Here is a 71810-nt window from a genome sequence, read left to right as displayed (position 1 = left end):
GAGGGGGCGGGCCAACATGGGGGACACAGTACAAGAGATCAGCTTTTTTTGGAAAAACAGTATTTCTGACAAAGTGCAAATCAATCAGAGATATTACAGGGAAATTTCCTTTTTGCTGCTTGGGAAATTTTTTAAAACTTGAAACTGGGGGAACGCTATAGGAAATATAGTTGAGGAAGACTGCCCCCCCACTGTGCAGGCTGCCTTAACAGTGTCTTGGGCCCCTTCTGACCTACAACCTGTTGATGTTGCTAAATTCACTCACCTCAGCCTGATTGACTGCTCTTCCACCTAAACTCCCCCCGAGGCAGTGTTTCCTTTGGATGCGCAATGTGGCAGTGCCCTGTGGTGCTGCTTTTGTAACTGCCTTTTTGCAATCTGCTTTCAGAGCCTGCCACTCCCTAGTCAGAGCTCTCTGTTCAGTGCAGTGGTCTGGGATTGTCCCCCCTCAAGTTGGTAGCCATATGCGTTTCCCTTGGAGCACTGGAAGTTTCCGCTGCAAGGAGTTCCCTTATTTAAGATGATAGGATCTGGAAAGAATTTTTTGAATGAGAGAGAGAAGTAAAAGGTACTGTGTTGTGCAGTGTTATTTTCACTTTTTAAAACACACACTCTCAGATGCACACAGCATACCGTTCTGGAAACATGTGAACTGGAGTCATAGCCAAGCTCACTGCTGGTAGAAGCCCTTCCTACCCGAAAGGGACCACTTGTTAATAACTGCATTCATGGAACTTAAAATTAAATTTCTGTGTGTTGCTGTAAAGCCAGCTTTCCCCTCAGGGCTATTTATTTAAAAAATCTAAAATAGTAAGGGGTCCCCAGCATATGCTATCACGTAAGCGAATGGGGGTGTGCTCTGAGCAAAGCCTTCTTTGTGTCCGCCTCTGCGATTTAATGCCCTCCAGGAGGGACCTGGCAGCAGGCTGGCTTCCCCTCCAACACGTGGCAAGCTCAGGCAGTTTTCAGACTCGCCTACAAGAGCAGTTGTTCAAGATTTTCATACCTGGAGGTACAGGCTGTAATAAACAGTGCTGTCGCTCATATGCCACCTTAGGACGGGGGTGGCGGAGGGCGTGGTCATGGCAGAATTAGTCCTGTGTGTGGGGTGGCTTTTCCTGCAGGGTCCAAAGCTGGGACTGATGCTGTGCTTAAAATTTTTTTGAATTAAAAAATTAAAAGTAAATATTAAAAAGCAAAAGGAGAGGCCATTTCTAATAATGCCAATGAGCAAAGCTGGGAAGTGGACATACTCTTATAAAGGCAAAGGTTTAAAATCTAGATGTTTAATAATAAGATGAAGTAAAAGGCAGTAATCATAGTAAGAAGTACCGAAAAAAGGCATTTGTCCTCTCAGCTCCTTTGATTGGAGTTAAAGGAATAAAACTCCTTAAAATGGCTTGGAAAGATCCAAAAACCCTTTAGTTATTGAATAAATAGTGCCAGCAGTGTGGGAGGCAGGATGAGTCTACCACAGACCCCATCTGTGCAAGCCAGCCACCCCCCACCCCACATGGTTGCAGGATACCTTTCAGACTTGATTCTCACTTGATTTCTAACACTTGGACTTTTAATTTTTACCCAGAAGAAACTCAGACCGATAATCAGAAGACTTGCTCCTCTCCCTTCTCAGAAGCAAGTCATGTTTATTTCTCCCTTTGCGAATGTTAGTTAAGAAATTTAACAGATGAAGTATGGAGCATCAGGCAGTATGAGAAGAAAATATTAAGGAGGGAGTGTGAAGTGACTCTTCCTGTTGGTGAGAAGCGTGTTTCACTTTTTCTTGAAGGATGTATGGAATTTTAACAGTCCTAGTAATAACTAAATGCTATCTACCTCTCGATTGTATCAGTTGCTTAGAGTGGGGATTTCTATATGATCGCCCATGGCATCTCCCTAAACCCCTCTAGCGATGCGTGCATGTGGAGGAATTGCGTTTGCACAGACTGTCAGCAGAATCTTCAGCCTGCAGCCTGGGCAAAGATACGCAAGAAGGAAAAAGACTCTCCTTGGGTGAGAGCCTCCACAAACCCAGGTTTGTTGTTCCAGGACTCTTGAGCTGGGGGCGGAAAGAAGCAGCCCTTTTGGCGGCTGGGTTTTCCCCTCCTTTGTGCCTCCCTTGGGATCCGTGAGTAATCAGCGCATTGTATGTGAGAGCGACCTCCGCTTCTTTGGGTAAATTGAACCAAGTTGGAGTTGTAAAAGCAGGACCATAAATCAGCTCCACTACAATGGCAAAGTTCTTGAAGGCACCTAAAAGCACCGTGCGCATTCCTCCTAGTTAATGAGCAACAAGGTAGGGCCCAAGTCGCCGGCTTGGTGGAGGCCAAGTTAGAAGCAGAAGATGGATACGTGAAAACCGGTCACCCAGAAAAACCTAAGCCACCCAGAGAAACACAACCAACTTCAAAGGCCTGCTGCGCCTTCTCCTGTGCAAGGCTTTCCTGGCTGAATAATTTGTCTAAAGGGGCAACTGGGTCTTCCCTGACACCAGCTGTTAGAGCACATTCTGTGCACACTCCATCAAAGGGGACTTCTTAAAAATTGTCTTCACATCTAACCCTTGAAGGCTTGTCCGGATTCCCTGGCATGTGATGGAAAATGGGGGATGGCCTCCTCTTCTCGCGGTTCGGAGGCCCTGACATTCTCTTGCTCGCTCGTGTTCTATGACTCCGGGTGTGTTCGTAGCAACCTGCTTCCTTCTTCAGCCATCCAGGTGGGGTGAGACCCCACAGGCTTTCACCGGAGAGAAAAAGAAAATAGATTCTTGCTGATGCACTGAAAGTCTCTAGGAGTTTTTCCTTCCCTGTAAGATGATATGCCCCAAGCCCCTGAAATAGCAGAAAAAGGGAAAATCAAGTTAAAAGGCAAGAGCACAATCCATTCGATCTTCATGTGAATGTGTATAATTCTGGTTTATTGATCTTATTGCATTTTTTGTGGGCTTATATATGAACCATGTAAGTTTAAATTCTTTCACTCTTCTTTTTAGAATGAATCCTCATGCACTAAGGGATGTCTGGGCACACCACGCACCACACTAGTGCCCCCGACGCCGTCACTAACATCCGGGTACACATTAAACAATAACTGAAGGTCCATATAGGTTTTTTTGACTCCTCAGAAAAACAAAACAACCCCCCACCCAAAAGTGTGTATCGTGTTTGAGAAAAAATGTTACCTAGAGTGGTATTGATTTAATAACATAAAATGTGTTCAGTAGTGGTACCTTTTAAAATGTGTAACTCCCATCACGTCTTCCTGTTTACTAAAGTTATAAGCTTTTGCTCCCTTCGCCACAGAAAGTGCTCCTGTGCAGTTTTGTGTTGCAGGGGACGTGTACAGCCGTATGGCAAGGGTCCCTTAGCATCTTCAGTTGCAAGCCGCGATGTTTCTCTTCGTGCCCCCCCCCCACCCCCCAGCTAGCAAGTACTGATGGTTTGAGCCAGTGCTGCTGCTGCCGCCACCGCTGTGGGCTATTCTCTGAGCTTCCCATGGCTAATCCTCAGAGTAAAAAGTGTCTGCTCCTCCTCTTTCAACCCTCCTGTAAATCATTCTCAAAACCCTCTATAAAGAATCCAGCTTGGCTCTCACAGGCATTCAGGAAAGGTTAGTTCCCCCACAAAGGGATGCTTAACCTGGAGTCCCCGGACTCTAGAAAGTCCATGAATGGGGTTTAGAGTTGCAAACCATCCCTGAGACCCCACGCACGGCTTTGTAGGGCAGAGATTTCTTCTGGTGGGGAGCGGGCTTAGAGGTCTCAATGGACTCTCGGAGGAGTCTGCGACCCGCCCGAAGTTCCTTACCATCGCTCTAACTGGTTTCCTGCCTCCAATTTTGTTCTCTTTCCTGTCCATCCTGTGTATTACATTAGTGTAATCCGTCTAAAACCAGCTTTTCATGTCTTGTATCACAACCAAAATCTTCCCACGGCTCCCTCACCTGCAGCAGAGTGTGCACCCCTGCCCAGGCTGCTCTCCTCATTCCACCTCCCACCGTCCTTCTCCGCGCCTCTTCCTCCAGACTGTTCTGCTTATTGTCTCGCAAAGTGCATGCTTGTTTCCATCCTCACATGCCTTCTCTCATCCCCACCCCAAATTCTGATCCTGTGACTCCTTTAAAGTCAAACTCTTCCATTAAGACTTTCTTCCATCAGCCAACAGCATCGCTCCTGTCTACAAGCTTGTACCATCTACACATGCTTTGACTCAAATCCTAAACTCCCTCTTTCGATGTTACTTATTTCCTATAATTAACCTTTCATGTGTATGTTTTGCCATCCAAAATTGTGAATTGTGGATTGTGAATTTCTTGAAGACAAAGATTCATTCATTCATTCATTTGTTCAGCACACATTTATTCAGTGTCTGCTGTTTATGGGGCACTGATTCTGGTGCTGGCTCTGGGCCCCCCTGCAGCCGGATCAGTTCTACAGACAGAGAACGTACTCCCTGAACACTGAATGAATGAATGGATGGATGGATGGATGGATTTGGGTTAAACCATGCCATTTCAGGAGTGCTTGAGAACCTCTGAGAAGAACACACAGCCAGTTTCTCTAGGTTTCTGAAGCCAAACCAGAACATTCATACATGGTGTTTCTTAACATGTAAGCTTCTGGAAGGACTCAGTAAGTCCCAAGAAACCATTTCTTTCCACATCCAGGAGCCCACTTTCTGCTGACTCTGCACCATTCATGGCAGGTCCTGGCTCTGCTGGCCCTCTTTGGCTTTTCCTTTCCTGCGGATGGCTGAGTGAGAGTGGGATCAAAGTCCACCCTTTCATCAGAGCTTGTACACCCACTTCTCCCCCCACTACAGTGGGGGAGAAAAAGAAAACATGAATCCTTTCTACCCATCAGAGCTTTCCAGCCTTCTCGCCCCTTAGGCCCAGCAGCTAAACTAATATTTCTGAGTGTTCCTTCCCGATGAAGCCCACCTCTGGGGGCTGTGGGGAGTGGCATCTATGCAGGTGGTGGATGGAGTTCGCACGCCTTCAGGTGGGCACGGGAACCGGGTGCTGGGTGCACAGGCCTTAGAGATGGTTTGAAAGCCTCTGAGTGTTTGTCTTGGCCGGCTCCGTGGGCACTTGAGCATCTGCCAGGAGAGCTGGCCAGGCTGTGAGCTTGGTTTCCTTGGCCTTGCATCTTGGTGTGGGATGGATTCTGCTGCTCTGCCCCCTTCAAGGAAGAGGGAGCATAGCCCCTGCGACTTACAGGCTGTGGCACACCTCTGCTCTAGAAGCCACATCCTGGAGGTTTCAGGGCTGGCCTCCATCACCCAGGATTCTGTTCTCCTCTTTGCTACAAACCAGAATGCTGGCTCTGCTCAAAAGGCCCCCGAAGTCTGCCGTGATTCCTTTCCACCTCCTGCTCTCTCCTGCCAGTAAAAATAAGAGAGTGAAACGACTTTGATGCTGGACCTCCCTCCAGGCAACTTTGTGTGTGCCGGCAAAGAGAGAGAGAGATTGTGTGTATGCATTTCAACATATCTTTTACTCCTTGGGGTTTATTTCTCTTGAATTTTTTGCAGGAGTCCCCTGCAGAAGTACTGAGCAGCTACCTTCAGAATAACATATTTAAAATACACTGCGACACTGTCGGGTTGGGACCACCGGCTGCATGTTCTGTGCTGGGATGGAGAAAAGTCACCTTTTACTCATTAGAAATTGGATCGATGTGAACACACGCTCAGCGACCTTTTTATTTTATTGTGGTAAAATGCGTACACTATAAAATTTACCATCTCAACCATTTTAAACTGAAAAATTCTGTGGTATTTAGTACATTCACAGTGTTGGGCAGCTATCACCACTATCTACTCCCAGAATATTTTTATCGCTCCCATTAAGCAGGCCCTCCCCACACCCCCTCCTCCAGCCCCTGGCAACCACTAGTCAGCTTTCTGTCTCTAGGGATTTCCCTGTTCTGGACATTTCATATAAATGGAATCAGACAACATACGCCCTTATGGGTCTGGCTTCTTTCACTTAGCATCATGTTTCCAGGGATTATCCTTGTTGTGGCGTGTATCAGAATTTCATTCCTTTTTATGAATGAATAATCACCCTGTGTTTGGGGTTGAAGTTATTTTCTTTCCCTTGAACTTCCATTTCCATTCCCGCCTTCACTCTGGTTCGAGATCATCTGACGTTTTGACTCATCTGAACCTGATTCCTCCTGACTTGCTACCCTCCAATCTGGCCAACAGCCCCCAAACCACACCTGACAACCGCCCGCACAGGGATCCCCCGAAAGGCTGGTCGAAGTCGCAGCTTCCCAGCCGCACTGCACACCTCCTGAGCCGCACTCGCTGGGGACAGAGCCGGGGAATCTGCATCTCCAACAGGCTGCCCGTCACTCTGATATGCACACGAGAGCACAGGGGATGTGACACGGAGCTGGCATACTCTTCTCAAACCCCAGCCCTGGGACTTCTTAGCCGACTCCCCGTGGCTGGGCTTCCTCTCCGTCCACACCCACTGGAACCCCAGCTCAAATGCCACATCTGTCGTGATTCATGAAACCTACCTCAGCTCTTGGCCAGAAACCATCTCTCCTAGGCAGGGTCCAGGCTCCCCTTTGTGTCTCTTGAGTAATATTCATTCCCAAAGTGAGAACATCCATTGACTCTTACATGCAGGCACTGTCCTAGGTGCTTCTAATTAATCACTCATTTAATCCTCATGGTACAGGCAAAGGCAATACCATTATCCCCAAACATGTGGAAGAACCACCTTTTCCAGGAAGTGCCAGAGTGTTTCTGCTCAGTGACAGACAGAGGTTGACTGCTCCACCTAAATCGTGGTGCAGAATGAGTGAAGTTTGTGAAAAAGGCCGTCCTAAACTCGTAAAAATAAAAAAGTGCCAGATGGTGCTGGTAGGATAATAATCCTTTTAAAACAAATGTTGGTAACTTCTAAGGCAAAGATGTGTCCGCGCTGAGCTGGGCTTTCCATCCTTGGCAGGAAAACCACCTTTGTGCCCCCCATACCCTGAGTGCCTGGGCGAGCTCCTCTGTGCCTGAGGCTTCCTGCATGGAAGGTGTACGTCTCTGCCTCCCGCCTGGCTTTGTTCACTTTCTCAGCCATCCTGCGATCAAAGCACGGGTATGTGCCATTTACCACAACAAAGGCGCAAGTCAGTTCATGGGATTGAGCTCCAGCGACAAGGCCTGCGTGACATGCAGCCCACATGGCTCCTCTCCGGTGGGCTAGGTCAGGCCTCAGCCAGGAAGGTAAAACTTTGAAACAAAACTGTAGCTTTTCTTACCACGTGATGCAGTAATTCCACTCTTGGTGTATACCCCAAAGAATTGAAAACAGGGACTCAGACAGACGCTCTTACCTCTGGGTTCACAGCAGCAGCATTATTCACAAGCGCCGAAAGGTGGGAACAACCCAGAGTCCATCAACAAATGAATGGATAAAATGTGATGTGTCTGTGCAATAAAATATTATTCAGCCCTAAAAGGAAGCATTGAGACATGCTACAACATGTGTGAGTCTTGAAAACGTTATGCCAAGTGAAATAAGTCAGACGAAAAGGACAACTATCGTATGACTTCACTTACATGAAATATCTGGAGTGGGCAAATTCACAGAGGCAGCACGTAGATTCGAGTTCACCAGGGACTAGCGTGAGGGAGGAGTGGAGAATTACTGCCTCATGGGTACGGCGTTTCTGTTGGAGGTGATGAAAAAGATTTGGAAATAAATAGTGGCGATGTTTGCACGACATTGTGGCTATAATTAATGCCACTGAACTGTACATTCAAAAATGGGCAACATGCTAAAATTTGTGTTACATACATTTTACCACAATAAAAAAAAGTCTCAGCTTTCCTTTCAACCACTGTAATAAAATAAAGAACTGTGGATTTGCCAGATTCTGTTGCAGAATCCTTGGGTCTTAGCTCCCTTCGACTAGAGTCTTTTAGGGGCTCCCTGCTGTTGAGCACATAATCTGTTTAGCCTCCCATTTCCCTGGACCAGCTGCTGTGGTCTGGGGAGACGAGGGTTTCTGGCTTTCTCCGAAGGGCCCCAGGAGAGTGGAGCCCAGCTGAGAGGACACCCCTGCCTTAGTGGCCTTTCCAGCAAGTCCCAATAAGCAGATGTGCCCAATGGCATCACTCATGCTGGGATCAGAATTCTGGCTGATTGTCCTGACAATGGCCGCTAATAGGGACCCTCATTGCACTGTTAGAAATTCCCCAAGAATGTTCTGCCTGTGTCCTTTTCAGGCCGTGTGGACTTTCTAGCAATGAAAATTCGAAAGTATTGAATAAATATCGAGATTCGCCTCAGCTCTGTGGACATACCTATGGTGACTATGGACCCGGCACGGTTAGGTCTTGCTAATCCCACAAGGGAGGAGGGCAGGGACCAGGACTCGGGAGACAAACGTCACTGGCCACCAAGGCCGCGGTGGGGTTGACAGTCCTTCTCAGATACAACCACTATTCAGAGCATGTGGTTGATAATCTCTAGTCAACTCCAGTTTATTTGCATATCCAATTGATTTTACACTCAAAAACCATCCCCCATAGAAATTAAATGATCTGTCAAAGAGCCCCCTGCTTCCCCAGAGCCTCACGCAGTCCGGGCCATTTGGAAAAAACTGAGCACTAGCCTCGTCATTTATGGATATTTTATTCCAGTGTAAGTTTTGCTATTAAGTTATTAAGCACATCTGTAGGTTTATCATGTGCCAGGCATGTTCCAAGCTCTTTACAATTATCCCCTCATTGAATCGTCCTTAGAATCCCATGAGGTGGGTCCTATGAGTCTCCCCATTTTACGGATGAGAAAACAGAGGCACAGGCTACTCCAGCGTTGATGGCACAGACTGTGAGGGGGCAGGTAGGAGACTAAACAAGCCCCTTGTCATGAGGTTCGGCAACCCATCTCCTCCTGTCCGTCGTGTTCGTAGAAGGCACAGGACGGTCCACTAACGGACAGGGCGAGAACAGGGCCCCTGCCTGGCTCTGTCTCTGATTTCCCCTCATCTCCCTGTCCACTGCTCTCTTCGGCTTCCAGTGACACTGAGGGAAGGAGGGAGGGGCCCACATCTCCTTCCACCTGCCGGAGGGGCTCTTGTCGGGAGTGGATGGCACAGGGGAGGCGAGGGTGTTCTGAACAACCACGGCACTGAGACCATAAACGCGAGCGTCAAATCATTTTTGAGAGCAGTACTGAAATTCCTGGAAGTATAGTAATTGAGAGCCTTGTTAAGAGGTGACTAAAAGGCCATTGTTTAAATCGGAATCAGGGCTGTGGATTGTCCCAGTGTGGGTTTCCTGGTTTTGACTTCGTCCTTTAGGGATGCGAGATGTTGTCGTGAGGGGAAACGGGGTGCTGGGCACACGGGCCCTCTCTGCACTATTTTTGCAACTTCCTGTGTATCTATAATTATTTCAAAATAAAAAAGTTTTAAAAACGCCATTGTTTAAGAGGCCAGGGGACTGTAGCGACCTCTCCAGCCTCACTGTGTGCTTCTGGGTGTGAGAGCTCACGGCCTGCTGACTTTCACGATGGAACCTATTGTGAGCCTCAGGGCTGTGCTCGTCTCTTTCCGAGGCTGACCCTTCTTTTGGCACCAGCCCCCTTTTCCCGTAGACTGGGGTGCTCTTTTCTGCTCTGGACCTGGGACATTTTAACTGGCTTCCTCGGGCGCCCCCGGAGCCCTCTGTGCTTTCCCATATATCTCAGGCACACTCAGCCCTGAGCATCCAACGGCTCCAGCTCTAAGCCTGCCGCATCTCCCCCACCCCCAGGTGCCTGGAAATCCACCCTTAGAGTCCTCTGAAGGGCACTTTACAGATGCTATTGCATGTAGTTCTCAGTGCCAGGGAAGGATTCTGACTGGGGGAGGTGGGTGTCTGTGGGGGAGGGAAGCGCGGGAGCAGAGGGGTGGAGGCAGGACCTGGTGGGCCAGTGTGAAGCACAGACCCTCCGCAGGCTGGCACAGAAAGGCTTCAGGGGACGCTGAGGTCTGCCCCTCATGCCGAGGGTGCGGTTGTGGCAAAGCCCAGAGTAACAGCCTCACGGTAAATGTGGAAATGAGGAAAACAGTCTGCGGTCCTTCAAGCTCCAGATGCAAGGGGCTGTCATCTTCTGCAGCTTCTGGGAAGCCTGTGAAATATCTTCTCCTATGTATGTGGCCAGCCTGCAGGAGGTGTGTTTACAGTCCTGGTCTTCCAGCCTTGAACTAGCCCAGGCTCTGGCTCCGAATTGTTTCTCTCCCCAGGTCCTGGCATTCGGAGCTGGGCCTCTTCGAGGGGCAGCAAAGCACCACCGCACGTTCTGACACCAGTAACGAAATGCCTAAACCTGCAGAGCAGAGAGTCTGTGTGGATTAGATTTGGCTACACTGCCTTGGAGGTTAGAGGCGATTTGTCACAGTCGGGGCTGGATTAGGCCCCCGACGGACCCAGAAGATGAGCCTAGGAATTCCGAAGCTGGAGGCCAGATTAGGAGGCCTGTGTCCACATCCTGCGGCATCTCTTCTCTTCATCTCACTTGATTTGGCTTCAGAGTTGAGGGCTGGCTATTGCCTCGGAAAACCAACCTGATGCCCAGGTTCCATAACTGCATGCCCGGGGGTCCCGAGGGGCCGGGATAACTTTGTCCCCAAAGGAACGGCAGGGATCCCTCCCAGCGGCCCACCTGCCCTCTCCACTCGAGCCTGTTTCCTTGTCTTCGTCTTCCCTCTGTCCTTTGATCAAATGGTGATGAGGAGCCTCCCTCCACCCCCACCTCCAGCCTATTCTACCTTTTGGGATTCTCTCCGCACAGATGGCCGGGCAGCTTTTCACAGGCTCTGTTTCTCAGTTTTGGCCTCCAGTCTGAGCTGACGGCCATGGCTGCACTGGGGATAAAGATTGGGCTCTAGCTTCCCCCTAGGAGGCCCCTGTCTCGGCCTATGAGCTCCCTAGATGCAGGGACGCCAGGGTTCGCTTGAGAGGAGGGCGCCTGTCAGGGCCTGCAGCCCAACTTCCCTCACTCGGTCACCACCGGCCTTGTTCCAACACACCCTCCGAGTCCCAGTGGAGCGCATGCCACGTCCCCCCTGGGACCAGGAGGCCCTGGCTGTCGACAGCGGCCCCCACAGCCCCAGAAAGCTGAAGGGGCTAAGCAGCCCACCTTCCCTTTAGAAGTAGCGAGAGAGAAGGCAGACACCACGCGTGTTTCGTGTTGAGATGGTGAAGGTGACATCGCAGGTGAGAGCAGGTCTCCTGCTAAGACCCTGTGTGGCTTCACTCTCAGGAGGAGCAGCACCAGGATTAGTGACACAGCCAACTCTTAGCTAGCACTTTGCTCCAGCACTGTTCTGAGTGCTTGTTGCACAGTAGCTCATTTAACCCTCACACCAACCCCGTTTTACAGATGTGAAAACTGAGATGTAACCACTAGGAGATTTGAGCCTGTGCTGTTGGGCCCCAGCATCCTGGCTCTTAGCCACTATGTAGCGGTTAATTATTTAACAATAATGAAACATTTGCTCAGCCCTTCCTAAGTGCCAGGCACGGTGCTACGAAGTCCGCCACCCTGTTAACTCTCAGCCGCTTCTGGGGGGAGGTGTGTTTATGCCCTTTGCATGGGGCGGGAACTGAGGCTCGGAGAGGCCGGCCAGGCCAGCGGCAGTGCAGGATTCAGCCTCAGGCTTCTCTGCTTCCATCTCCCGCTCCTTCTTTGGGGTTGTCCAGGTGGAAGGGAGGCTGTGAGATGTGGCCTGGGGAGGGAATCGTGTGGTGGGCCCCCTCTGTCCCTGGTGGCACCGTGCTGGTGCTCGCTGCACACCCCCTCCTAGGGGCTCAGCCCCTGCCTGTCAAGGTGGCCTCTGGGCAGCTGCCTTTGCTTTTCTGATTCTTCCCCTGATCCTCCTGACTCACCCAGCATGTTAACCCAACCTTCGAAGCCACTCCCACGTCCCATCTCCCATCCACCCTCCGTCCCCAGGACTCCAGCACTTTCTTCTGCTGCCCCTCCTGTCACCCTCCCCCAGTTCTCTGGGTCAAGCCTTTGAAACCTTGGAGTCATCTTTGACTCCTTTTTTCCACTTGCCCTGAACCCCAAGAGCTGCCGAGTCAGAGAAGAGCAAGCCCCTCTGGGACACCCTAGTGACCATCCAGGGAAAATCCTATAATGGCCAAATGAGATCCTAGGTCTCTGGGTCTTTTCTCCCAAGTCCATAATACCATCTGATAAACCCCAATCCTCACGCCCTGAGGGTAGATTGCTCTCTGAGGCATGCCAAAGTTGAGTCTCTCTCTTTCCAGCCTTTATGGACTTCGAGGGGCCCACCCTGTTATGGACTGAACGTTGGTGTCGCCCTAAAAGTCACATGTTGAAGCCCTGAGCCCCAAGGCGGTGGTGTTTGGAGATGGGGCCTTTGGGAGGCGATGAGGTTTAGATGAGGCCGAGAGGGGATTAGCGTCCTTGTAAGAAGAGGAAGAGACCCCAGAACTGGCTCTCTCGTCACCATCTGAGGACACAGAGAGAAGGTGGCCAGGAACCGAACCTGCTCTCACCAGGAACTGAGTCTGCTGGCACCTTCATCTCAGACTTCCACCCTTCAGAACGGTGAGAAAGAACTGTCTAGTGTTTAAGCTGCCCAGTCTATGGCATTTTCTTAGCGCAGACAGACTCTCTCGGGGCCTCGATGGAGGAAGGGACCCTAGTGCCGGGTTGGAGAGCAGCAGCAGGTCCCTGGTCTGGAGCTCACGCTGGGTGCTCCCAGGCCTCGCTGAGTGAGCAGCCAGCTCTGCTGGCCACCAAGGGCTGGGGGAGGGGAGGGAGCAAGGGACCCGAGGAAGGGAGGCCAGTGGGACAACAGGGCTTTCTCTGTCAGCTCAGATGCCAAAGCGGGAGCTACAGTTCTTGGTCACAACAACACGAAGCAGCCCTCCGGGGTTAGGGAGGGGCCCAGCCCATCCCCAGGACGACCCTGCAGGTTTGGGGGCGGTTCTCTCTGAATGCCCCAGCTCAAATCCTGTGTGGATTTGGAAAATACAAGAGATTATGTTTCACCCTCCAGCCCCAACTGCTTTAGAAAGTTGGCTTCACAATGACTGGGCAAGAGTTTAACGAGAAACTTCCATCTGGTCGCGAGGCAGTTGGCTTCTGCATGCCCCCCTGCCAGAAGTCATATTAAGCAAGCAGAGTCTTGGTGCAGACTTGATTTTGGTGTACATTTATAGGCATTGTGTCATATTTATTTTGTCGGCCAAAAAAAACCCAGCATTTCTTCTTTTGAAATCTAGCTCTGCTTTCCATTCTACTGCTATAGATTAACATATTTAAATTGCTCAGGTCCAGCGATCCAACACAATCGGATAAAGATTTTCAAAGCAGAAACCCAAGAGGTACCAAAGAGAATGCAGACCCTGGATCCGGTTCACTTCCCCACAGGCATCCACTCCTCCTCGTTGACTTGGTGGGAATGTTCCAGAGAGGTTTCAGTCACACGTGTAAACACTCTCCTCTGCCTTTCTACCTGCACGGTAACATGCTATACTCACCGTCTCGCACTTGATCTGTTAGACAAATGCCTCAGATATCACTCCCCTCATTCTTTTTAATGGTCTGCATGACCCGTGAGGGGTCTAACCAGCCTCCTAATAATGGACATTTAGGTTGTCTCCATTTTTGAGTGTTGCTAATGTGGAAGGTGAAATTTGGTATCTAACGAGATTTAAAGTGTACCGTTTTTTTTTCATGAGCAAGGTTGAGCATCTCTCCATATTTAAGTCGTTTGTATGTCGTTTTCTGTGCACTCGCTGAGTAAGTCTTTGCTCTCAGGTTTTGGGGGCTCCATGTTAAGGAAACACGCTTAAGACCATTCATGTTAAAACCGAAAACTCGCTGCTCAAGGTGTGTGTTAACGAGGGCTTGAGGGAGGGCTGGCAGAGTCCCCTCTGAGTTAAAAGATGGTACTCAGGGGAGCAGGGAGGGACGACCCCTGGCAGGATTGTAAAATTGGTAGCCCGTGTTCCAGGGAAGAAAATTATTTCCGTTAGCCTGGGAATCTCTCAAATTCTCTAATATAACAGTAACAAAAGTAGCAGCCAATTTTCTTTTTTTTTTTTTTTAGTATTTACTGTGTGCCAAGCAGTATGCTAAGCATGTTAAATGCATTATTTCCTTTAATACACACAACATCCTGTCAGGTCAGTACTACTGCTGCCTCTGTTTTATGGATGATCAACCCAAGACACAGAGGGGTCAAGTAAGTTGTCTGGGGTCACACAGCAGCGGTCAGGATTTGAACCCAGGCTGTAACTTCCATGCTGTACGGCCTCCCACATGGGTAAGCAAGTGCTTCTCAGGCTGGTGAGCATACAAGTAGCCTCGACCTGGATTATGGACATTTTGGAGAACCTGGGCAGGAAGAACATTCTGACTTCTCCGTGGTCACAGTCACCCTTGCAGCAATGTTCTTCAAAGGGGCAGTTGTATCTTGCTCAGTGACTGCAAAAACTATCGCATTAAGGCTGGTGAGAAGCCCCTTCTCTCAGGGCTGAGATTCGTCTCCACTCCCTCAGATTTGTTTCTGCATGAGCAGACCGGGGGCTTGACTGTCCTATAAAAGTCACAGAGATACCCCTAAAAGGGGGCCTTTTTCCCCTGCAGCCCTCTGGTGCCCTGGTGTCCTGCCGAAGCAGCATGTGAATTCCCAGCTCCTCTGAGCAGCCCGTGTGGGAGGGGGAGCCCCCATGGCTCCTCCTGGGGGGCCCTGACTGGCGACAGCTCTCCAGAAGGATGGAGAGGGCCCTGCTCCTCCTCTGCCTCGGCCGTGTCCGGGGAGACTTTCCGACTCCACCCAGGTGGCACGATGACTCAGGCTACACTCTGCTGGGTTTGGGGCACATCCTTGGACTGAGGCACTGTTTCCGCCATGGGCTCCTGGCACGCTGGGCCACCTCAGAGCCTGAGGACGGGTGGCCCCAGTACGTGCCTTTAGCTCAGAGCTGTCTGCTTCTGGCGTCCCTTCTCTCCCTTTCAGGTGTGTGTCCCACCGCTCACCTCAGGCTGCTATGGGCACAGGGCCATCACTGGAAGCCTTCATCTCGCCCTCTCCTCATGCTGCCTGGCTGAGCACCCGCCTCGCTCGGGCCACCCCTGGACTGGGAGGGGACACAGCATCAGGAGCCTGGTCCCTACTGAAGCGGGGCAGCGCCCGTTCCTGCCCTGCTGGCTGCGTTCTTTGTCTGTCTTCACTTACCACAATTTCTATAATAAATTACTGCTGGTGGCTGAGCTCCAAGAGAGCCGTCAGGAGTCGGCAGTCTGTCTGCAGGCCCCACATCCAGGCCGGTAAAGGCACCTTCTGCTCTCCAAGTTATCAGCAGTGTGCGTGTGTGTGTGCATGGGTGTGTGTGTACATAGAGAGAGAGAGGGAAGGGTGGAGGGTAATAAACTCCCTAGAGAGATTATTCCCATAGAATATTCCTTCTCTCTCTCCTAAGTATGCACCTTCAGGAGGAATATTACAGTGAATGAGGCCAGGAGGTGTTTTCCATCCAGGATATACAGTGAACGGCTAAAAGAGTGAACAAGTCGTCAAGTTCAGTCATGAAGCAAAAGGCAGTTCTCCTGCAAGCTGTGGGCTGGGAGTCTGGTGGAGCTGGCTCTGGGAAGCCCCCAGGTCCCCATTTCTAGTCTGGTGAATTAGGGTTTAGAAGGGCCGCAGCCTTCCTGGTTGGTCCCAACCTTCTGTCTCACTACCCTGTGATGGATCCACACCAAACTCTTTACCAGGCCCCCCCCCCCCGACCCCTTCTTTCCCACCTCCACGCCTTTGCCCATGCTGTTCTCTCCCCGGATGTCCTTCCCTTTGTCTCCGGGTGTTCCCACGTTGTGTGTGCTTCAGCTCTCAGCCACAGGCCACGCCCTCCTCTAGGCCGGCTCCCACGCTGCTCAGGGAGTGAGCACAGGGACCATCAGGCACCACAGACATGGAGAGCCGTGGCAGACACTGCTCATTGTCTACCGTTTTGTTCAGGGAGGCAACAAGCCGGGTTAAAAACCTCCAGTGTCTGGCTGCCTTGCAGCTAGAGGAAGCCACGTGTCCCGGTTCCAGCCAGTAAGATGGAAATACAAGCTTGGGCCAGGGGCTATCGGTGTTATGTGAATTCAGTTAACCACTTAAGGCTCTCCGAGCTGCTTCACCATCTATAAAATGAGAATAAGAATCCGCTATATATGTAAATCTTTTCAAGGAAAAATCACTGAATTATATTTTGTCTAAATTCCTTCCCTGGGGCCGATGTGATGATATGGACCTGTGCATTTGATCAATCATTTCTCTGGTTGTGGGACAGCCTGGCTGGCTCCTTCCACCTCTAGGTTTCTGGTGCCAGGAGAACACGGCCAAGTGGAATCGCAGATCACCCCGTCCGTGTGTTAGCTGATGGATCCAGTTTTCCCCGCTGAGCCCCTCTTTCTCACCCGTGGCTTAGGGGGTTCGAGTCCAGTCTCTCCCCTGCAGGCCTGGTCATTCTCTGCTGCAGCAATCAACGCATTGTGGGGATCGTGAAGAAGAAAGGCAAGCCAGAGGCTCGGCCAGCTGAGACTAAGAGGGGCAGGCAGGCCTAGCATCCTCAGCAAAGACTCTGTTCTTCAGGCTGCATCCTATTAGCGTCCCTCTGGACTTGATTCTCTGAACTGGTTTCTGCTCAGGCACTGGAGACCCAGGGAAGCAGATTACGGCCAGCTTGGCAGAGGCGCTAGCTTCAGAGGGCAAGGCTCGGCTTCCTTCTGAAAAAGACCCAGGTGTGCCCAGGGGCGTTCTGCCGTAAATGTCTCCTTGGCAGAAAGCCTGCGGCAAAGGCAAGTGGTTGTTTCAGCAAGAGATTCACAATTAACAGATATTTCGTTGAACCTAGCCCATGGATTGCAGCAGCAAACTTTCGCTAAAGATCATACTGACCCCAACATTTGGCATTTACTTATTTGGGCTGGCCCGGAGCCATCCGGCTGCTGGACACTGAGGCAGCCCAAGCAGCCCGCTGTCCGTTTGCAATGGGCTTTCCTTACTTCTAGGTGGAGAGACAGCAGCATTTAGAGACCCATTGAAGCCTTTTTCTGGAAGAAGCAATTCTAAATATTTCCGTGACTTCAAGCAGAGAGGTGCCTTCAGCTGCTTCCTGACTTGACCGCTGTAAAAGTGATACACAAAAGACTCAAATGTGCTATTTTCTGGCAAGATGAGATGTTGTTACATGTTACTAAGGAAGGATGCCCAAAGTTGGGGGAGAGGGTGGGGTAGGCGGGCCCGGGTTTGCCACCTGTGGGGACAAGCAGCGAAGCCTTGGAAAGTGGAAATTTCGGTGCTCTAGCAGGGTCAAGCGCAGTGAGTGGGCATCCCGGTGTGGAGGGCAAGGGGGCCATTCATTGTAAGCTGCTCTTTAGAACCACGGTGGACTCTTGGCTGGCCACCACGGGACACTGTGGACACACCAGTGCCTTCAAGGGCTGCTTCAAGGAAGCACTTGGGGCAAACTGAAGGTAATGCCCTTACCTTCCCTTGCTCCTTCTGGCGGCCAGGTGGGAGCAGACTACTAGCAGTTTCTTGGAAACTCTTGACTGTTTGGTTCTCTCAACCAGTGCCTGCTGTGGGCCTACCTTGAACTGGGCTAGGCAGGGCCACCCACAAGGAAGGACCTCCAGTTGGAGAGCCAGGTGGGCGGCACCTCAGCAGACTGCTGGAGATGAAGGATGTAGCCTGCACCTCTTCTCTCCTTTTCCTGCCAAATCTGTCACCAAATCAGCCACCTTCTAAATCACAGTTTGAGCATGTGACTCCCTCACCCAGAGCCTCTCCAGGGACCCCCACTTCTGAATCCTGGGTTGCAAGGACCCACAGGATCCGGCTCTACCATGTTTCCACCTTTTATCCCTCTAGGAGCCTTACCTCCGCCTGGAGCGCCAGGTGGCCTGGAATCCCCCAGCCTTTCCAGCTGCCCTCTGCCCTTGGTCCTCTCCTGCCTTGGGATTTGCCTGTGGCATGCTCTCTGCCTGGAAACCCATCCACACTCTCAGCCCACTGCAACCCGGGAGCTCCCAAGTCAAGGCTGCCTCCAAATCCTGCTCTGCCCTGACCCTCGAATGCAGCCGGGCCTTCCTCTCCTCTCCTCCGCGGCCCTGGCGTCTCCTGCCTGGACAAATGATCCCAGACCACTTTACAAAGTTGTATCTCAGATCCCTCTGTCCCACTTAGCATTGAGTTCGCAAGCAGCAGTGGCCATATGCTAAGCCTCTGGCTCTCAAACTGACTGCATATTAGAACTCCCCAAGTGGCTTTAAAAAAACCCTCCTGTCTGGGGTCCCCCACCCAGACATTCTGACGTGATTAGTTTGGGTGCAGCCAAGTAGGGGAGTTTTAAGTGTTTGACGGTCAATTCCAACATGAGCAACGCTTTGAGAACATCTGTGCATCCTCAGTGGTGTCCTGCGCCTCCGGCATTTGGTGAGTTGAACAGAATCATGGTAACTTCGAGATGGAGGTGATGAATAAGGCTACAGACCAGCACTGACCAGTGGACATACAATGTGAGCCACATACCTAATCTCCAACTTTCTCCTTATCACACTTAAGAAAGTAAAAAGAAACACTGAAGTTAATGTTAATAGCTTTTATTAATCCATGTATGCAAATATTATCATTTCAGTCTGTAATCAATACAAAAATTATTTTTTTCCTGTTATTTATTTCTTTATTATTTGTGTAAGGAAGATTGGCCCTGAGCTAACATCTGTTGCCAATCCTCCTGTTTTTGCTTGAGGAAGACTGTCGCTGAACTAACATCTATGCCAATCCTCCTTTCTTTTATGTGGGATGCTGCCACAGTGTGGCTTGACGAGTGGTGCTAGGTCCATGCCTGGGATCCGAACCTGCGACCCTCGGGCCGCCGAAAAAGAGCACACAAACATAACCACCAGGCCACCAGGCCGGCCCCCCAAAATTATTAGATACTGTACATTTTTTTTCACACTAGCTCTTTGAAATCTGATGTGTATTTTACACTGATGGTACATCTCAATTTGGAAGAGCTACATTTCAAGTGCTCTTTAGCCATGTGTGGCTAGTGGCTGCTGTATTTGCTAGGGTAGTTGCAGACCATAGACCAATTGAATCATGATGTTCCTGTGCCGAGCTGGCCTGGAGCACATATGCAGGTTGTGCTGTCAGAAGGAAAAGTGGCTTCTGCAGCTGTGATGAGAGAGATCTAACACTCTTAGCCCCAAACACCCCCCTCCCTCCCTTTCTAGTTAAATCATAGCATCTTCTTATCTTGCCTCGCTCTCCTCTCCCCGCAATGCCCCCACCCCATGTGGGTCCCATATCCAAAACAAATTTCCTCCCATCCTCAGCCTCCTGTGGGCCAGCTTTCCAGCACCCAGCTGTGGACCTGCTGCATTTCCTCTTCTTGTTGATCTTTGGAGAGCTGGCTGCCAGTTCCCCCAGGAGGGAGGCGTGGGGGCGGGGCCCCAGCCCGAGATCCGGAGAGTTCCAGGAGACGGTTTGGAGTGTGTTCTCTCCTGCTCTCTTGGTTTCTCTTGCTCTTGCTCTGGGCCAGATGCTAAGCCACTGACCACCCCTCCCTGCCAGGCCCGAGGGCCCTCCCCAGCCCTTAAGAAGCCCCATAAGATGAGCGGGTCTCCAAATGAGATTCACCTGGCTATTTGCTAACCTCCCCAGCAGCAACCCCTCGTGGGGACGTTTTGATGCCAAAATGTGCAGAGCTAGCAAGAACAGGGCTATTATTAGGCTTTCCCCACCATTCCAGTTACCAGCCTCAGGACTCGGCCCTTTGATGTCACGGTGGCAGCTGCAGCCCTGCTCTCGGCGACGACTAATATGGTATTTCTGAAAATGCTGTCCCTCTGGCACGTACTATCTGTGCTCTCAATGATTATCTTTTATTTCCAAAGGCAATTAATCTTCTTGTCGTCTTTTTTTCTTTCTGCATGTGGCCGGTTCCCAGTCTTTGTTGCTGTTTCAAATCTGTGAATTGTTTGGGAGCATGTGGTAAATTGGCTTTTATGCTCTAAGTTTTTGCTGAAAGCTGAGATGGCAGGGATGGCTAATGAGATATATATATTTTTTAAACTGCTGTAATTCTTAGGCACGAAGCCTGGGGTTTCACATGGACTCTTGGAGAGGTTAATTGTCGATGACCCAGTTTCATGGCATTATAGAGTGCTTCCACCTGACTGGTCCAGCAGCTCCATCACAGGAGACTGACTGAACGGCAGCGGGGCCGGGGCATGCGGTAGGCTCCTGGGGAGGTGCTACAGGGACAGACAACACAGTCCCTGGCTAGTTGAGGAATAAGAGTGTGTGCAGGTAGATGGAGGGAATAAAGGTGGCGAGGTCATACATGCTAAGTGGAAGTTCAGGAAAGCCATGCTACAGACCTAAATGTGGGTGGCCAGAAGAGGAGGGGTGATCAGTAAGGGCTTCCCATAGGAGGTGGGGGGTTGGGCTGAACAAAAAGGATGGGCTAGTCACAGACACAGCAGCCAGGGAGGGCATCCAGCAACTCCAGCAGGAGGTTTCATACAAGTTCAGAGAGTCAGTATCAGACTTTACGATGCTCGTGGCTTGGAAGCTGCTCCATTTCATGGCAAAAGTGGTGATTCTTGGAATTAAGAACATTAAGTTCTCGTTACAGCTCTGCTGCTCACATCCTCTGATGACTTTGACCAATCACAAAACCACCTCAGGACCCCTTGTTGGACTGACGGTGCTTGTCACTGCCCTTCCTTTGATCTGCTGGTCAGGAAAGATCAGAGATTGCCCATTCATCCATCATCCACCCATTCAAACATCCGTCCACCCATCCACCCATCCACCTGTGCATCCATCTATCCAAAAATACATACCCATCCAATCATACACTTATCCATCCATCCATCTGTCCATCCATATACCCATCCACCATCCAACTGTCCATGCACCAATCCATTCATCCATCCACCCATCCAATCACCTATCTATCCATAAAACAGTCCATTCATGCATCCATCCATTTATCCAACCTTCCATTTATTGATCTCTGCAGTAAATCAGCTGTGTATTTATTCATTCATTCAGTCCTTGTTTTTTGAGAACTTACTCTATGACCAACACTATACTAAGTGCTAAGAAATGCAGAGCAAAAAAACGTGATTCCTGCCATCAAGGCAAGTCAAGGAGGGCAATGACACACACATGTGATGAAGTGGCTGCCATAATACAGGAACGAGTAGAGGACTGCCAGTGAGAGGAAGAATAGGCCCTGAGTGAGCAGGAACAGTGTGGGCTCACCTCTGCCTGAGCACTGACCTCATGGGATTATGCTGATCTGGGCATCTTTTCCGTTAGACCCAAAGCTCTTGAACACAGAGACCATCTTTTCAGTACCACCCTTAGACTTAGGCAAGAGGATCCTTGTTCTGGGGCCCCTGCTCTGGCCCTCCTTCAACTGCACCTCTCTCCACAGGGTGAGGAGTATGTGGCGTCACAGGGACATGCCTACCTGGAGCCCATGCTTCCCACTCTTTAGGTCATGCTACGGATAGCCAGAGCCCAGAATTCTTGGCCCAAAGGGAGCCGAGGAGGCCTCTTCCCTGAGAGTGGGTCATGTCACTGGTGTGAGCACTCCTGAGCCCAAGCAGTAGTCTGAGGGCAGCCATTTGTGGGTGTGGATTGAGCTTGGAAATGCACACGGGGGTGTCCACCTATGTGCATGCAAGGCCCCTAATGACGTGGGGCAGAGCTGGGATGGGAAGGGAAGGGGGACAGGCCCCTGGCCAGGACAGGAATCTGCTCTTCCCCAGTCAACACTTCTAGCACGGAACCCCAGGAGTCCAAGAACCCTACACTGTTGCCTGGACCTCCCCGTTGTTAGGAAGGCGTATGTGTCAAGGGAGGAGAAGAGAGCATTCTAACTAATAGTTTTTAAAAAAAATAATCTTTAAATAGTTAGATGGTACGTGGGTCTCCTTCACGGCTCTTGCCTGGGTCCTGTAAGTGTTAGGGACAGGACTCCATGCCCTGTTTGTGGTTGAATCATAAGTTCCTAAGCACACGTGACAACTATATGCAGTGTGTGATTCTGGACTGGATTCTGGATGGGAGGAAAAAGGCTGTAAGAGACATAATTGGCACAATGGACAAAATTGGAATATGGCCTGCAGATTAAAGTATTATATCAGTGTTGCATTCCCAAATTTGAGAACTGTGCTGTGGTTACCTAAGAGAATATCTTTGTTCTTAAAAAATACAAATGGAGGTGTAAGGGGTAAAGGGGCATGTTGTCTGCAACCTTTATCAAATGATTCAGAAAAAAAAGCCACAAATGTGGCAAATGTTAGAACTGGCGAAGGTGAGCCAGCCCTGATGGCCGAGTGGTCGAAGTTCGCTGCGCTCCACTTTGGCAGTTTGGGTTCAGTTCCTGGGCGTGGAGCCACACTAGCCATCTGTCAGAGCCATGCTGTGGTGGCGGCTCACATAGAAGACCCAGAAGGACTTACAACTAGAATATCCAACTATGTCCTGGGGCTTTGGGGAGGAAAAAAAGAGAGGAAGACTGGCAACAGATGTTAGCTCACACCAAATCTTTAAAAAAAAAAAAGAGTCCCTTGATTTGAAAAAAAAATACTGATGAAGATTGGTAAGGGGCATGCTGGGGACCTCTGTGCTATTCCTGTAACTTTTTTTCCAACTGTGAGCTTGAAATGATTTCAAAATAAAACGTTTAAAAACAAAGCGGCACACTGCCCTGGGCAGAGCAGGCGTTGAGTAAGTTTTTTCCTGGGAGGACATTTCAGCTGGCCCTCGAGGAGGCCCTGGTTCTGACAGTCAGCACCAGGAGAGAAAAGAGCAGCAACAACAACTACTAACAACCGCCAACAAGTGCGCAGCGCCGACTCGCGCCCGCACGGGGCTGCGGGCTTTGCTGTGTGACCTCACTTAATCCCCACGACGGCCCTGTGCAGTGGGTACTATTATTCTCCCCATTGTACAGATGGGAAAGCTGCAGCCCCGAGAAGTGAGATAAACTGCCCAGGCCCTGCAGGCGTTAGCAGCAGAGCAGGGTCTGAACCTGGACATCTGGCTCCAGGACTGGACTCTCAGCCCTTATTTACTGCTGCTGATGATATTAGCTGATACTTAAGGAGTGCTCAGTGTGAAAAGTCATGGTCCTAGAACTTTTACATAGAAATGGCTTTGCAAGCCCTCATGGGCTCCCTCACTTGGCACTCTCAGTGGAGGTCAAGGGACCCAAGAAGACCATTCATCCAAGATGTGTCATTCTTCTCTCCCTCTGACCCACAGCCCCGGGTCAGGGTTCCTCCTAAGGCGGCTTCGCCTCTCTCTGGCCTGAATCAGGCCTGACCAGATGGTCTTAAGAGACATCGTGAAGTCAAGATCCACTGGTTCTCGTAACTGAGATTCCCCAGAGCTGAGCTGGCTCCAATCTTTTCCAAGATTCGAATCTACAGCATTTCCTTCAGTCGGTTAGCACCTCCATCCCTTAAATTCTACAAATTCCCATGAGGTTATTATTATTCCCATGTCACGGATGGGGAACCTGCAGCCCAGAGAGGGTAAGCACCCAGGTAGCTGGAGCCCTGGCCTCTGCTGGAAGAGTGTTCCCAGGAGACTTGTTTGAATCCAGGCCCAGAAAGGGGAAGGCAGGTGGTGTGTCGGGAGGGTACCGGTGACGGGGCCTGCCTGGATTGGAGGGCATCCGTGGGAGCAGGCTGCAGTGGAGGAGCGAGGGCTTGGTGATGGGACGGTGAGCTGGACCTCCACCTGGTGGATACCCAGGTGTTGGGTGGTCTTGAGGGGGTTCCAGCGACTTTCTTCCAGGGCCTGTGTTGGCCACATCCTGTTTGACATCCTCAATGGGACTCCCACAGCATGTGCGCATCCCAGGTGGGTGAGGTGTGGCCGGGAGCAGGGGTGGAGAGACTGCAGGACCATGTGAGGATCCAGGAAGAGCCAGACGTGCGGAGCAAGGCCGCCCCAGCTAGCAAGGCAACGTTTAATATGGATGCCTTCTGGGCCAAAAACCTACCCGTGCCGATGTAGGAATGAAATGACAAGGCTCAGACGCAGCCTGTGTGCCCAGGACTGGGCGTTGCGCAGACAGCACAGAGGAGAGGTCAAGCCTGTCCATGCTGGGCAGACCACTCGGGTCACTACATTCTCTTTGGGATGCTACCGTCTTAGGGACACACAGACTGTTATATTGTTATGGGCTGAATCGTGTCCCCTCAAAATTCATAAGTTGCAGTCCTAACCCCCAGGACCTCAGCATGTGACTATATTTGGAGATAGTTCTTTCAAGAGGTGATGAAGTTAGAATGAGGCCGTTAGGGTGGGCCCTAACCCATCTGACTGGAGTCCTTATAAGAAGAGGCAATTAGGACACAGAGAGAGACACCAGGATGTTCTGCACAGGGGAATGACCATGTGAGGACACAGTGAGAGGACAGCCATTGGCCAGCCAAGGAGAAGACATCAACCCTGCCGACACCTTGATCTTGGACTTCCAGCCTCCAGAACTGTGAGAAAATAAACTTCTGTTGTTTAGGCCCCAAGTCTGTGGCCCTAGAAAAGCCACACTGCGTGTCAGTGGAGAGGGGCCAGCGTGAAAAGGGACTTAAGACCATTTCATAAGAGACAGTTGATGGAGGCCATGTCTAGCCTGGAGACTCGTGGCCGTGTCTAGCAGATTAGTGGGAGACGTGATCGCTGCCTTCCACCAGGAAGGGGAAGGGGCCTTGTTCCTTACAGCCCAGGGGGCAGAACCCCACAGTGTGCTGACTCTTCAGAGAGACAGGTGTGAGCTGGGGAGGAGTGAGGTCCATGTCAATGAAGGCAATCAAGCAGAGCTTGGACAATTGCCTGGCAGAAATGCAGAGGAATCACGTAGAGGTGGCAGAATTCAGTGGCCTGATCCCTTCCAGCTCTAACACCTGTGACTCTCCCTGCTGGTGCTGACAAGGCCCACTGGGCACAGGTTGTGGATGGCCTTGAAAGTCAGGCTAAGTTGTCTGAGGTTTATCCTTAGGCTCTGGAGAGTCACTGGCAGGGTCCCAGCAGGGGAGAGCCAAGATCAGAGCACGGCATAGGATGGTCACTGGGGAGTTCGGGGCAGCGTGGGTTGCAGGGGGAGGAGGAGAATGGGCAGGGCAGTGGTCTAGGAGACCCAGCGAGATGCTTAATGGGACATGACAGTGGGATAGGCATGAAGGGGGTCAATGAAGGGGACATTTCAGAGGCCATGGACAAGATCTGCCCACTCACGAGCAGAGGGATGAGCAGGCTGGCAGTTTCCAACACAACTCCGAGGTTCAAGGCTGCGACGATGTGGCAGCACTGTCTCGGCCAGTCCCTCCCCTCCACTCGTGGGCTCAAATCTCACCTCATTTTCCCGAAGAGACCTAACCTGCTGTGCTCCTCAGGTCCTCCAGGAAGCAGATGCTGAGACTGGATTAGCTGGGTGAGGGATTTCTCAGGAGCAACTCCAATGAGGGAAAACGAGGCCGGAGCAAGGAGAGGCTGGGAGAGGCCTCAGACCTCCGTGGGGCTCTGACCCTGGTGAAGGAGGGCAGGCAGGCTGGAGCGGGGTATCTGAATCTCAGTGCAGCCCCAAGAAAGCTCAGCAAGGCCGTGGGGAGTCCTCGCTGAAGTTGCCTTTGGAGGACCTCGTGTCTCCCAGGAAGGGGCCTTATCTGCCTGCTGCCCTGAGAGCATCCTGGGGGGATGGGTGGTGGGGAGGGGCGCTGTCCTCAGGCGGGGGTTTCAGAGCCCACTTCCAGATGCCTGCCTACCCCGTTTGCTACTCCAACCTGCCCTCTCCCCATCAACCCCAGTACCCCATCCCCTCGCCTGGCTCTACTTCGTTCCCCCATAGCATTTATCATCTTTTAACTTGCTGTATAAATCATTTATTTCTTATGTTTACTGTTTATTTCCTGTCTCCCCAGTAACCCCCTCCAGCTGGAATGCAGGCGCCATTGAAGCGGGCTGTTTCTCTATGGTGTTCCCTGATGTATCTCAAAAGTCACGACACTCCTTGTTACATGGTGGGTGCCCAACAAATATTGGTTAAATTGAACTGAATTAACAGAGTTGGGGCATCAGGAAGAGGGACCAGTTTGGGAGGAGGTTTTATGAGGCCAAAGAGAAGCCTGTGACTTTCTAGAGGGCGTGGGTTATAAAGTGCCTCCCCCTGACCCCCTCCCATTCCTCTGCTGAGCTTGGCTCTGTGAAACGTCCCAGGACCAAGATGCGGGCAGGTGCGTTCCCGTGAGTTCCCGTTGCCTCTGCCCTACACAGAAGGACCCGAACTAGCATGTCCTTCAGCATGAAGACATCGGAGGAGGAGAGTGTCAATGTTACGATTATTGGAAGGAATCATTTCTCAACTGAATCAGACCAACAGGTGTAGCGTTTTGTACCATAAAACAACTTTTCCCTTGAAAATATGTTTTCCCCGAGATGGCTGGCGACGTTGGTGCCTGTGCGCCCTGACAAACAGCACGGCTCTGGAAGTGTACAAAGACGGTGCTATTCTCAGGAAGGGGAGCTGTACAAGCTGCACAGTGCGTGGGCCCCGTGGATGTGGGTTTTTGCTCTCCCCTCGGGAGCCCCAGTGTCCCCTTCCTGCTATCGCTTCCACCGCTGTTGTTGCTGACCTGTGGCCAGGCCCCCTGGGCCAAGTGTTGATTCCGATGCTCCTCTGGGTCACTCTGTCAGTGCCGCACCTGGCGCCGTGCTCCCTGGCTGCCCAGACGGTTGGAAGAGACGCTTCGAGGGCTGCTTCCACACTTGGCTCTCCCCACGGAAACTCTGGGCTGCTTCATACCACCACGCAGGCTGGCTGCCCGCCGGCCTCCCAGCACAGCACCTTCCTGCCCTGGGAGCCCTCGTTCACCGGAGCGGGTCCTTTGCCTGTGCTGTCTCGGAGGCTGCAGTGGGCGTGGGCACCAACACACTCCTCGTCTGGGCTTGGAAGTCGAGTCTGAAGATAGGAACCATCTGGAGAGTCAAGGAGACTGGCGCTTGGAGGTCCACCATGCAATAAACTGGCTACCCTCCGCTGGAGAAAAGCCAGGGCCAGGGTCAGCCAACAGAACTTCTAGAGCCCTGCACAGGATTCTGGGCACTTTTTCCAGGCTCCACTAAAACCTTCCAGAAACCAGCCTCCACCTCTGTACCCATATCCCCCACCGCTCCCCTGAGAGCTCCCCACAGAAGCTGCCTGCACGGCGCCCAGCACGTAGTGGGCACCAGCCACAAGATGCTGACTGAATGCATTCCTTCCAGCTGGGGTGAACGCTTTCAGCCTCTCCGAATCCCAATCGCCTTCAAAGGCCAGGCCCAGCCCTCCTCCCATGTGAAGATTTCTCGAAGTTCTTCCCCCAGGAACTGCTCCCTGCTCTAAAGCCTGGAAGCACATGTCTGAACCCTTGATCTGCCACACAGTGCAGACCCCTCATTCACTGTTTTCATGTATTCATCTCAGGGTTATCAGAGCAACAAGGTGAGAATTCTGCCAGTTCCTGCCCTCAGAGAAGGCCCCACAGCATGGTTAGAGTGATGGCTAGTTTTATATGTCAACTTGGTCAGGCCACAGTGGCAAGATATGTGGTCAAACATCATTCTGGATGTTTCTGTAACAGTGTTTTCTGGATGAGATTTACCTGCAAATCAATGGATTTTGGGTAAAGCAGATTACCCTCCATAATGTGGGTGGGCCTCATCCAATCAGTTGAAGGTCTGAATAGAACCAAGACGGACTCCCCTGTGCCAGAGGGATTCTGTAGCAGCCAGCCTTTAGACCTGAACTGGAACATGGGCTCTTCCTGGGTCTCCATCCTGAGGGCCCACTTGGCAGACTTTAGACTTGCCAGTGAGTGTGAGTAATTGTGTGAGCCAATTTCTTAAAATAAATCTCTCTCTCTATATGTACACATTCTATTGGTTCTCTGGAGAACCCTGACTAACGTGGCGAGGGAGCCAGGTCCATCAACAGAAATGGTACAACATGAAGAGTGAGGGAAGGCAGAGGACCCTCTAACCCAGCTGGAGTCAGAGATGGCCTCACAGAGGAGGTGCGGTGAGCCAGGTCAGAAGGACACCTTGCCGTCTTGCCTAGGTATGAGCTACTTCCAGGAAGAGTGTTTCTTTGCTCCCCTGAGGGCCCTGCAGGGAGCCCCGTAGTGCTGGCTGCATGTGGTCATATTTATTGATGACTGGTCACTTCTGTCACCAAGTTGTTTCCCACCCTGCTGTAGACAGACGTGGACGGCAGCCAGCCTGCCTGTGGTCATCATTTGGATCTTCTAAGGGAAGTCAAGATCCACTGGTTCTCGTGACTGAGATTCCCCAGAGCTGACCTTGTTCCAGTCTTTTCTAAGATTTGAATCTTCAGCCTTGGCTTCAGTCTGTTAGCACCTCCATCCTTTAAATCAATTGGAGTTGGTTTCTGTTGCTTGCAACCAAAGAATCACATCCATGTTTCTTTGTGAACAGGGATACGGGCGAGGTGAGAACAGGACAACCCAGGGGGAGAGGAGCCACATGCGTATAGACTGTTCCTCCAGGCGGGGCAACATCCCAAGCCTCATATTTCATAGGTTCGAATGTGCACACTCCCCAACACACTCACAAAATCAGCCTGATTTTATCCTAGCTGTGGGTCACAGAGCCAGCTGCACACGTTACTACCTGTGCGTGAACCTCAATACTTGCAGGGTCAGCGGCTTAGACAAAAATCCCAGAGGGAACGAAGAGCATTCTTTTAGTAAAAGCCACATACTACCAGATCGAGGCTTTTAAGAAATGCCATGTCTCCAACAGGCACAGAGGACAAGACTGTGTGGAAAACCTTGGATGGTGACAACTCTTGGTTAAAAAGATAACTGAGAAGAGTAGGGCCCTGAACGAGAAGAAGGTTAAGGAATAGTTTGGTCAATTTAATTCGCTTATATTTCTCATTTCATCAAGAATGCAATAGAGTAATATACGATAAAAAAAAATCTCTGTCCAAATAAGTCATAAAGAGTTCTCTTAATAACTATAAAATTCTAAGTATAAAATTCTATTCTAAGCCAGAGATTGGCAACGCTTTTCTACAAAGGGCCAGATAGTAAATATTTTAGGTTTTGTGGGCCAGACGGTCTCTGTTGCAACTACTCCACTCTGCCGTTGTAGCCCAGAGCGCCACAGACAACCTGGAAACGAATGGGCAGGACTGTGTTCCTATACAACTTTACTTACAGACTCTGAAATTTGAATTTCATATAATTTTCATGTGTCACAAAATACGATTGTTTTCTTGTGGGTTTTTTGAGGAACCATTTACAAAAACAAAAAGCCATTCTTAGCACATGAGCCATACAAAAATAGATGGCAGGTCAGTAGTGCCAAACCCTGTCCTCAGTGATAAGAAAGCTTTGCGTTATGGTCTGACAGCGTCTTTTCTTTTTCTTAGCTCACTAACGGTTCAATAGTGATGCAGCTTAGAGTCAAAGGAATAAACTTGACAGCAATCCTATGAAGTAGCTGACATTCCCGGATGGTGACAAGGCACAGAGAGGTTTTGTTGCTCCAGATCATAAAGTTGGTAGGTGGTAGAGTTGAGGTTCAACCGTAGGTCTGATTAACTGAAAAAAAAAAAGAAATGTTTCTTTGAAGATAGCAAGTCAAATTTTATAATTGACATTACGTCTACAGGTAAAATCGGGAATGGAGCTGAAGACTCAGGCTGCCTGTCATTGGAATGTGCCTCATCTAGACAGAAGATCCCAGGAATTTAGATCTAGCTTTCCAGTAACTACAGCACCACGGGCCGGGTGAGTCATCTCTCTAACTGGAAGCTGTGATTGACACATATTTTGGAGGGCTAAAATGTTGATAAGATTTATCAGGCTCACTGTCCTATCTACCTCTCACTGTTAAGAAATACATTTTCATGCAGAGAGAAAAATGCAGAGAAAAAGAATGGAATTAAATGTGACTTGTAACATGTGCAATTGGCCTCAGCCGCCTCCGTGGTCTGTCCATACATTCATTGTTTCTGAAACACGGACAGGGAATCGACTGCCCCACTTGGGCCCCCCGGAGGCCTGGAGGAGCGGAGATGTGGAATGAGCCCCTTAGTCGATGGAGCAGGAGTTGGCATGGCCTGGTGGCCCCAGAGCCGCAGAAGGAATTAAAGAGTGTTCTGCTTCATTTTTCCAGGCGCCGTGCTGAGGACAGGCCTCCCGGATGAACCCTCAATGAGTTCTGCAAATAGGCTTCCAAAATCAATAGGCTGCAAAACCTATCTGGCCTGCAAAATCTCCTTGGTTTCCTTCGCATTTATCAACGCCTCTCTCTCCCCAGCGTTCACACTTCCCCCTACCCCGCGCTGCCTGGTGGGCGTGGCACGCGTCCGGGGCTCTGGCAGGTCAGAGCGCAGCTTAAAACATGGGGGCCTGCGAAATGACACCGTGAATAAGGGGGAAAAAAGACTGAACAAATGCGTCTCGTTGGGAATAGTTCTAGGCTTGCTCGTGTTTGTGGCTGTCCTAACTGAGACCCTGCCTTCCACTCTTTGGGTGTGGCCCTGGAGTGTAGACTGTCTCCCAGTTACCGTTTGGGTCTTGCTTTACCATTGTAATAGTTAACATTTATTGAGTGACAGTTGTGTGCCAGGCACGGTTCTCCGAGTGTCAGAACTGTTTATTCCTCTCCTTTCTTCTCGTACCAGCCCTTAAAGTGTTCTCTCTCTTTTACAAAGGAGGAAACTGAGGGTCAGAGAGGTAACAAACGTGCCCGGGTCAAAAAGTGGCCTAGTGCCTCAGCTGGGATTTGAATTTGATTCGGTATTCCCCAGAAGCCTGAGCTGATTTCACTTTACAGAAGCAGAGAGTACAGAGTACACAAGCCAATCAGAACCACTGTGTTAAGTCAGAAACACGGCACCTGTCATGTCTCCAGGATCGCTTCTCATGGCCAGGCTCTCCCTGAAGCTCTTATCCATTGCCCAACTAGAAGCTGGCGACTGTCTATACCTCCACAGGGCACACGGAAGCAGGGGTTGGTGAGTGTCTCTCATCTCCTGGACTAGAGTTTGGGTAAATTGAAGAGAGAGCAAACCAGTGTTTGTTGCAGCTGCCCCACTCCCAACACGGGCACAACTTGTCTTTAAGAGCCTCATAAATGTTTGTCGAATGTGTCCACCATTCCAGTTTCCCTCTGCCTCTGTCAGACGAGTTCAGATCACCAGGGGAGAGCACCTCTCAGTTTACCACAACTGGGGAGCTGTTGTGACGTTATCGCATCCGTAATCCTTGGAAGCTGCTTGATTTCCGTGCTGAATTTGTGTGTGCATAGCTGCCTCAGAGCTTGGTGGACACTTGGGATGGGAGTTTTTATTATATAAACAGAATGTTTTTTTGAACTTACAGGTTCTCTTGAAGGCATTCCTGTTCTTAGGTTGCATTTTACCATGAAAACAGTAGTGGATTGTTGAGAGCAAGCCGCACATTTCTAATCTGGCAGGCAATTGGAAATATCCGTGCTGAGACTGCAAAGCGTGTTGCAATGTTTATGCGAAACAGAAACACATTTGTGTTTAAACACTGCTACATGAAACTAATTGCCAGGATTGTGTGCTGTGGTTGAGCAGACGAAACGAAACCAACAGCTCTAGAGACGTACAGAACCACCTATCCCGCTCCTTACCACAAGGGAACCACAGACGTGGAGGCATAGCTTTAAAAGGAAATACCCATTTTGTCTTGTCAATGCAACCTGGAAACTAGTTAAGAAATTCCGTCAAAGCTCTACGCTGGTTCTGCATCCTTCCGTACCGCTAATGGACCTCCGTGGTGAGTTTTCTGATTAAAATGTCTTAAAAGAATTCCAGAACTTCATAGCTACCTTAAAATGTCACCTTTCATAGTAATTCAACTAGTTTTTAACTAACGGTTCAAGTTGGGAGACTACCAAGCAAAGCTTTCAAAGCCAATGACTCCAGCTGTTGGAAGAACCAAGGACGCTCAGGGATTAATTGTGGATCAACATCTGAGATGCATCAAGACTCGCCCTGGAGTGCCTTCCGTGTGCACCGCGCTCTACTGAGCACTGCGGGGGACACCAGGACTGGAGGGGCCGCTGCTGCCCCTGAAGGGCTGACACCACTTGGAGAGAGGATGCCAGCAAAGCAGCAGGATGTGCCATTGCCAAATGAGGGGACCGAGCTAGTGTAGGGTTTCAGAGGAATGAGGATCTGCAGGAAGTCTGCATGCAAGAGGTGGGGTTTTCCTGGGCCTTGATGTGGGATTCGGAGGATTGGGGTAGTCAAGACGAGAGTGGAGTGGGAGACAGTGAGTGCCTAGGAGGGGCAGGGCAAGCAGACACATCTGGCTGGGTCACAGTCTTTGCCTTGACGAGCAGAGCAGGATGAAGATGGGCATGGAGGTTGGGCCCAGGTGGGATTTAAGGCCAGTGACAGAGTTTGGAGTTTTCCCCTGGGTGCAGTCAGGAGCAGAGCTCCAGGGGCCCACGCCGCCCTGACTAGCTTCTCGGTCTTGGTCCTGCCATCCACCCAGTTGCCAGGGCCCCAAGCCGGGGAGTTGCCTCAGCTCTGCTTTTCCAGCCCTCCTCCTCCTGTCCTCTGTGGTTTCCAAATATTCCACATCCAACCACTCCCCACCCCCTCTCCAGCTCCCATGCTGATCCCAAGCTCCACAACTTCTCGGCTGGATGAAAACAATGACTTCTTCACTAGCCCGTTTCCATCTGCCCATGGCAGCCAGAGTGTTCTTTTCAGCTATAAATGAGATTGGGAGACGTCTCTGCTTTTTACTGTCACATGTCCAGATGCGCCCCATTATGCTTGGGATGAAACCGGAGCAGCTTGTCCTGCTTGCAGAGTTCTGCGGGATTGGCCCAGCCAACCACCCTTCTCTATCTCCATCGCCGCCTGGCCTCTTCCAGCCACACAGCAACATGTCCCTCTCAGGGCTGCCTCAGGGCCTTTGCATTTGCTGTCACCTCTGCCCAGATCACTGTCCCCCAGCTCTTTGTATGCTCTTGTTTCATCTTTCAGGACTCTGATCAAACATCCGGGCCTCGGGGAGCCTTTGCTGACTGAACCATCGAAAGAGTCCCTCCTCCCCACCCAGTCATTTCCTTCATAGCGGTTCTCACAGTGTGAAATCGTACTATTTCTTCATTTGAGCATGTGTTTGCTCTGTCCCACCCCCTGGAGCACAGCTCTGTGGGGGACTCCTTTGCTCTTGGTCATTGTCACAGATGCGCATCCTAGAGGATTCAGGAGCTCCTCGGGCCATCTGAGGACCTTCTCAGAATAAGGCCTTTAAATGCATAAAATAAAATACATAAAATTACAAAGAAAACCAAGTGTATTGAAATATAATTGACATGGCTATCAAAATATTACAGATGTGTGGGATAATAATGTATATGCTTCTTTATTAATACATTAAATAATGAATTTCCGTATGGGTATAGTACCCACTGTAATAACCTCATTTCCGGGTAATAATGAGGGTAAATGCTATTGTGCAACATCTGCAACAATTATAACATGAGATGAAACGATCTGAGATCTCTATTGGTGACAAAAGTCACAGAGACTGATGCTACTGTAGCTTGGGGCCTGTGTCCACCGTTGATGGAATGCTGAATGTTACCTCGAGGCTAGTAAAATGAAAGATGCCATTGTTTCCATCTAAGTTCACCGTCTCCCTGAGTTCACCGACCTCAGGTGAAGACACCGTTGTGACTGCTCAGTAACCACCTGTTGGAGGAACCAACGAACGAGAGAATGCAGGTTTTGGAGCAGAGCAGGCGTGAGGTCTGAGCTTAGTGCACATGGGGAAAGATTTATGCTGCTTTGGAGGCACAGGCTCTGTGCCAGGTGCTGGGGATAATGAGATGGGAAAGACACAGCCCTGCCCGCGAGGAGGTTCCAGTCTAGTTGGACAAAACCATTGTGCATAAGCAGATCATTTCAGTCCAGTATGGCGAATCCGACGGCCTGTACTGAGGTCCTGAGCCCGCCGTGGGGCTGCAGAGCGAGGGCCTGGAGGAGAAATCCCTTGAGCTGAATGCCGGAGAATAAATGACACTTGTCCAGATAAATGAGGAGTTAGAAGTGGTTGGAAGTGTGTTCTAGACCCAGGGAACAGCATGAGCAGAGCTCAGAGTTTTAAGGGGGAGAGGAGAGCGAAATGCAGTGTGGGAAATAGTGAGAGATTCCTTCCTTCCTTCCACAGATATTTACAGAGCACCTACGAAGTGCCAGGCCCTGTTCCAGGGGCCGGGAATTCTGTGCTAAACCACACAAATTCTTTGCTTCCAATGAGTTTGCATTTGAGTAGAGTCAGACAACAAACAAATGAGTATATAGTATGGTGTCCAACAGTGATAAGTTCTGAGAAAAATAGAACAGGAGGCAAGATTGAGGTGGCCCATGAGGGCTGTGGTGTGAGGAACTCTATAGGCCATGCCTGGAAGCTGTGGGGAGGTGACAAGAACCGCTGGTGAGGCAGAGAGATGTTGTTTTGACTGAACTGTGTTTCCCCAAAATGCATATGTTGGAGCCCTAACCCTCAATCTGACTATATTTAAAGACAGGGCCTTGAAAAGGCAATTAAGGTTACATGAGGTCGTAAAGATGGGGCCCTGATCCAATAGGACTGATGTCCCTGTCAGAAGAGGAAGGGGCACCAGAGATGCTGTCACACAGAGAAAAGGCGCCATCTGCACGCCAAAGAGAGAGGCCTCAGGAGAAACCAACCCTGCTGACACCTTCATCTTGGACGTCCAGCCTCCAGAACTGTGAGAATAGAGGTCTGTGTGTAAGTGCCCAGTCCAGTCTGGGGTACTTGTTACAGCGCCTGAGCTGTATGTGACTGACACATTTGTGCGCTGTTAGAAAGACCATGTTGGCTGCAGGTAGAGAACAGACCATGTTGGCAGGAGGTGGAGCAAGATGGGAGAGAGGGAAAGCCAGAGGGACGGTGAGCACACAGCTGGGAGGCCGCAGAGGAGTCCAGACAGGAGATGAAGCCGGTGTCAGGTGGGGGCGTGGAGAGGAGGGAACTGCTGAGGAGGTGCAGTTGGCGGGACCAGGAAATTGGACAGACGTGGGGTAAGGAGGTGGCCTGACAGCCACAGTTTCAGAGGTGATGACAACACACGGGTAAGAACTTGGGCCTGCCTGGGTCACTGAACCAGTGAGACTTCACAGCACTAGGATTTCTTCCATCCCCACATTTCCACGCAGACCAGGAAATGGGGGAAGGGAGATCATTGTCCTGAGACTTCCTCTCTCTGGCCGGTAGGGTTCTTGGGGGCCCCATTGTTCCCATACAAAGGGGCAGTGATAAGTTGGTTCTTTGCAGCCTCTGGTGCCACTGAGAGAGGCGCCTCCCTGCCCTCAGCCCCACCGTGTGGGGCACAGATGATGCGAGGCTCTGAGCTCTCCAGTGGCTGCCGAGGAGGGGCTGGGCTTGCACCTGGATCACAAAAGAGGCATTCAGGGGCTGTGGCCGGGCTGGGGAGGCCGAGGACCCAGCTGCACCGCACTGGGCTGGCACAGGCTGCTCCTGGGTCTGTGAGGGGCACATCTAGCCTGTACTCCGGTCCCATCCTCCTTTCTTTCCTTTCTTTTCCTCTTTCTCTGCTTCCTCCCTTCCTCCCCTTTCTCTCTCCCTCCATCTCCTACCACTTCCCTTCCCCTTTTGTTATTCACAACCTTCTAGCCTGAACAGAGGTGTCTACTGCTCCCCATTGGCTCTCTCCTTCCCCCCAAGAGCCCTGAACCCTCCTGCCAGCTCCTCTCTGGCCAGGGCTCCCACCCTAGCACCCAGCACCCCTTGTCTTCAGATTAGTCCTCTGCTTCCTTCTCTGCCCCCTCTCCCGTGATTAAAGCCTGCCTGTCCTGCATCCCAGCGCCCTCAGAGCCCCGCTGGGTGGATGGATGGCTTGGGGCTTAGCCCAAGGATTTGTCTGTTGGTCTAAGTCACCTGGTTGGTCTGTGCTCTTTTGGGCCAATGCATCCACTGGAGTCAGTGACTTAATGTCCCCTTTCTCCCGTGTCACGCTGGCACTATCGGGTCTCTTCCTTGCCTTCATCATGTGGTTGCAGGTCTAGGGGGAGATGTCCCATGGTTTTCTGTCTGCCCCACTTCCTCATCGGGCTCAGCGCCCTTGCTCTCTAGGGACCCAGCAGGGGCTCTGCCTCCTTGAGCCCCGTGGGCCAGGGATGGACCTTGTATTCCGGCCCAGGCCTCCTGTTCTTCGCTCCCCCTCTTCCATGCACCTGGTGCCTACCTGCTTCTCACCTATCACTACCATTCTACTTTCTTGGGTTGACTAGTAGTCTGATAACTAGTTCACATCAAGGCTATGGCCTCTAGTTTCACAGAATCGCTGCATTTTAAGTGACACAGCCGGAGGGGACAATGCTCGTCTCAAAAGAGTGGCGAGAGGGGCAGGTGCATTGGGTGGTCATCTGGCTCTGATGAGCCCTTAGGTCCCTCCACGCCATCGCCCTGTGCTGCCCAGGGTGGGCCCGTCTTCTTTAAGTAGCACAGAGCCGTTGCTCCTGGGTGTTTGCCAGACAAAGGGGGGGAGACTGAAGTGAAGACGGAGCGGCGGGTTTGCACTGCATGCCAACCGCTCCCCCCTGGGATCAGAAGGTAGTTCCCACAAGGGCAGAGAGTTCTGTCCCTTTTGTTCTGTTTCTGCAGCACTTACGAGAGTGCTTGGCCAGATTTGGCAACCCAAAATACTCTTGGAATAAGTGAGTGCATCAGAGTCCCATAGCCTGGCATGGCCTTTGTTCTCAGCAGGCTGGGGGCTGGACCGAGTGGCTTCTTGGGGTCCCATAAAGCCAAGGTCACATAAACAGTGAGTGAACCCAGAAGCCAGACCCTGGCTTTCCTCCCCTCTTCCTGCCTTGGGGACATCTGTGATCATAAAGGTTATGACTTACTGAGGATGGTCTTCAGAGGGACTGAGGAGCCAAAGCCAGGAAGACGTTTCCACCTGAGGGGACAAACATCCTTTTTTTTTGAAGATGATTAGCCCTGAGCTGACATCTGCCACCAATCCTCCTCTTTTTGCTGAGGAAGACTGGCCCTGAGCTCACATCCATGCCCATCTTCCTCTACTTTATATGTGGGACTCCTGCCACAGCATGGCGTGCCAAGCGGTGCATAGGTCCACACCCCGGATCCTAGCCAGTGAACCCCGGGCCGCCAAAGCGGAGTGTGTAAACTTAACCGCTGTGCCACTGGGCCAGCCCCTCATTTTCTTTTTCTGTTGAGGTAAAACTCACATAACATAAAAATAACCATGTTAAACTGTACGTTTCAGTGGCATTCAGTACCTTCACGATGTTGTGCTGTACCACACCTGTATCAGTTCTAAAATATTTTCCTCAACCCACAGATAACCCCTTACTTATCAGCAGTCAGTCCCAGCTCCTCCCCCCAGCCCCTGGCAACCACGAATCTGCTTTCTGTCTCCATGGATTTGCCTGTTCTGGGCATTTCATAGAAATGGGATCACGTAGCCTGTGGTCTCTGTGTCTGTCTTCTGTCACAGTGTAGTGTTCTCAGAGCTCACCCATACTGTAACGTGTATCAGTACTTCATACTCTTATGACTGGATCATATTCCTTTGCATGGATTTCCACATTTTGTTGACCCAGTCTAGTGGCACTTTAAGAAGGCGGTGTGAAGACACCTGACTTTCGTGGGACATCACATTCCTTGCAGACGCCCCTGGAGCGGATGCTCTGAGAGGTGGCTCTGCACCTGGCCTAGCGAAACTTCACTCCACCTAAAGGAGCCCAGGGCACGGTCACTTCCCTCAAGGACGCTGAGAAGACCCCAGGAGGCAAACCGAAGGTCAGGAACAGGTGGAGATCCCATTTTACTGCCCACCCAGTGAGCCCAAATGAAACTGGACCCGAGAGGCCAGTAGGGGGACTCACAGGGATGGGAGCAGGAGACAGCACACCGCCCAGCCCTGCCGCAAACCCACTGGCCACCTGGAGGAGAACTTTCCTTGCTGGGCTTCCCTCCCCTCTCTGTGCGGAGGAAGTTAGGCCAGGCCCCTGCCCCGCCTGCCTTTCGCGCCCGAGGTTTAATCTGCTCATTCTCGGGTGCTCATTCCTCCATGGTTAGTGCCAAGGTGGGTTCCCAGGTGGTTTTTCCCTCCACCTGCCACGTGGGACTTGTCCATGCTCTAATCACTGGGCTCGGCAGGGACCATCTGTGGGGTCACGGGTTCACGCGCCGGGGCTCCTGAGCAATTCCACTAGTTAATTACATAACGTTTCTGGCTCATGATAAGTTTTCGGGAACTGTAGCTGTAAAGACTGTGATGACAATAACAATAATTATTGATATCACAATTTAGTGCATTGGAAAAAGCAGGACAAAACTGACTGGCTTGCCTTGTCTGCTGGGTGAGTTTCCCGGTTTCCCCACGTGGATGTGAGTGGGACCCGTGGACCTGTCTGGTTTGGAGCTAAGCCTCGCCACCTGTGGCTACCTGGCCGCGAACCACACAGCATTCCCAACCTCTTTGTCAGCCCCAGACACAAAGAGGGGCTGGGCTCTGCACACCAGTCTGTGGTCTATATTTAACAGGATTCAAACCAGAGACAGCACTTCCTCCGCACCCCCCTCCCCACATCCTGTTCCCAAGTGGCTTTGAGGAGAGAGCCAACTTCTCAAGGATATCACACCAGGAGCTGAGGGCCATCTTGGAGGGCTGGCTGAAATGCAAGAAGCTTTATAAACTAGTGTTTCCTGAACTTTAAGCTGCTTACAAACCATCTGCTGACCATGTCAAAAAGTAGAGGCCAATTTGGCAAATCTGGGTGGAGGTGGAGATTGTGTTTCTAACAAGCTCCCAGGTAAGGCTGGGCTGCTGGTCCTTGGACACCCCAGGATAGCGAGCCCTACATGCTTCATCCTCCTGCCTGGGCAGTGTGTGTGCTGGCTCAGCCTTCACGGGAGCTTCTGGAAACCCCCAACAGGGCTTCTCCACTCCTCATTTGGTATGAAAGTGTGTTCCTTAATGACATTAGGAGAGGGAGTCCAGGGGCTGGCCCGGTGGCACAGCAGTTTAGTTTGCACATTCCACTTCAGTGGCCCAGGGTTAGCTGGTTTGGACCCCAGATGGGGACGTGGCACCACTCATCAAGCCATGCTGTGGCAGGCATCCCACATAAAACAGAGGAAGATGGGTATGGATGTTAGCTCAGGGCCAATCTTCCTCAGCAAAAAAAAAAAAAAAGAATTGGCAGCAGATGCTAGCTCAGGGCTAATCTTCCAGGCAGCTGTGACCAGCCTGGCTGTCAAGAGAAGGAGCTGTGGCCTTGCCACACTAACGGCCAGTGACCCAGAGCAGAAGGAATCCTTAGGGTCTATTAAATCTGCTGCTCTGAGCCTGAGGCCACCTCTCTTGCCCCATGGGCACAGCCAGGCTGCTGGGGGTGCTCAGCCCACCAGTGTGGGGCTCGACGGTGTGTGGAGCTCCAGGGGCTCATGGGGAGGGTGGGAGTTTGGGCTCCTCTCACCCTGCCTTAGTCTCTGCTCTCAGTCCTATGTCAAGTGTTAGTGTCAGTTGGGTGTCACATTCCTGTCACACGGGCTGCATCGTGCTGCAGGGGGCAGGGAGGCGGACTAATTGCCTGTCCTGGGGTGCCTGGGCCAGATCCTGGACTATCTGGTCCCCCAGCTGGGGCTCCAGTGTCTACTGGAGGGTGGCCACACTGCCGAGACCATGAAGTGCACTAACGCATCTGGAACATTCTAAAAACAGAAGAGCATGTTGCGCCCAAATCCTGAGAGAATGTGGGGAATGAGGGCCCTGCTCCCCACTGGCCGAGCGGTGCCCGCCCTCTGCTGCTTGTCACCCCACCCCTTTGTTCCGCTGGCAGCCACAGGGCCTTGGGGCCAGCCTTTAGTGTTTTTCTTGTAATTTACGGGACAACAGTTTCCTCTAGGAAATGGGATGGAGAGCCAGAAATCATATATTTTATTCTTTCCCCTTCCTTCAAGGGCAATAGGAATGTTCTTGGAAACTGTGTGTCCCCATTTCAGTTTTCATGAGTGTCAGACATACCTTGTAGGGTGAGATGTCACCGAGCCCTGACTGGGAATTGTGAAGCATGAGCCAGGGGCAAGTGCTCAGGGGTGAAGATAACCAGGCTGCAGCATGTTTAAAAGCCCCTATGCACCTATCCTTCAAACTCAGGGCAGAGGGGCCAGGACCAGGGGCTGCCGGGCGGTCGGGGGTGTGTGAGGATTCAAGGAGACAGCAGAGCCCGAGGACTGGGGCCAATGCAGGTCAAGCTGGGCTGGTCCCACTCTGGTGCCTCCTTGGCTGGTGGGAAATAGGAGAGGAGGCACCAGAGTGAAGGCTGATGGGAATGAAATGAGAGGCTCCTTCTCAGAGCAAGAGGGCAGGGCGGGGACAGGCCAAGGAGAGGGAGAAATCACCTCAGAAGGAACTGGCGTCCCCAAGAATCTTCCCTGGAGTGAGTGCATTACAGGCAATGTTAACTCAGTTAATCCTCAAAGGATCCCTCAAGGGAGATGTGTTTTGTTTTGTTTTGTTTTGTTTGCTGAGGAAGATTAGCCCTGAGCTGACTTCTGTGCCAATCTTCCTCTGTTTTATATACAGGTCACCACCACAGCATGGCTGACAAGTGGTGTAGGTCTGTGCCCAGGATCCGAACATGTGAACCCAGGCCAATGAAATGGAGTGGGCTGAACTTAACCACTAGGCCACAGGGCCAGCCTCTCAAGGAAGATGTTGTTATACCCGTTTTACAAATGCAAAAAAGGAGGCTCCTTGACGGATGCAGTGATTTGTGATTTGCAGTTACAGTGTGGGCCCCGGAAGACGGAGCCGCAGGAATGTCTCTGTCAGTGGTCTGCGGTTTACCAAGCCCTCCGGGTGACCCTGAGGCACGCTGGAGCTGGAGCCAAGTATCTGGGGTTGTGTGTGGTGGCCATTTTTTGGAAAGGACCACTTTGACTTTAAAAACCGAGACACAGTATCTGTGAAAGTTCGATAGAGAAAAGTAGTCAGCACAAGATGACCTTCTAGGAGCGTTCTGTGGGTTCTTCAGGCACCTCATTGCTGAGCACGGACTGAGGGACAGGAGAGTTTACAACCGTGTGGAATGGGCTTGTTTAGACAGAGCCCATTGTCTTCTAGTTGATGGCGGTGGTGGTTCAGGCTCCCTCTGTTTCCAAGCAGAATCAGGACAAGCTGACAGTTTTTGTATTTGCTAATGTTCCCGTAAGGTAAGACTTCTGTCTTTAAAAGATTTTATTGACTCAGGGCTTTCAGAGATGCCTCATCCTGATCTGTTGCCATGCAGAACATAAATATTGAATTGATGGCAAGTGTTTATTGAGTGTTTGCTATGTGCTGGATATTTTTGAAAATGCTTTACACGTATTGCCTCCTGAATCCTCCCAACAAGTCAATGAGGCAGGTACTGTTATTATTCTTATTTTATAGATGGGGACATTGAGGCCCAGAGAGGTTTAGTAAATTTCCCTTGATTACACAGCCAGGGAGTGTGGGAGTCAAGATAGGAGCCCAGACAGGTTCGTTTGTTTTCTTTTTTAAAATTTTTGCTTTGGAAATATTAAAATATATACAAAAGTAGAGCGAATTGCATAATGAGCCTCCATGTGTCCATCACCCACTTTCAAAAATTATCAAATTTCTGCCATCTTGTTTTATCTTTCTGCCCCACATGTGTGTTGTTTTCTGGAATATTTTGATCCTGGGTGTCCTATCATTTCACTTCGTAACACTTCAGTGAGTTTATGTAAAGATAAGGACTTTTCCTTTGTTATACAACCATGATACTGCTATCGCACCCCAAAATGATTCCTTTATATCATCCGTGTTCCGTTTATGGCTGATGTTCAGTTTTCCCTGATTGCCCCCAAAATATCCTTTTACAGTTGGTACGTTTGAATCAGGGTGCAACCACCCAACACTGCATTCAGTTGATATTTTCTAGTCTCTTCTAATCTATAACAATTTCCCACTTTTTTGGCCCATTACATTCATTTGTAAAATATTCTGGATTTTGCTGTTTGTACCTCGGTGGTGTCATTTAACATGTTCCTCTTTCCCTGGTATTTCCCTTAAGCTGGGAGTTAGAACTGGAAGCGGGATGCCAGCAGGTATAATTTTCTGGAAAGACTCCTTCCTGGGTGCACTCCTTCTCCCTGTGAGGCGGCTGTCATGATTCCATTTCTAATGACGTGAAGATTGTCCTATGGGTTCAGGCAGTGTCAGCCTGGTCACTTCATGACACAACTCCCATCAGTCTTCCATCTGTCTTAGCAGCCATCTATGAATGCCGTCAAGATCCAGTACATCATAAGAAATAGCAAAACGGAGATTTCCTAGTCCTGTCATTCTGATCTGTGTTCATTACCTGAGCTTCTCCCAAGAGTTTTCCCACATCAACTACTTGCCAACCCAGCCAGCTTGTCTTAAGAGTTTGTGCTCTGAATCTGTGCTTCTCAATTTTTCGTGTGTGCACAAGTCACCTGAGGGTCCTGTTAAAATGCAGATTCTGACTCATAGATCTGAGGTGGGACCCGAGATTCTGCATTTTTAATAAGCTCCCAGGTGATGGAGATGCTGCTGGACCACAGACCACACTTGAGTAGCAGGTCCGATCGATCACCTCGTCTGGCTCTCAATTAGATTTTTCTGCCTGGTTCTTTCCTCCAGAATTATTGGCTTTTCTATGCACGGGCAAGCTACTCTGATGCTAAAGTGTGGCTTAGCACCTACCCTCATAAAGGCAAGGCTGGAGGTTTTGAAACTTACATCTCCTTTCGGTCACCTCCCTGCTTTACCCTAAGCTCCAGAGTGTGATATTTAGGCTATAAAATGTTATTATAGCTTAGGATTTTCTGAGAAAAGTTGACCCATCATATGATATCCTATTGAAGGTGTGGTTTTTATTGGTTGTGTGTTTGCGTCTCACATTTCGTTAAAAGTTAAATGTTTTTCTAAGGGAAAAACGGCCTGGTGGTGTGCCAGAGGAGAGCCGTCATCTTCTGGTGCTAAGGTTATAAACAGCTGAGGACTCTGGCGGCCCTGCATCCAGGCTCCCTTCTTTCCTTAGCAGAAATTTGGTGTCACTTTGGAGAACTATCTCCCCAAGGTGCTCTGCTCTCGCTTAGTCAAGTGGTGGGCCAAGTAGACTCTCATGAATTTAAGTCTTGAGTTGAGCGACATGGAGATGAAGATAGTAGGCAGACTTATTTCAACAGCAGTGCCGAGAAGGGACTGTCCTCCGTGTCCTCCCTCTCAGGTTCCTAGAGATGCTTTGGTCCCTTCTTTCCTGGGTCTGGATCCTCAGTCTTAATTCCGTGTGAATTCTTTCTCTGCTGAAGTTAGCCAGAGTTCTCTCTGTTGCTCACAACCGAGAAACCTGACTGATAGAGCTTCCATCACAGAGTCTCAAAATGGTGGACTTACCTGCTAGTGCCGTGACAGGAGAGAGAGAGGGCAAGCCGACAGGGCAGTGCTTCTGTCATTTGACTTAGTAATGCCAGCAGCAGTGTTCACTCTCCATGGTGGTGACACGTCCAAGGACCCTGAGAGCAGGAGGGAAGATGACGAGTTGGGGCAATGGGAAAACCCCTTGGAACGAGGCTTCTTCCTCTTGACTTTTCTGATGAATTTGGCTTTATGAGAAGTACACTTTTCCCACTGGTCGGAGGGGCATGTGGCTTTACAGGCTAATCTCACCTTTCTGAGACAGGAGCAAGAAACTACCAGCATCAAGGACTGGGACCCGTCGTAGGATCCTCACTCCTCTGCCTCCTGCAGCGACTTCATCAACACCTGGAGTTGCAGCCATATGTAAGGAATGTTTCCATGATCATGATCTCAATGAGGCCCCGGGTCATTAGAAAAGTGATGTTCGGTGTATTCTGCCTAAGAAGGTAGGGAGGGCGAAGAAGGTAGAAGGTTATATATCCCCCCAAACAATTCCTAATGAAATAAACAAATTAGTAAACAAACAAAAATTTAAAAAAGCAAAACACTGCAAACAAGCACAAATAGAAATCAGACAAGGAATCACCTTTGTGTCTTGAAAAGTCATGACCTTGTAAAGAACCAGAAAATTCTGATATAGTATAACTTCTGAGCCCAAATCCATCTCTCCAAGAAAAGAAAGAGGGTTGACGAAATTCAGCATTTTGACTAATACTCTTCGATTCAGAGAGAAACAAGTTCTCTGGCAGAAAAGGCAAGAGCAGGTAGCCCTGTGAAAAGATCCTTGAGTTTGGAAGGCCCTAAATGTCACCTTGAAACCTCCGGGGAGAGGGGGACTGGCCAAGGCTTGCCATTGCGCAGGAAGCCAAAGCCCACAGAAGTGTCATACAGCCTTGGCTGCATGAAACAGACCTTGATTTATGACATTTAGTGGCATCCCCAAGGAGAGAGCACAGTCCAGCCTTCCCAGAGAAAGCTACTGGCCATGCTCCCTACCCCATGGTCTGCCCGTTCCCCATCTCTGTGTTCCCAGATTATACAAGAGTGAAGAGTTTAGTGAAATCCACCACCACACTGGGGCCTAGAAGACAATGAAGCCCAGATAATGTGAAAAGAGTGTCAAGGAAAATTCTCCCACCATTCAGATTAAATAGATGCATACAGAGCTGCACTCAAAAACCTAGAACAAAATAAGACATGGCATGGCAATCATGCAAACACATTATAGCAAACTGCAGCAACAAAACAAGGGGAACATGACCAGCAAAAAAAAATAAATGAAGGTCCTGTCCTGGAAGAAAACATATTCCAGGAACTACCTATGAACATTTTGAATAATAGAAGAACTTAATAAGACTAGAAATTCAGTAAAATAAGACTTCAAAAGTGAGATGATACAAAATAATAGAATGAGACTTAAAAAGATTTCAGAGCGAAAGAAACACACTAAGTTTAAAAAACAATATTGATGACAGTTAATACATTAGAAGTAAGGAATAATAAAGACACCACTGAAAAATGAAATTATTGACAAAGAAGAATTGCTGAAATTATTCACGGTAAATGGACAGGAAAAAGGCAAAGATTAAAGTAGGTTAGAGGAGATGATAGCAACAGAGGACAAAGATGATCCAATATAATGATAATTGATGTCTCTGAATTAGGGACCCAATGAGTGAAAGAGGGGAAAACACACTCAGAGACAAAGCATCAGAAATAAAGTGCACACTTTTAGATCAAAACAGCATCAGGGAAAAAAATGCTATGTGCAGTACTGACAGTAAGCTGTATCCTGGTTGAGACAGTGAACTTGGAGGATAGACGAAGACTTCTCAGACGTTCAGGCAGAGGGAGCCTACGAGGGGAAAAAAGTCAGGTGTCCCAGACTCATTAGGAGAAGACCACGGAGCCATGTCTAGAGTGTTCTGAAGGAAAGAAGGCAAAATCCAAGATTGCTAAGCTGATACAAGTTGTCATTCGAGCAAACGAGCAGCAGGCGGCCCTGCTGGGATTCTGGACCTCCAGCTCCCATGTGCTCTTCTGGGTAAGAGCCCAGCCAACCCAAAAGGTGAGTTAAAATGACCAACTGAGGAATAGAGCACACTTAACGAAAACTAGGGGTAGGAGGAAGTGAGTCCAAATTTACCCTTTTTTCTTTTTTTAGAATAAGAAATCAAAAAACATAAAAATCTGAAAAAAATCTTAATGACTCCGATTACTTCATGACTATTAATCACCATTTTTTTTTAAACTTTGGAGGAATCTATAAGAACTAATATTTCTTTTGGAAATACAGCGAACTACAAACATTTATTTGAAGTTCAGAAATTCCTTCAGCTTTTTTACCTTCCATAAAATTAAAATTAAATTAATTTAAATTCTTTTTATTTTAAAATGGCATTGTGATATGATACTATTCAGCTCATTCATTCAACAGACATTTATTTAGAGTCTTCTGTGTGCCAGACGCTATTCTGGGCACTGAGGAAACTGAACGGAGGAAAAAAGCCAAAATGTTAAATAAACACCTTATATATACATATATTTATTTTTATGTTTTATATATATATATGGTTTCTGGGTAGTAGGGTTTGAGGTGTGTCTTTGAACCTTTCGTGTTGATTAAACTCTTTTTATAAAGTGCATGTGTAACATTTTTCAATTAAAAATGGATGTGTTTTTAAAAACAAATGTTTTTATTAATTGGAAATTGAGGAATTATTCCCTTTAATTTGTTAATTTTGCAGTTCTTTCGTTACTAATGGTGCTGAATGTTTTTCCACATCTTTGTTAACTAGGAATATATTAATCTTGGTTGAAATGTCTGTTACATAAGGCTCCATTTATATGCATTTATATATAAATGTGTTCTTTCCACCTTTGCCATTTTCGACGTTTCCTCTTTGCTGCAAATATTGTTCCTAGTCTTGTTGGTGTATATGTTCTTATTACTAAAATAATCTTTTTTCTTTATAAAAATCACATGATCATTGCAGAAAAATCAAATAATATAAATAAATAGAGGAAAAGAAAAAATTTCACACAATTCCACCTATTCAGAAACAACATCCGTTAACACCTGAGAGAACATATGTCCAGATGCTTTTCTATATAAACACCAGTTGGGATTTTTCTTTTTTTTACGAAACTGTCACAATACCTCACTGTTTTGCAATGTGCTTTTTTTCATTTAATTTACTGTGAACATCTTTCTATGTCATTAAATCTCTTCCTAAAGTTTACTGATTTTGTACTGTTTTATGATTGGCTCTTTATTTTTAGTTAATTCACTCTTGTCCATTTACATGGCCCCCTGTCTTTCACAATTATAATCCATAACCCAGTGAGTGTGCTTTATAAATAAGTTTTTGTGCACACCCACACTTCTTTCCACGTACAGTTGCTAGGACAAAAGCTAACCGCATTTTAAAAAGATGTTTGACGTATATTGAAAACTGCTGTCTAGGAAGATTGACCAAATTTCAGTCCCATCAGAACTATATGGATGTTTTTGTCCCTACAAGTTGCTAAAAAGACATTCCTTTGGTTTCTTAAACTTTCTTATAGGTGAAAAATTCTATCTGAAAGTTGCTTTAATGTGAAATTCTTTGATTACTAGGGTGGTTGATTTTTTTTAATAGGTATCAATCATTTCTATTCCTTAAGAACTACTCTTCATATTTGCGCCATTTTAAAACATTGGGCTTCTGTTTCTTCTTGTTTTGGAATAGTTGCTTATGTTGTAAAGACAGTAACCCTTTATTTTATATTTTATTAATCTTTTTCCTGATTTGACTTTTAATTTTGATTATGATCCTTGTGCAAAGGTTTTATTTTTTTCTGTCACCAAATTTGTCAAAATCCCCCTTAAAAACATTAGGGAAGCATTACTGTAATATACAAAAGTTTCTATTTAATCGCAATGAAAATGGAGACGCTGGAGTGCTTGACCTTGAAGATTGGAGCCCCCAGCGTTCCTCTGTCTGTTGAGGGTTCAGATCGCTCCAGTTCCACTGCAGTTTGCTTTCCTCTCTTCCCAGTGCGAGGATATTGGCAGCCTGCCATGATCCATTTCTCTTTTTGCGGCAACTGCCACTCACCAGGCCCTGTGGATGGAGAGATCAGAGAGATGAGGACTGTCTTTCAGGGTACCAGGGCTTTAAGCTGGGCTGGTGAGCTGCCACCAACCACCAACGCAAGTCCTCCTGCTTAGGCAGCCCTTTCCCAACCAGATGCCTGCCGACATTCCTGCAGACGGGCGGGCGGTGTAGGCTCAGGTCCCCAGGGCATGTGGCTCTGGGTCTGGACTCCCTTCCTGGGATGCCTGGAGAGGGACAAGGAGATGCTCCAGTCATGGAGAACTTGGAGAGTCATGTGAGAGCCCTGGGCCAAGGGAAGGAACTGGGGCCCTGCCACTGACAGTGAGGTTTGGGGAGCATGGTCATAAGGAACAAAGCTTTAGCCAGGATCCAGAAACCAGGGATGGTCAGAGGACAGTGGCTGCCAGAAAAGGGCTCTGAAGACTTTAACACCTATAGACTTGAGCCTTTCTTGACTTAGCCCCGAGGCTTGGGGCAATGTCCCTGTCTCAGAGCTCCCAGAGCACTCGACCTGTCTGCTCTTTAGTACGCTCTGCTCTGTGTTAGGGGTATTAATATGCACGTATTATCTCCCATGCTGGACCGCAACCCCTCTGAGGGCTAGTCTCATCTTTGGATCCCCTTGAACGACCAACACACTACTTGGCGTGCACAAGCCTTCCTACAGAATGAATGCCTTGCAGGATTGTGTGACATATTCGTATTGTAGCTATCAAATTAGCAGCAGCTGCTGCTTCTTCTCCTCCTCATTATGATGATGATGACGTTGATGGACTTGTTTCCCCAAAGTTGGTTGCATTGATCTTGTAGTTCATCTGATTTGGAAGTTACAATTAACCAGAATCACTAAAGAAATAGGGTTTTCCCAGCCATTCATTTTTGTCTCAAAGGTGAGGTTTGTGGTAAATAAGGCTTCTTTGTTACAAAGTGTGAAAAACTGATCCAAAGTCACATTTATCTGTAGGCTTTCCTGAGGATAGAGCTCTAGCAGGAGCTCACAACAGCACTTCCTCACCAGTTTCCACAGGACCAGCCAGGACTAGCAACAAAAAGGTTGCAATAGTTAAATGAAAACGGAAAGCAGGAAAGCCAGTGTTCTGCTTGAGCGGAGGCCCAGGGGACACTTTACTCCAAGAACTCACTTTATAATGTCACAGAGGGAAGGTTACCCCCAAACCACGGAGGCCAAACTAAGACCCCAGGAACAAACACCCTCCATTTAGAGATTTGACATCCCGACTCCTGGGGTGGGAGGGTGTGAAAAGGAGGCGGTGGCACCATCTGAAAGTCACAGTGCAAGACAGTGATGCCTCCGCTCCGGCCACGTGCTCTCGGTTTCCAGCTTTCAAAAGACAGCTGTTGAAAATGAACACGGACTATTTATTTTCCTGCACATAAGCTCTGCTTGCCCTTCTCGCCGGCACTGACCTGGAAGTGCAGGATGTCGGACTGCGCTCACAGCCCAACTCAAACACAGCGAGCTCTGCGTGGCTGTGCAGGCGTGAGCAAGGCCGACCTCCACCTTCCAGTGGGCCCCTCTGCTTCCTCTGCCCTCGGTCCCGCCAACAGAAGCGGCCTAAAGAAAGGCCCACGTGGGCAAGTTCTGGCTGACTGGGGAGAAGAAAGCCAGAAGAAGGCTGTGTTTGCTGGGAGCCCGGCGCTGTAAACCCAACATCCCCTCGGCCACCAGAAAGGAACAGAGGAGTGTTTGTTGTTCTTTAAAATGTGCCTTTTAAGCATCTGGCAAGTCACCGTATATAAAAGTCATGCATGTTCCAATGAAAGGAAGGTCTGAGCGAATAAGCTGACTATTCACTGTCTGGCCGGGTTTGTTTGACTTGAACGACAGTCAGAAGGACAAGTGCATACTTGACATTTCTTCTAGAGTAGAGTGTCTAATGCCGTGCCAATCCGTCTCCAGGATGGGAAGCTGGTAGAGACCTCCTCTGTGTGTTCACCAGCAACAAGGATGACTTCTAACCGAGTCACCCAGCATGGGACCACTTTCAGTGAAAGAACTCAGGAGTCTGAACCTCACTTCTTTGTTCCTGAAGCAAACTGGGAGTGCGGATTCCCAGCTTTCATTCTGAGCAAGGCTACTTCGTAGCTGTGTTACTGTGGGCAGCTCCTTTGGCCTCTCTGTGCCTTACTTTAATCATTTGTAAAGGACAGAGGGTTGGACTTGCATTTTGAAAACCTTCTTTAGACCAGGGTTCCACAAACTACGCCCACGGGTCAGATCTAGCTTTTGCATAGTTGGTGAGGTCAGAAAGGTTTTTACATATTTAAGTTATTGAAAAAGTCAAAAAGGAATAATATTCATTATGCTAAGTGAAATAAGCCAGACACAAAAGGATAAATATTGTATGATTCCACTTACGTGAGAGGTCCCTGGAGGAGTCAAATTCCTGGAGACAGAAAGTAGAAAGGTGGTTGCCAGGGGCTGGGGGCTGGGGATTGAAGAGTTATGTTTAATTTGTATGGAGTTTCAGTTTGGGAAGATGAAAAAGTTCTGGAGATGAATGGTGGTGATGGTTGCACAACAATGTGAATGTGCTTGACGCCACCGAACTGGTTAAAATGGTCAATTTTATGTTATATATATTTTACCACAATAAAATAATGCTATCAAGTTCATGTTTGAGTGTCCGTGAATCGCGTTTTATCGGAAGGCCACCACGCCGTCCTCCTGTGGGCCGTCTGAGGCTCCTTTGCTGCACTGGTAGAGACGAGTGGTTGCCACAGAGCCTGCACGGCCAGCAAAGCCTAAATTATTTCTGTCTGGCCTTTTGCAGAAAAAAATTTCCCGAGCCCTGGTTTACAGTCATAAGAACAAGCTGCTTTTTGAGAGGGGGCCACAACTTTACATCAGCGTGAATTCAGAAACTATATATCCTCCACATATGCCGGTGGCTCTGAATTCGAGGTGTCATTCGTGGAGGCAGAGCGGCGGGACAGAAAGCGACGGTGATGCCGGGGGGTCAAGCTCTGCCACAGACCATCTGGGTGACTGGCCCAGTCCTTTTCCCTCTCAGGGCCACAATCTACTCAGAGGTCGGGGGGCGAGCGTGGACCCCAGACCCACAGTGTCTGCAGAGCCACTTCTGACCTGTGGGGCATTGGACTAGTTACTACGCCACTCCATGCCTCAGTTTCCCCATCTGTAAATGGGGATAATCACAACCTACCACGTAGGATTAAAGAGAAGATTTGTGCAGTTTGGGGTAATGAAAAAGTTCTGGAGACAGATAACGGTGACGGTCGTACAAGAATGTGAATGAACTTAATGCCAATGAACCGTACTCTTAAAAATGTCTAATATGGTAAATTTTATGTTACAAACATTTTACCACAATAATAAAAAAAAAGGAGTAGTCCACTTTGGGTCCCTAAATTTAGGCACACATGAATTCCCAACAGCAGAGTCTACCTGCCCGAGCATCCTCGTGCAGGCCTACTGCTCAGTGACAAGCACAGGAAATCAGGGAGGTGTGGGGGTTTTTCTCGCCACTGAAGGAGACCGACAACTGAAGGAATTTGCTTGAATTCTTCCTCCTTGATGATGCTCAGCTGGCCAAAATACGGCTTCCACCGCCCACAGTTCCAGCCGGCACTCCCTCAGTAAGACTCAACAAGGAGGGACGGGCCCTAAATGGCCTGTGTGATGAGGTCCTTGCTTGATTTGTTCTCGTACGACGAGCAAATAGATTCCTCTAGAGATGATGACCATTACTGCTGCATAATTAATTGTCTGAAAACCAACTATTCCACTGCCGTGATTTACTATTTTTAGTAAGATTTTCCAGTCTCTGTGTTTTGTTTCCAAAATAATTGAGTTACAGCTAAATTAATAAGGAGTGATCATTTCCTTGCTTTAAGAGGCTTGCATCGTCTCATGGAAACATAAGCAGGACCCCAAACAGTCATTCCTAACAGTCAGAACAGGCAGAGAGGGCCGTGGAGTTATATAAGACTGCTCTTCCAGGCCACGCTTTATCTCAGGTTTTTAAAACCGTCTAAAGAAATGTTGATTTCGTTCTGTAGCATTACCCGAAAAGCCCTCGGGCACGGAAACTGACCAAAATGAGAGGGCGTACTGAGATGACCAGCGGTCCACAGGCCATCGGAGCAGGGTCGCTTAGAAACCCCAACGTAGACTGCAAAACAGCAGCTCAAATTTCAGCCTCAGAGGTTTGCCACAGTCGGTGACCATCCATTTAAACAGGCCGCAATTTAATTCTGTAAATCAGCATTCCGCCGACGGAGACGTCCTCAGCTGGGGGGGTCTGCCAAGCTCTTTCTTGGCAGCGTCATATGGAAGGGCCGTATACCTTTTCCCCTAGTCGGATCCGTAAAGACTGAGTTGAGAGTTGAGAAATTCAGCCTGTTTAAAAGAAACTCAGTCCATATGGGGACTCCTGACAAGACCCAGGGCAAGCTGGAGATTAAAAAATATGATGATCGCACTTTGTTTGGGACACGGGTGGGGGAGGGGAGGGAGAGTGGATAAATTTTTTAGCAAGTAAAGGCATGTGTAAGGCAGAGATCTGAAGGAAATTCGCTAAACACGTTTTTGCATCAGCATACTAAACGGACTCACTTTGGGAGGGAAATGTGGTTGTCAAAGATTCTGTTCTAGGTGGGCCCTCTATCTTTTGTAGAGTGGTGTGCTGACTGCCCACAGCTGCCAGGAAAGGGCAGGAGAACTGAGAGAAGTGGCAGAAGTCGGAGGACTGAGTGGAGAAAGAGCGTGACCACATGAGGACTGAAGCAGGGTTTGCTGCCACATAGGCAGTGGTGTGCTGGTAGATGGTTAACAACTGGTTCTCCAAGAAAAAGAAAAAAGCCCTGATATGCAGCGGTTGTCGATTTCCACCATGTAAATATTCCAGCCATGGCCAAGTTCAAACTATCCTTGTGACTTCCCCAGACAGGCCCCTGGCAAGAGACGTACACGGCTGGCTCCTGCCAACCAGGGGGAGCCGGCTCCATCACGTGTATGAGATAGAGAGTGATTCTCTGGAATTTGATGGGGAAATGGAAATGTGCAGGGAGAAAAAAGACCTGAATGAAGACACCTATTAGGCGTGAACCGGGCTCAGTTACTGAGTAAGAGGCCTATCACTTGGCATTTTGCACTGGAGGTGGAACATTTCGGCAGGAATTTTTTGGGCCCTTTCCGAGAATTGTCATGTCTTGACAGGGGTCGAGTTGGGTCATCGTGAGTTCCTACTGGATTGTCAGCAATGTGACTGATACTGAGAACGTCCAGGAAACGTCTGTTTGAGGGTCAGTATCCCACCGTTGAACCAGGTGCAACACCTCTCTCCACAGAACGTAGTCTCTAGAAACAGGCAAATAAACAAGTGATTGTACGATGGTAGAGACATGTGGGAGCAGAGTGAAGGAGCAGCGGATTCTGACCGAGACGTCTGCACTGTGCACCAATAATCAGGATGAGTCCATGAGATCTGAAATAAACACGCCAAAAGAAGATAGGTAGACGGAAACTCAGTTGTTGGTATCACCGATCACCATCAGCGTGCTAACTACCACTAACCACTCATGCTGTTAGAAACCACGTGGTACCATCTCATACTTCACTGGAAGAGAGTCTGGGCTCGGAGGAGACGCCCTGCAGTCCCAGCACCTGCACTTACTGCTGTGTGGCCTTGGGCAAGTTTCTTAACTTCTCTGAAGTTCACTCCTGTGCAAAACGAAAACTTGTGGAACCGTCGTGACAGTTAGAGATGACCTCCTCGCAGCGCCTCTCGGCAGTGCTTGTGGAGTCTGGGGCAGGGATCTTAGCACTCACAGTGTGACCCTGAACCCAGGGTCTGAGCCAGGGTGACGCTGCACCTGTGTTCTGCTAATAGGCAGGGTGACTTCAGGTCACCCTAAACCTCCCCCGGGCTCACCAGCTCACTTCGCTTCAGGTGTCAAAGAAATGGGTTAGATTTGATGATCTCCAAGGATCTCCTGTATCAAACAGCCATAGCTAGAGTGGCCGCGTGCCCTCTCTGACCTGGGACAGTCCTGGTTCACCCCTGCTCTTCAAGTGTAACTATTATAGCACCCTATTAGCTACCTAAAGTGCCCCTGTTTGGGCAATAGTGTATATGGTCACCTTCAGTAGGTACAATGTTTTGAGTACTTACTATGTGCTGGATAATGTGCTTTATAAATATGATTTCACCTACTTATTTTACTTTAATTATTTAAGCTTAGAGAACTTAAGGTCACACAAACAGTGACAAACAGAACGGAGGCCAGACCCAGAGCCCAGATCTGTTTGAAGCCAACGTCTCAACCGCTCTTAGCCATCAGGCTTCACTGCCTCAATGTTGTTCGGTCACTCAACAAACATTTATAGACTGCCTGTCATTCTATTCTCGTCCTGTGGCTCAGAAGGGGTTTCCAGAAACAAGTTCAGAAAGCTCTGCTCGTGAGGTCGGTTGTTGCTAATAAGTCAAAGCCTCGTTAGCTAGGCTCGTGCCCACGGCCCACAGTGTAGGTTTTTGCGCACGTGTGGTGCATGCACAGCCTGTCGAGGCCTCAAGAAATGTTGCGGTGAATGAGTTTTGCCTTTTTGACTCGATGCTTTGGGGAGGCCAAGGTCATGTGAAAGATTAGCTTAAGTAAAGCACCAATTAAGTAGGTGTGTTTGGTGTGGGGCATGTTTCAGCCTGATAATTGTTCTTGATCATATGCAGATGTGGGTCAGATTCCCAGAGATGCCCAACCCTGATGCCAAGAACCTCAGGAAGACCTCCCAGAGGCTTAAAGAGACAGCACAGCCTTTCAGGTACAACTGGATGCTCGACACAGGGACTGAGATAAAGGGAAAAAATAAGGGGTCCTGTAGGAGGGTGGAGATGAGAGGTGGGAGATGGAGTTTCCATGTCCACCCTCAGTCCTTTAAGGAGCCTCTGCTGTGTTAGGCACTGCTCTGGACACCAATTGTGCTGATGTTTATGCAAGGCTTCTCCATGACTCCCAGTCGCTGTCTTTCTCTCTGCTGCAGACTCGTTTATGCTGCACCAGATCCCTAGGACTACACACCACGCTGACTCTCAACTGGCTTCATTCGAATCCACAACCAAGGGTCCTGCTCTGTCTATTTCCAGGCTGATAAACTCTTCCAGCTTCTAGATCTGCCTGCTCATTATGTTAATCATGTCTGTTTCCTCTGATGGGAATGCAAGGTGTATACTATTGGCCCTGCACAGATGGGCCACCAGGGCCAGGAGGCTGGAGGCTTGAAGTGAAATAGCCAGGGCTTGAGCATCATCAAATTTAAACTAGTGCTCTTTCCACAGCAGCCCGGGACACTGGGGACCGAGCACAGCTCTCAGAGACTCAGGAATGAAAAGAGGTAGATGCAAGGAGAGTAAGATGGCCAGGTGCAGAGATGCACTTTGTAGCTTCGGTCCACACAAACTACTCCATCACAAACCCACCTTCCATGGTTCAGCTGTCCAGCCAGACCTCGTGTCCAGCTGGAACAGGATTATTTTTTTTAGGCAAAGGTAAGTTTGTTTGTTTAAGTTTCCCAGTGATCCTGGCACCTGGTCGAGACAGCTCTGAGCTCTCCCACAGCCCCTATGTTAGGGGGACCACTAAGGGACAAGCCACTTCGTCGGGGTTCCAGGGAGTATTCCAGGTTCTGTGGTCCCTGGACCAGCAGCATCGACGTCATCTGGGAGCTGGTCAGACATGCAGCATCTCTGGCCTCAGCCCAGAACAGCTGAATCAGACTCTGCATTTTTACAAGATCTGCAGGCGCTCCGTGTGCACCACAAAGTTTGAGAGGCTCTGCTGGGTGTGAGTGGAGACCTGCTTTCGACTGTGGCTGCCCCCTTGCTGACGGTTGGGGCTCCAAGGCCAACAAGGACAAGCCCTCAGGGACTCGTGACTTGTATCACTTTATTTTCTTTTTCACCCTTGTTGAAATCTGTAATTGCCCTGTTTTATTTATTTACTTGTTTATTGTCTGTCTCTAAAAGGTAAATTTTACATAGAGGAAAAAAAAGATAGTGTCTTTTTCAGTGCTGGCTCCCAGTGCCCTTGCCCAGAACCCCGCACAAGGCAGGTGTACAAAAAATATTAGTTGGTTGGCTTGTTGGTTGGATGACTGACTGAATGAACGAATGAATGATTATGGAGAGAGAGCAATAAGGAAGGAAAGAAGGAGGTGGATTGGCTGACGGGTTGGCCGTTGTCTTCTTGAGTTCCCTAAAGGCAGTCTTGTCAGCCTCACTCGCCTGTGAACTAATTGTCACTTTTCATCACCAAGCTGCCATTGGTAGAGATGTGTGACGTTCACAGATTGGCTGTAAGGGATGTTGACTTGTCAGAAGGATCACCTAGAACCGTGCTTGTCACATTTATTTCACCAGGGAAACTCTTTTGTAAATGAAATCTGATGCAGAAACCTAACTTAGATGACGTATGTTACTGGAGTTCATTGCCCTGGGGTTCCAGATCAGGAGACACTCTGGGATGCCCAGCCCAGGGTCCCCCACCCCGTGCCCTGCCTGAGGGCAGGGTCTTCCTCCCGGGCTACTCTAGGGGCTGGCTGGGCACCCCCTCACCTCCATCCTTCTTTAAAAGGCACCCAAAGCGATGGGGCTCCAAGGTTGGCAGAGTGATGCTAAAGTTAATCCCGCTCTGCAGACAGGGCACAGAACAGTGGGGGCAGCAGCTGGGTCCTCCCTGGAGCCTGCAACCTTCCCTCACCCACACAGAGTGAGCTTTTTATCCTGCTTAACAGGTAACGGCAGAAGGGTCCCTAAGACAGCTGTGTGTCTGGGGGACCAGCGCCTGACCTCCCACTGCAGCTGCCTCCTTGTTGCTCCTGAAGGACTGCTCAGCAAAAGACCATGGTCACCCAGGCCTTCCTACCCAATTTTGCAGATGAGAAAACTGAGCCAGAGAAGGGCAGTGACCTGCCTTTTGTCCCCAGTGGCCGAGCCGGGATGAGAACTGCCGTCATCTGGGAGAGGCCCGGCTCGTCCTCCACCTCCGCAGGCTGGACCTGTCTTTGGCAAAAGAGCAATGTGAAGCATTACTGAGTGCTATAGACTGAAAGTTCGCATCCCCTAAAATTCATATGTTGGAACCTAATCCCCACTGTGATGGTATCTGGAGCTGGGGCCTTCGGGAGGTGACTAGGTCATGAGGGTGGGGCCCCCATGAATGGGATTAGTGCCCTTATGAAAGAGGCCCCAGAGAGTGACCTTGCCCCATCCACCATACGAGGACACAGGAGATAACCGTCTATGAAGTAGGAAGCAGGTGCCCATCAGACCCCAATCTGACGGTGTCTTGGCCCCTTTGATCTTGGACTTCCCCGCCTCCAGAACTATGAGAAATAACTGTTTGTTTTTTTGAGCTGCCCGGTCAGTGGTAGTTTTGTTGTAACAGCCCCAACGGACTGAGATCGTGAGCCACAGGGGCGTGGTTTGCTTTTCACTGTGGTCAAGCGTTCATTCCCCGGTGTGAAATTCAGACAAATCTTCCTGTGATACTTGGTGGCTGGGCCATTTCCTCACGTGTGGGACTGCGTCAGTCAAAACGCAGCGGCAGAGAGCATTAGTTCTCAAATCATTTGTTTATCCTGTATTACTTTTTCAGGTAGGACTTTGGTTTAGAGCTGCGGAATCAAAATTGTCGTGACTTTTAATTGATACACAGAACATGATTTGCTTTTGCAGTAAGGAGCTGTTCTGCGGCCCTCTTCCCACTCGTCATTACTTATTGAACACCTGTGTTCCCACCTGACCGCAAGCTCTGAGATGACACGTTGGCTGCTGTCGCTGGCATCCCAGGTGCTCGATAAATGTTGATTAAATGACTGAATACACAAATCTGCAAGTCAGCAGAACTGGTCTGGAGTTTCTTGGTTATTTATTACCTTTTAATCGAATGCTCCAATTACCTCCTGGAGATGCCTTGATGTGGAGACTGGCCATCTTTTCTGTTTCATTTTGTTGGATTTAAAATTTGCTTTGGGAAGACCTTGCAACAGAAAGTAGAAGAATATGTTGAGACAGCCGATCAGCTGCCCCGTGGGTCCCAGTGGAGAGCGGAGCCGTGTGGAGGCCGTGGCTGTGCGGCGCCACTGGGCTGCCGTCTACAGCTTTGCCTTCCCAAGCTCTGGAATCGCCTGGTGGACAAGAAATCACTTTCTGGAAATCTGGTGTTGTTTTCACATTACTCGTTTGCAAGGCGTTTAAAGCTATTTCTAACACCCACCCCCAAGCCCCTTGCCTTTCCCAGGAATTGATTAGACTGGCCTTCTGGGTATGCAAGGGTCCTTGGGGACCCAGCTCAGAGATTCCTGCTGGGCTAAAGTAATATCAGCAGTCTGTGCATGTGAAATCAGGCAGGAGTGGGAGAAATGAATGGAAAAACAAAAGCAAGCATGTGTGTCTCTCTTTCCTGCACGCTATCTAGGTAGACGTAAATTTACTACATGTGAATTAAGCCCTGGGCTTAAGCTCCACTTTATTTAGATCACAGCTCTGCCACAGAGAAAACAGGTGCTGGAAAATGTGTTTGGGGCTTGGAATTGAAAGGTGCAGAGAGGAAGCGGGCAGTCTGATTTCACAGTACACGAAAGTAGGCATTTGCAATCAGTGAGGGCTTCCTGTTTGCATCGGGATCATCCAAACTCAAAAGGAGAAAAGAAAAAGTGGCTCGGCCAGGACAATGGGACTTCAAAGCCAAGCCACTCTCCCCCTGCCAGCTCTCACCCAAGAGGGAAAGATGGAGATGTTTCCCCGTTTCCACGACTTTGTGCCTCCAGCCTTTCGTCTCCCTTGCCAGTTCAGTGTCGATCCAGGACAGCAGTGTGATTGATCCTTCTGCCCAGGCTGTTGTGCGTCCTCAGCCCACAAACTGGTGTCTTTAGCACCATAACAATGTGGCCAAAGTGAGTGTCATTCTCCATCCCCTGACAGTGGCCACGTGTGGCAGAGTAAAGATGGTTGCAAATCCTCTGCCATCCTCCTATCAAGGGGTGAAGTCTCTGTCCACTCCTCTTGAATTTGGGCTGGCCTAACTTGCTTTAATGGATAGGATGTGACAGACTTGATGCTGTGTAACCTTCAAGGCTGGGCCTTAACAGATCTGTAGCCTCTGCTTTCACTTACTTGGCATGCTCCTGCTTGAAACCCAGTCCTATGCTGTGAGAAGCTGTGTGGAGTGGCCGCACAGAGGGAAAGTGAGGCGCTTCTGTTGACAGCCCACCTGAGCTCCCAGGCTGACAGCCAGGACAAATTGCTGGCCACGTGAGTGAATGAGAGAGCAGTCATCCCAGCCCAGTTAAGCTTCCAGATGAGTGCAGCCCCTGGTGACACCACCATGGAGCAGAAGAACCCTCCAGCTGAGCCCAGGCAACCCACACAACGGTGAGCATAACCACTGGCTGTTGTTTTAAGGTGCTAAATTTTGGGATGGTTTGTTATACAACAAAGGGTAACTGAGAAACCCAAAGTGGGCTTGCTAGCAAGATTGCTGGAGGCTGGGAATGGATTATCCCCATTTCTTGTGAAGTGCAGTGTTTGGCCAGGATATAAATTTCCGCTGAAAACTGGACCTGGTTGGTGAATTCTTCAATGTTAGAGCCAAAGGGGCCCTCGTAGACCTTGCCACCCACCTTTCATTTCACAGGCAGCGACCTTCCTGGTCCCAGTGTCACCTGGTAATCCCTGTCTTCACTTTGGCCTCAGGAAGCCCTTCTTTCTCTTGGTGATCTTTTCAGGCCGTTTTTGTGACACGAATTGCACGATATCTACGTATCTTCCCCATTTCTCCCTCCGACCAGCCAGCAACATCTGGATGGTTTCTTTTTTTTTTTTAATAATTTATTTCTCTTTGAAGTCTTTTTTTTAAAGATTTTATTCTATTTTTTGTTTCCTTTTTCTCCCCAAAGCCCCCCAGTACATAGTTGTATATTCTCCTTTGTGGATCCTTCTAGTTGTGGCATGTGGGATGCTGCCTCAGCGTGGTTTATGAGCAGTGCCATGTCCACGCCCAGGATTCGAACGAACGAAACACTGGGCCGCCTGCAGTGGAGCACGCGAACCCAACCACTCGGCCACGGGGCCAGCCCCTGGATGCTTTTCTAAGGCGAAACTTGGTGCCTGTGGCCATGAAATACCAGGTATTGGGAAGGGAAGGCAGACCAGGATCTCGCTCTCCTTCTCACCCCCGGAGCGAGCCTCCTGTGATGCCTGTATACGACCTGACAGCCCTATGCTGCCAAACCAAAACTCGGCTTTTGCTGTTGCCTTAGGTTGAGTTCCCGGGGAAGCAGACTCGGAGGTACACAGGAAGCTTACTTCGTGGGTGTCCTTAGGGACCACATCCATGGAGGTGTGAAGGAAGTCGGACGCCGCAAAATCGAACTGTGATGCGGTCACAGCAAAAGCCTCAGCCAACCCTCAGGCGCCTCTGGAGCGAGGTTGGCCCTTCAGAATTATCTCTCATTGAGTGAGGGGCTGGGCCTTTCTGGGATCCCACCCACCCAACAACTAGGGCGACCAACCATCCTGGCACTGAGGGGGCTCCTGTCACGTGGGCCTTTCTGTTGCAGACGAGTTTGTCACCCTACCGATGACCACCCATTAGACGTGTTCTGCCCTGGGAGGTGGCATGACCTTGGGAAGAGGAGGGGTTTCTCTCTTCAGCAGAGGGCCATTCACCATGAGGGGCCCGGCTGAGAGTCATGGTTGCCAACTCTCACAGGGGCTGAGGAAGCAAGGTCCCCGGTCTCGAGGAAAGACCTGGGCGCCCTGGCAGCGCCCACCACCTCACCTGCTCCTGGCGGTGTAGGAGGAGTCTGGGTAAGTTAAATGAAGAGCTATAGCATGCCCAGACGTCTTCCTGGGACTTGGGGGCCTGATGGCCCCTTCCATCTGGGTGTGGATGGAGGGGTGGGGGTTAGGGTCTAGGTTAGCGCTGAAGGCAAAAAGCTTTTTTAGTCAAGATTACCCTTGGAAATCCCTGGAGAAGGGTTCCTCAGTCAGTCCTCCACCACTGGCTTTTCCTCTGGGGCTGGAGCTGATCCCTAGTTCTTTGGGCACCAGAGGCAGTGGTCAGTTTGCATTTTTGGGTGATATTGTCAAAAAAATCCCTGAGACTCACCTCAGGGCCGTGAGGAGCTGACACCATGACAGACCCTCAGGAGCCTGACGGAGGGAACAGTGTTTCTCGTTTCCCACCTCAGGCTCATTGCCTAGAATGGGGGGGAACAGGGCCTGTGCCATTTAAGCTATCTCCCCCTCCTATTGTTCCTCCCATCTCTTCCCATCTCCTCTCTTCTTTTTTTCTCTCTTCTTTCTTCTCTCCCCTCCCCTTTCCTCACACAAAACCGTGATCTCTAAGTTAACGGGTACATGGGCTGCAACTGCACTGCATGGTAGGAAGACCCTCCAACCAGGAATCAGACCCCGGCTCTGAGGCTCTTTCTGCCCCCCTCCAAGACTTCTCTGGGTTTCTGTTTTCTAAACCTGGCTTCCGTGTCCCCTGGACTGTAAGCCCCTTGGAAGCAGCCACTGTCTTGCTCACCATTGTGTGATGGGCACCAAGAGAAGAGCCAGGTCCCGAGGGTGTCCTCAAGAACCTGATGCACCAATGAATGAATGAATGAATGAATGAGTGGCCACCTTATAGTGCTCCCAGGGGCCTGCTGTGGGAATGTGCTTTGTGAACTGGCACCGGCAGGAATAAATGCACGGTCTTCGTGATGGCTCAGATCAAGGGAGGGGGTACCTTCTTCTGGCCCGAGATTGAGAAGGGGTGAAGCCCAGAACCAAATCTTCTCCCTTCTCCTCCTCTTGTCTGCATGTCCCTGAGGGGACAGAGGCAGGGGCGGTAGGCAGATGCCTGTCTAAGGTGCCTCAGAGTTACAACAAAGAGGCGGACGCAGCTTAAAAATCTCGGGTTGCCTCTCGCCTGGTTTACTTGACCGCACCTGCTTTCGGCTGAGCTGAGGCCAGCCGCAGCGAATGCCTGTGGTCACCTGGATCATTTGAAGGGTCACCTGACTTGCGCGCGGGCCTGCCTGATGGAATTGGAAGATGTACTGGAAGGATCTGCCGCTTGGCCTCTCCCTCCCCCACATTCTAACAGGGAGCATTTCCTCTGAGCGGAAGTTTTACACACAGGCCCCTAGAAGGGGCTCCATAAACTAGGTTTATTAAGCAGCTGAAAGGCGAGCAGCTCGAGACTCGGGGCTTTGACGCTAGGAAGATTCAAACATCACCACATTTGTTTATTTTTTTTAAGTTTCTGAGTGAATGTATATTGCTGCATGTTTAGAGATTGGCAGCCCTGGAAAATGAAGTTTATTTATTCACCAGATACACATCATATAAACAGCTGCAGACAGCTCTCCCCATCCCATGGGGCCGTGGCTCTCAGCTCTGACCTGCGGGACTGCACCCTCTGAAGCTGAAAGGTGTTTGCATTTTCTTTCATGCCCTGCCCTTGGCCAGGCCTTGGGGTGCTGTCTGTAGGAGGTGGAGAGTCTGTATTCTGGGACCCAGGTGGGGCTGAGACCAGGTCTCGACTGCAAGGAGGGTGGCTTCCAGAATCTTCTCTGGTGGCCTCGAATCACTTCTAGGTCTTCATTTATTTGTTCATTCAACAAACCAATATTGATCTTTCCCAGGCTGTGTGCTAGACCCTGGCGATGCAAAGATGATCAGCCCAGCCCCTGGGAGACCCTCGCCCCGAAGGTGAGAGCCTCAAGGGGCAGTGTCTTGAGGGGGAATGGTGACTTCCCTCTGGGGCATCTTTCAACCCCAAACGAGCCTGCCTGTCTCTTCCATTCCCCCAGCAGCGACAGCTGTCCCTCGTCCTCCCAGCTCTATTCCCATCTGTGCTGGGGGAAGTGAGCTTAAGGACATTTCCGGAAATGAGGAGAGGTCAGGATGCTAAAGTGTTGGAAGTCATCCTAGAGAATGGCTGCTGAGGCCTTCACTCCCCACCAGACTCTGCCTGTGGCTGGGGACTGCTCTGGATTTGCACGTGTTCTAATTTATTAAATGTGGAGGTACTAAAAAAATGGAGTGAGATTCCTGGACTGCCGATGAAATCTATCAAGCCTTTCCTCCTTTGCATTTTAAGGCAGGCCAGCATAACAATAATAAATGTGCAAGGGGGGTAATCAGCCAATACCCAGAGTCTTGTGTGTAATGCAGACCCCAAAAGAATTATGGCCCCTGGAAGGCTAACTTGGCAAGAAGGTTTGGATGTTATTGTTTTTCTTTCTAGGAAGAGCAGTTCACATTTACAAGATGGATTATTATCAGACCAGGATAGACAGAGGGTGCAATTTCTTGCCTGAAAATTACTCTTCTTCTGAACCTTTCAGCCACTGAGTCAGCATTGCTTTATCTTCCCTTCTCCCTGGCAGGGCTGAATTTTCTACCTGCATTTCCTAATAGGAACTCCTTTTCCCGCCAGCTGAGCGGCAGGATTTCCAGGGTGGCACAGCCTCTCCATTCTCCATCGTTAATCGGCCCAATCTGCCAATGGGGGCAGCACCTGAGAGGCGGCCTTCCAGAACAGGTGGGGCTTGAAGGGTGGCCAAGATGTGGATTTGGACAGCCCAGAAGAAGGGAGAGGGAGTCATGGGCAAGGGGGCAGCCTGAGGAAAGGGCTGGAAGTGATGCTGAGCACGAGATGGGAGCGGGACAGTCAGAAGGCAGGATGAAGGAGGTATGACTTCTTGAACTCTCACCACACGTGCACCAGCCAGCCCTGTCCGTGCCCATGCTGACCCTGAGCATACGAGGCAAGACTTGCACAATGCCAACTGCGGCTGTTGGTTAAGCACCAGCCAGAGGTCAGGCCGTGCTAAGGGTTTTTCCAGCGTAACTTTGTGTTTTGGGTTGAATTGTGTCCCCTTGAAATATATCTTGAGGTCCTAACCCTTGTTATCTATGAGAGTGACCTTATTTGGAAATGGGATCATTGCAGATGGAATCAAGTTAAGATGAGGTCGTTAGGGTAGAGCCTCATGCAATGTGACTCATGTCCTTATAAGAAGAGGGAAACTTGGACATAGACACACAGACAGATGGCCGTGTGATGACAGAGGCAGAGACTGGAGGGATGCAGCTGCAAGCCAAGGAATGCTGGGGATGGCCAGCTACCACTAGAAGCTAGGAGAAAAGAGACAGGATTCTCCTCTAAGGTTTCAGAGGGAGCACGGTCCTGCTGACACATTGATTTGGGACTTCTAGACAACAGAACTGTGCGACAAGAAATTCCAATAAATAGCCATGTAGTTTGTGGCACATTTTTACAGTAGCTCTAGGATACTCATACACCTTGTTTACCCTACAGCATCATTACCCCATCTGTGGTAGGCAGACTAATGCCACCCTCCAAGACATCCATCCTCTAACGCCCAGAATCTGATAAAGGACTTTGCAGATGGAACTAAAATTATGGACATTAAAATAGAGAGATTACCTGAGTGGACCCAATCTAATCCAATAAGCCCTTAAAAGCAAAGAACTTTCTCTGGCTGGAGCAGAAGAGATGCAGCAGGGGGAGAAGTCAGAGAGATTGAGAGGGGCAGAGGGGCTTGATGTGTTGTTGTTGGCTTTGAAACAGAGGAAGGGGGTTGAGAGAGGCTCTCGGCTGAGGGCCAGCCAGGCAACAGGACCTGAGCTCTGGAGCCACAAGAAACCGAATTCTGCCAACAACCTGCGTGAGCCTGGAAGCAGATTCTTCCCCTGGAGTCTCCAGGAAGGAATGCAGCTCTGCCAAAACCTTGGTTTCAACTGTGCCCATGCAGACTTCTGAACGACAGAACTCTGACGTAATACATTTGTGTCATTTCAAGCCATTAAGCTTGTGGTGATTTGTTACAGCAGCCATAAGAAACCAATACACCACAAGACAATGTAGCAACAGAGGCACAGAGAGGTTGGGTAACCTTGCCCAAGTTCAGAGAGCTGCTCGCTCAGTGGAGAAGCTGGCGGGGGAATCCAGGTTTAACTGAAAATAATGTTCATAAATTACCTGCTAGCTGAGGGAGTCTGTGACAAAGGGGTGCAATAGGTAAAGTGAGCCCAGATATAGAGAATGTCACTTAACGTGATGTGACATGGGCTGGCAGAGGGGACAGGAAGGGTAGGCAGTGGGATCTGTGATCTTGCAGGCTGTTATAGGGGTGGGACTGACAGCAGGTGGCTGACACTGGTGGGGTCATGAGAAATGGCTGGGAACCCAGCAGGCTCGAGCAGAAAGCCAGCTCTGAGAAGCAGAGCCAGATAAAGTAGCAGGCGCTGGCACTGGAAAGCAGCCAGAAAAATAGGCCACGTATATGAGGGCACATTTATAGCAGGAGGTTTGTCTGCCTCCATCTTGGGCCAAAGTTCTGTTCTGCCCATCAACTGACTCCCCATAGGATGGCAGAGATTGTGTGAGGAACCACAATGGCTGAGAGGGCCATTGTCACAGACTTTGTGGCCAATTCCTCCTAGATCCATGCTAACCCTGGGCAGGAAGACAGGACCCAGGAAGGCCAGTGAGAGACCATTCCTTGGTGACAGGGTCATTGGACTCTGAGGAATGGATGGCAGCCAGGATTCCTTTGGAGGACAGGCACCAGAGGGCAGCTGCCAAGGACCTACTTGTAATGACCGCTCTGTCTGGCACGTGTTGAAGCTGTCTGATGCCTTGCATGGTTGGGGTCTCATGGAGATTGTCTACTGTGGCAAGATTCTGCCCAGGGAACTGACCGCAGCCGCACACATTTCATACACACACTTGTTGACCAAACATCATATCATCCCCAGCAGCGTAGAGTCAACACTGTGGTTACTACTTCCTCATGGCTTTATAGTAGATTATTATCATTATCACCAAATCTTCAAATACTCTGTAGACACATAAATTAATCACTTCAAAACAGCCCCAAGCCTGCCATACAGTGGCACTGGAAACCAAGCCCAGGAAAAGCATTACAGAACTTGTGGTCAGGCCCGCCCCCCTCACATTTAATGGGAGCTTTCCCGGTGTAGGTCCAGGATGGAAGGAGAAGGCAGTTCGTTCCCAGAGATCTGTGGGAAGACTGTCCACCTCGCTTGGACTTACCCAACCAGTCAACCTGCAGGAGTGTTCACCAGTGTAGATTTACCGTATAAAATGTAGGACAATCAGTTCAATCTGAATTTCAGACAAATAAGGAATAATTTTTTAATATAAACATGTCTCATGCAATATTTGTTCTCCAATATGGGGAATACTTATAATAAAAAAAATTATTTGTTGGGGCCGGCCCCGTGGCTGAGTGATTAAGTTCGTGTGCTCCATTTCGGCGGCCCAGGGTTTCACTGTTTCAGATCCTGGGTGCAGATGTGGCACTGCTCATCAGGCCACGCTGAGGCAGCATCCCACATGCCACAACTAGAAGGACGCACAACTAAAATATATATACAACTCTGTACTGGGGGGCTTTGGGAAGAAAAAGGAAAAATAAAAAAATCTTAAAAAAAAATTATTTCTTGTTTATCTGACATCCTCATTTAACTGGGTGTCCTGTATTTTTATTAGTTAAATTTGGTGACCCTAATGCAGTGGTGTTTTGAAGTGGTGTCTTGTCTTATTTGGAGGAGACTAGACTAACAAATATCTTGATTCCTGTTTTGAAGCACACAGAGGATTTTTACAAAGAAAATGAATGGGTCCTTTTCTTGTGCCCAGAGGATGGGACAAAATGATGTCTCAGTTGGATAAAATGAAGACTCTGCTGATTGGCAAGATGAACCAACACTGGAATGAATTTCTATGTGATATTGAGAGGACCTTTAGGAGAAAGTGAGAAAATACTCTGCCCGAGACAGCTAAAGCTTCTACTGGAATCAACACTATTGGACATGAACCTTGAACATTATTAGATCCACTATTCACAGCCTGTAAATAAGGACATAGAGGCTCAGAAAGGTCAAGTAACTTGCCCACAGCCACAGAGCAAATAGAAGTAGGAGGAAAATAAGGCCAGGGTTAGGATAGGGCTACAAACAGAAGGCTTGAATGTCTCTAGTCTGGAAATGATAATACTGGTTAACATGTATCGATCATTTGCAATGAACCAAGCACTTACCTGATGCCTCTCATTCAATCTGCTCAAAAACTCTGAGCAGCTATTAGTATTACTCCTTTTAACAGATGAGGATATGGTAAGAAAGGGCAGGTGTCAGGCCCATTGCAGGCAGAGCTGGACTCCAGCTCCTGCATTCTTAGCCACTACAGGACACACAGGATGCAATCTGCAGACCCACAGGCCAACTAAAAAGCAGCCAGTGTCTAAAACTTGAGACAATTGTCACGATCTGGATGGGACGGCCAGCTTCTCTGGAAGGATCAGAAGAGCAGGCCCCATGGGCCTACATTTCTATGAATGAACTAAAGCTTCTGCTCCACCCTGGACCTTACCCTGCCCCTCACCTGCTCAGGGAACACCGACAGCAAGGGAAAAGCCCAGGCTCCAAATTTAGGCTCCCTCCCTCATGACCTATGACCTTGAGCAAGCTCTCAATGTTTCCTCTGCTGGATTTGCAGAATGGGGGTCATACTGGTAACTACCTCAGAGGGTCCGGATAATCGATATGTGATAATCTACTAGAGACCACGATCACAGTTGCTTAGAACATGGCAAACACCTAATAAACGTCAGCCACCAAGCACCCACTCTGTGCTGAGAGCAGTTGCCATGGTTCCCGCAAAGGGGGAGAAATCAGAGCTCTGAGTGACCTGATGAAAGAGCAGGGCAGCAGTCCCCTCTCTGGCCCTGGCAGAGAAGAGAGACTAGAGGCAGAAGCTGCCCCAGAATCCTAAAGTTCCCTAGCAGTCCTGGGCAGCTGCAGACATCTACTAGGAAAAAACAAACCAAAAAGAAAGCATGTGCACATCTTTCAAGAGACTGCTGGACGTGGACTGGCCTTGGTGAGAGGGGCGCAGGAATCTCCCAGCCTGGAGGCGGTCAGCTCAGGTGGACACTGGGGCCAGAAGCCCCAGGAGGGGGCCGGAAGTGGAAGCTGGGGTCAGGGTGAGGGTGCAGCGTGGTTCCCAGGCCTATTCTTAATCCAGGTGGAGAGAGGCCGCCACAAGCTGGAAATGTGGGGCCGCAATCCCAGGGCAGGCCACGGTGCGGACAGAGAGGAAGGCTGAGGTAGCTGCTGCCACGCCAAGGCCCTGCAATATCCCGAGCCCCAGCCGTCGGAGCAAGACATTCCGTCCCAGTCGCCCTTCAGCAAGCACCGGGAGTCCTGCTGCGGACACGCCTAGACATTGATCACTCATCACCTGCACAGCCCGAAGGGCTTTGGCGGCCTGAGGCTGGTTGCAGGCGGGATCTCCTCTCCTCCAGGCCCGGCCGCCCCCTCATTCACCCGGCAGGCCACCTGGCACCCTGAACGCCGCCCGCCCGCCCTGTGCGCGCCTGGGATGCCCGAGGCCACACGAGGGCGCTGGCGCCCGCCGCGCGCCTCCCTGCGCAGAGCCCGGGGAACAAAGGGAGCCCAGGGGACGCGGCCCCTCACCTGGAGCCACCTGCTCCCCGTGCGGCAGGCCCGAGCGCCACGCCGGCATCCGGCCCCCGCGAAGGAGTTAATTTTTGCTCAGCGCTGCTCTTAGAAATCTGTTAAAGAAATCGCTTCCCCCTTGATGGCCTTTCTCTCCAGCCTGGGGACAAAATACAAGAGCTCTGGGACTCTAAAAGGGTTACTGGGTTTGTGGTTTTACGATGCGTCCTGCTCTGTATTCTCCGTCTCCTTCCCCAAGTTTACCAGGATCCTGGCAGCATCATTTTTCTCCCCCTTGGTTTATTAAAGTGAACTTCTTTTCACGTTGGTCCAAGTAACCACACACCCTCGGGAATAGTGTAACAAACCAAATACAGAAATCAAGAGAAAAGGGAGGCATGCACCGTGGAAATCGGGTCATTGCAAAAAAAAAAAAAAAACGTAATTCTCACTGCACTGCTAGGTCCACTTTGCCCTAAAATGGCTTTTACTGCCTAATATTTAAATATACTTCATCATTAGGTGCAAAACCGTATGTAAATGTACCCAGGCGCCTTAATTAGGAAACCCCCAAAGAGGCTAGGTTCCAATCACCATCCATCAACAAGTATCTATTGAGGGCCAGTTAGGCACAGAGGCTACTCAGTAAACTGCCCACGGCTAGCCAGGCAGAGTGCCAGGCCCTGGAGTCCAGAGATGGGAGACACAGGCCACGCTTTTCTGGGTGTTATAATTTAGTGGTCCCCAATCAACCCCTCTCTCTCAAACTTGATGTCCGAGGTCAATTTCCACTGGGCTTTCTGCAAGGGCATTGCCATCTTGGTTCAGCCCTATGGGTTCAGGGCTCTTAGCACACAGCTGTGAATTCTTGAGGATTGGAGGGAGCTACAATCCTTGCACAGAGGAACTCAGGGCCTACAGAAACTCCTGCTGAGACCAGGGGCTGCTTCAAGCAGGCCCCAGAATCTGGAGTTGATGCTGCAGGCACAAACTCACTTTCATTCAGTCAACGGTAATGTTACATTTGTCCAACAAAGACCTATCCTGGGTTTCTCTGGCACTCTTCTCATTCCGAGGAGTACGGTGGGGCCAGTCCTGAAACCCTGCTGGTAGCACAAGACACATGAGAGTGTGTGGGAGCTGGGGGACAGGGCCAGGAACAGTTCCTAGGGACTCCCCTGGCTAAGGAGATCTTCTTAGAGGAGGAAGCGGAACGCAGGGGACACACTCCAGTGAAGTCCGACACCACGTTCTGCCAAGGCGACAATTTCCTGTAATACCTGTGCTGTCCAATTTGGTGGCCCTGGCCACATGTGGCTGTTGAGCCACTTGAAGAGTGGTTGGTGCTACTGAAGAGCTGAACTTTAAGTTTTACTTAATTTTAATTAATTTAACTTGGAATAATCACATTGGCTGTCCTATTGGACAGCTCAGCTCTAGGTGGCAATGGTGGGCATGGGTGTGGAGGGAGCAGAAGTGGCAACAGGACATCATGGTTAGTCTCTTCCTGATTTGCCCCATGTCAGCTAAAACCACCTGCGTGTTTTCTCTCCACTAGGCTAGGAGGCGTTGTGGTGGTGGAAGCGGTGGTTGAGTGGAGGGTGGGGATGGAGGGAGGGCGCGGAGTCTTGCAGCCAAGCAATGACACGCCATAAATTGCCCTTAAGCAGCGCTGGGCCAGGGATTAGAGGACTCTTCTGGCGGGTACCGTTACCAGTAGACAGGGGTCAACGGCGGTGTTCCTTGACTGTGGTTTCAAAATACTTTAAAGTGGCCGTTGACTTGCCTTAAACTGGTCCCTCTTCGGTGATGGGTAAATGACAACTTCTCAGTTTCTCTGGAGGCAGGGAATGTTCAGAGATGGGAGGGGCTGGAGATCACAGACAAATCTACCTTTTAATCTAAAAGGGGGAGGCCTCACTTATGCAAAAGAGGGTGAGGCCAGGGGAGGGACGTGTTCAGTGACTGTCCCAGAATCACATCGTTCTTGACAAGGTTGGGATGAAACCCAGGCCTTGGGCCCCCTGGCCTGGTGCTGTTTCCACTGCAAAACGTTGCTTGTCAAACACCTTGCGACTCTGGGCATTGTAGACATTACACCTGGCTGATTTCGCCAACCAGTAATTGACCAGTTTTCCTTCACATGTTCAGACTGTCAGATGCCAGGTAGGAACTTGCAGCCTGGGGGTGGGGATGGCACTAGGGGACAGTGTTGGGGCCAGAGTAAAATTTCCCCAATTATTCCCCTCCCACTATCTTTTATAGCAATTTTTGCTTTTCTTGAACCAGCATGCAAAGTTCCCAAACTGCCCTTCCATTGCGTTTTCAGTAACAGACCCGATTGCCCAGTTGTAAATAGCAAACGTGTGGCAGATTTTTAAGCCTTAATTTATCAAATGCAAGCCTTAACAATTATTCAAAATCTTCCATTTCCATTTGTTTTTATAATGTCACTGATAAGAATCATTTTATGAACCACAAATGTCGACCCTTAATTATTGTTTTGAATATGCAAATTCAGCTGATGAAACTGTAGGTGTGCAAAAGAGATGTCTAACCATCTCATGCACCTGAACTTCAAGGTTCTTTGAAACATTAAGAGCAACAATAACCCAAACACAAATTCTTCTTGGAGCTACTTGAAGAAACAGAAGTGGGCTGACCCCATGGTGAGTGGGTAATTGTTCTCTGGAAATACTAACATTTTGGGAGGCAATGAATCTACTCAAAATATCTCAGTTCTGTACTGAGCTGAATCACCCAGAAAGAGCCGAATCACCTGGCACGGACAGTGAAAGTGGTTCACTTGCTCTGGTGGCCACTGGAATGAACTCCAGCCTGACTAGGAGACCATTTGGGTGGCCTTGAGCCCATCACTTGCCCTCTCTGCATCTCTGCTTTCCTCTCCCGTAAAATGCGGGGTCAACACGATGGTTTAACATACACTTCCTCACCTTTGGGCCCAGTCCCCTTAGGAAGAGCCACCTTTGTCACTCAAGCCCCTTGGAAATCCAATAAACCGTTAGAGCAGGGCTAGTGGCAATTTTTTTCCAGATGCCCCTCATGATTTTAAAGAAGCTCTTTGGGGCTCAGTTGTTCACCAGTGTTAAAAATGTCTTCTACCTGGCACTACCCCTCTACTTCCCTTTCACCCGCAGGGACTGCTTCTGGGGAGCAGTGGGTACCAACGAGCATTGCAACGCCTTCCATTCGGATGGCCATTTGTGTGACTCAGGCTGCCTTCTCCCGCCTCCTTCCATCTCAGGAAGGTCTCAGGTAGGCACAGCCAGGCCTTTCAGCTGGCGCAGAGGCAGGATGGGGAATGCAGCAGTGACGGCTCCAGACTGTTCAATCCAGGTCCATAATAATATCCAGCTGGTGCCAGTGGGTTCTAGGCTCTTCTCTGAATCACTTTAATCCTTTCAATAGTCCCAGGAGGTGGGAATAATAACAAAGGCTAATAATAATCACAGGAAAACATTGCATTTCCCACGAGTCCAAAGACTTTCTCTAGAACCATGGGGAGCATCTGAATAAGAAGGTCTAAATGCTTGT

The sequence above is a fragment of the Equus quagga genome, chromosome 2 (genome assembly GCF_021613505.1).
Source record: "Equus quagga isolate Etosha38 chromosome 2, UCLA_HA_Equagga_1.0, whole genome shotgun sequence".
Lineage (NCBI taxonomy): Eukaryota > Metazoa > Chordata > Mammalia > Perissodactyla > Equidae > Equus > Equus quagga.
This window is presented reverse-complemented; position numbering follows the sequence as displayed.